The sequence below is a fragment of the Barbus barbus genome, assembly GCF_936440315.1.
Source record: "Barbus barbus genome assembly, chromosome: 48".
Classification (NCBI taxonomy): Eukaryota; Metazoa; Chordata; class Actinopteri; order Cypriniformes; family Cyprinidae; genus Barbus; species Barbus barbus.
In genome coordinates, this window is record NC_136726.1 from 17,072,548 (window position 1) to 17,143,790 (window position 71,243).

Consider the following 71,243-nt stretch of genomic DNA (forward strand, 5'->3'; position numbering starts at 1 on the left):
CATTATCGGCATCAAAAACTGTCATCAAGCCAATTACAAGATACAAAAGTTACATTTGATGCCTGACATGTCAATAGAACAAAATGTTAAATACACATTTTGTATTCAAATGTTTTTTTAAAGGCTTAATTGATGATTATTCATTTTGGATAAAAAAAAGGCATCATTTACCAATTTTCTGACAATAAATGAAATAATTTTTAAATACACAATAATAAAATTAATAATAAACATTAAAATTAGGGAAGTCGTGGCCTAATGGTTAGAGAGTTGGACTCGTAATCCAATGGTTGTGAGTTCGAGTCTTGGGCCGGTAGGGATTGTAGGTGGGGGGAGTGAATGTCCAGCACTCTCTCCACCCTCAATACCACGACTGAGGTGCCCTTGAGCAAGGCACCGAACCCCCAACTGCTCCCCGGGTGCTGCAGCATAAATGGCTGTCCACTGCTCCGGGTGTGTGTTCACGGTGTGTGTGTGTTCACTGCTGTGTGTGTGCACGTTGGATGGGTTAAATGCAGAGCACGAATTCTGAGTATGGGTCACCATACTTGGCCGTATTTCACATCACTTCACTAAAATAAATATTTATAAAATATATATTTAAATTTTAAATATTGTTTAAAAAACTAAAACAGTCTATAGAATTATATCATTATACCATTTTGGTAACAATATTAAATAAAAAAGTTACAAAAAATATATTTTAACATCAAAAAATATTTAAATATTTATAAAATATAAAATTTATTTAAATTTAAAATATTAAAAAAAATGTTTGTTAAAAACCATCTCATATTACATAATAATAATACCATTTTGGTGACATTAAAATGAAATCAAAATGAGCAATAAATAATATATATTAACAAAAACAATTTAATTGTTGTTTTGGGATAAAACATTTGTAATGTAAATTATATATTTGGATATTTGTTGACCAATTTTCTAACATTAAAATTAATATAATAAAACACTATTAAAGGTCTTAATATACCATATAAACAGCATGCAAATTAAATATTTAAATACATAGAGATATTTATAAATTATGAATTTCTGTGCCAAAAAAGGATTTTCAGTTTTTATTGCTTCACAGAGTCACGGGGTTTTGCATAATGTTCAGGGAAAACAACTATACTTTTAAATAGTCTATTTGAATACTAGATGATCTGAGAGCAAAAAAGTCTAAACTGTCTATATTGCTTGTTATTTATCCCATATTGCAAACAAATTAGTATTCATGCTGCAGTTCTCCTGCATGAGTGCACCGGAACTGTACTGTCTCAAAAAGCTGGAGAGACTAAGATTCTTTACTTAAATTGCCATTTCTCACTGCTAACAAAATTATACAGCTGATTATGTTATGTTTCATACAGGAGTCTTTTCTTGACCCTGTGTACAGTATAACCTAATTATGCCAACCTGATCAAATTGGAGTTAGACCAATTTGGTACAAATGAATGTCTAAATTATTTGTCTGTATAAAGGCTAAAAGCAGCATAACCATATGAAAATGCCTTTTTTGTCTAAATAACAGTTATTATTAATGCAATTAATTGTAATTTTCCCTAAAATATTCTGCTGAGAGGGACAGCACATGGCAATGCCCTCACTAAGTACTAGAGTAAATGTTATTATGGATAAAGAGGACTCCTAGTTTGGCCAGAAGTCATAGTTTAAAGTTAAAACACCTTAATGATGGATTTGTTTCTTACAAACACACAAGACATTAATTGATGGACTGGAGTTGTGTGGATTATTGTGATGTTTTTATCAGCTGTTTGGACTCTCATTCTGATGGCACCCATTCACCATTTCTCCAAATCTTCAAATCTTGGATGGAAAATACATCTCCAGATTTCCATTTTTGGGCAAACTATTCCTAGCTGACTGTTCCAAAAGGGAATTTTCATAGTTAATGCCATAGAAGAACAATTTCTGGTTACTTTCATTGAACACTAAAAGAACCCTTTTATTTTAGTGCGAAGGACATTTTAATAATCTAAAGAACATTTTTCCAATATAAAGAACCTTTTGTGGAATGGAGAGGTTCCATGGATCTTAAAAGCTCCACAAATGCTATTAAAGAAACTTTATTTTTAAGAGTCTAGCTAAACACAATGAGAGTAACACACAGGCAGCACGTATCTTTAGATCCATCGGAAATGTGGCAAGCAAATATGCTCAGCAGAGGTGAGAAACGGACAGCTGTGTGGAACGGTGATATCCATCAAAAGTGACAATAATGTTAAATGATGCAAAAGGAGGAAATGCCAGTTAATGGACTCTAAAATAAACTTATTTTACTGAAATAAAAAGGTTTATGGTACCCGCCAGGTTGGTCTCCCTAGAGACACATCTAAACACACATAAAAGGAAGAAATATATGGGGCAAGAACAGTGAATTTGTTTGTTTTCGCTCGTTTGGAACAGCTAACCGTGAATAAAAGACTGATGTTCATTGTAATCTGAAATGATGCTGGATGTGAATTACTGTACAGGGAGTCTTCTTCAGAAAAGAAAGTCCACTGCAGATCCGATACAAAGTCAGTTGTGGTCTTCAGGACACCATGCGTCATAATGAGACAATTCAGGACTTTCTTTGATGTGATCTCATAATGGACCCTATAGGACAAAGAGACATGATTGTAATTAATGGCTATAAAATGCTAAGATGCTATTGTTTAAAAATGCCTTTACATTTTAGCAAGGTCATTGTTATGAAAAAAATGTTGTAATAACCCCTCAAATATGGATTACAAATGTAAGTTTATCCACCTTATTTTTTCCACGCGAACATTTGTGAATTTTATGGGACTGGCTTCCGGTGTTATTCGCTTTCCGCCATTTGACAAAACAGCTGGTTTTTCTGTTTGATATCGCAAACTGGTATGTCTTACCATGTTATTTTAATGTAATCTTAACACATTGGTTTGTAGTGAAAAAAGTTCTCCACTTCTCCGCGTGGATACGTTCAGTTGACGCAAAGTAGACATGAGAACGTGAGAACCTCATAGTTCTCTTGAGGCGGTAACCATAGCAACACCAGGCCGCTGATTTCAAGTTTACACGTTCCGGGATCCTTTGTTAAATTTAATTGTTTTGGTCCCTTTACAGTTACACAGAACACAGTAATGAAACAGAAGACGGGCTTGAAAGGAGTTGAGGTAGTTGGGTTTGATTAATTATAACTAAGGCTAGTTATTATTATTATATTCTCTTCCTGTGATTTTGAGTGGAAACTCAGAAGTAACTTAGTTGAAATCAGGGTGCGAAGTATGAACAGCGTTCAAAAGGTTCAGTAACGACGAAGTTTTCCAAAAATTTGCGCATTTTCGTAACGTTACATCTGTTTCTCCGCATCAAGTAACCAAAGCAAACATTACGCCTCCCAGTGCTTTTATTTCGTTCTGTGCGTCGATTAATCATGACAAGTAGGCTAACGTTGCTGTAATTATGCACCATCTTAATGTTTTAACATAGCTCAAATATAACAAATTTTGCTCCCTGCTGGAAAAAAACAAACAAAAGAAACCATCACAGAATTTGTAATGGATTTACTGGTTATAATGGGAATTGTATTGGTTTTAATGGTAACTGTAGTGGTCTCTACTGGTAATTGGTCGCCTTCTTTTGGTGGCTTGTTAAAACCTCTAAATCCTAATGGGATATGTCCCAAACGCACTACAGAAAAACATTTTTTGAATGGTTTTAAAGGTAAAAAGTTTATAACTGGTAATGGTATTTGGAAACCATTAGAATTTCTGTGATGTTTCTATGGTTGTTGTTTCTAGGGCTATCTGTTGACATTCAGCTAGCTGTTATTGGCCCAAATTGACTATGCATTTTGAGAGATGATCTTTACCTTCAGATTAAGCATTATTTATCATGTTTAATCTCGTGGAACTCCTTAAAAGGTACTTTATAATTCGCACCATGACTGAAACTATACTGAATGACAAATGGAATGATATTGAAATGTTTGTCTCATAGGTCGATAAGACATCTACTGCCATGAACTCGGTAAATTTAGTAAAATTAGAGAAATCCTGCTGTCCTGGACACTGCCGTTCTCGAGCCGTTTTCAGATTACTCATTAATGTTCATGGAACGCCAAAACCGGATTTAAACCAGGAGCATCTTGCAAATGACTACAGGTAGGCTTCTTTTTCTTGTGCAGATTAATTAGATAGGCTATATATGTATTGAGCTAATACAGAATATATCATACAATTTTGTTATATGGAATCTCATTTTGTATTCATCTAAAATGCCTGCAAAAGTGTTTTTCTAGATTAAAATAAGACACCTTACACAGTTGTATTAACTGATTTCCTTGAAAAGAAAGATTGTATGCACTCTGTTCCATTTTCATCAAGGGCTTCATCGCCAACAGCCTCCATCATCCATCCAATTGGCGAGGGACATCCTCAGAAGAAATGTCATGCAGACAATCAAGATCGCAGCTCTCAAGAAACTGAGAAGCAGAACGAGGAAGCTGAGAGTCCTTTTCATAAGAAGGAACAAAGCCTTTTGAGAAGCGCTATCAGAATTCTTCTCATGTTGTTCATTATTTTGGGAATAATTGTTATTTTCATGATTGCCAGCCAGTATGTTTACCTGGAGTGGGATAGAATCTTAAGGAGTTTTAACAAAGGCATGAATGGCTTTGTAAAACTGCACTTTGTTGGAATGTACCATCCACCCATATGAACAGATGAACACATACTGCCTTCAGCACTCAATAAAGCAAGGAAAAAATGTCCTTGTGTGGTATGAATAGTGAATAGTGTTTATTTGCATGTGTTAACATGTCAGTAAACATGGATCAATAACAATTGTAAAGGGTGACTTGAGCAGGTGCAAATGTCCTTGTACCAATGCACATTAACCTCTGGACCTACTAAATGAGGGCATCATTTCTGAAAAAAAAAGAAAAAAGGTATGGTTTGTTCATGTGTAACCTGTCACAAAGTTGTGTATTTGTAAATATGATAATAAATATAGCCTAAAATACAAATATTTTTACCTTCAGTTTAAAAAAAAAAAGATTAAGTGCTATAAAGTGCCACGTGCTTTAAAAAATGCATACAAAGACTGCATTTGTAAAACCTAAGCACTTTTTCAGAGTATATTTAAAAAAAAAATTGTATTATTTCTCTCTCATTGAAAGAAAACTTAATTGTAAAATAACCTGACGTAAATCTAACATTTACTCATTTATTGGTCAACAATGACATTATTTCTTTAATCCTTTAGAAGCATCCTATATTTTAAGAGTATTTGAAGCTAAATAATATTTCTGTTATTGTAAAATGTGTGAGCTTATGCTGAGCTTGGAATGCCAAACTGGAAAATGTAAAATCCATAACATAATTTCCTTACATAGATCTGATGGGTGGTTCTTGAAGGTGAACTATATGGGACTTTTTTTTATGACAATACAATAATCAATAAGACGATAATTAAGTGATCCATAGACATAAACAGACTCGGTCGTTGGTAATTTGCTCTGGCGTCATTGATGAAGTGCCTGACGATGTCACCTTTTGATGTAAGTACGTCAGAGGTGAGACATTCCCTTTCAATAAAAGGCTCCGGATCCCAGGAGCATCAGAGGACCAGGAGCAAGGGATATTAGCCAACTAGTGTTTTTACTCTCCAAAGACCCAACTGATATACTCAGGGTAAGTTCTCAGACTTCTCCTTTCTGTTTTCTTCTGATTGTGCATGTTCTGTGTGTTTCATAATACTGATGCTGCTTTTCAGATGCACAAGTGTGTCGGTGGAGTTTGTGTGTCTCTTATTGTGTGCGCGGTTCTCACGGAAACACTCGGAATGGTGATTGCGGTAAGAGTTACTTTGATTCAAAATTATTCATATTTAATCCTGTATGTTTTAATGCAGCTATATTAAATCACGGAAAAGTTGAAACAGTGATTTCTTGAAGATATAGGAACTGTTCTGTGTAACAACACTCCCTTGAAACATCTTTAGGGGAGATCGGGACTAGTTGTCACATTTTCCCCTGAGTAAATTGTTCTCATAATTTCACGGCGGATTTTTTTAAAGACAATTTCTGTTTAAACACGCTACTTAAAATCTTGCCTCTAAATATTGAACATTTGCACTGTTGTTGCGTCAGAAAAAAAAGAACGCTCGTTTACTTTTGTGACAACATGCCCCAATACCTGGACATGCTGTCGCGCTGTAGTTGTCACAAAGGGATGCGGCATTAAATAGAATATTATATGGGTTTTCGGCAAAATTATTAAATTGCATAAATGTAAAGCGTAGCTTAAAATGTCAATAACAATAGCTGCTATGGAAAAATAAATATTGAAACACGTGTAGCCTACATTTATAACAAATAAAACACATAATAACTTGCCCCGACTTAGTTAAAATAGCCTACATTTGTTTTGGGAACACTAACCATTTAAGCTAGTTCAAAATCAGCATATAGTTGACAAATAAAAATGAGACTGTGTCCTATGGTGTGAAAAAAAAAGTACATACAAATAACATGAGAAAAATGTATCTTCATTCTTAGAGTTACAAATAGCATGAGAGATCTTCAATGTTAGAGGTTATTGTTAGTTTTTTTTTACATTTTTCCTTCACACCATAGGACACATTGATACATCAACATAGCTAAAACATGTTTTTTAAATGATTTTTTTTTTTTTTTTTTAATTTAAATGACACATTAAACAATTATTTTAAGATATAGGATATCGAACGATTATACAAAACTGTTGCAAAAGAAAACAATTATTTGTATAATTTCAATTTTGACTCAAAACCTGTTACTGAGATAGCCCCAGTCTCAACTACACTGTAAAATGTTTGTAATTTTTGCATAAAAAGGCTATAGCCTACAATAAAACTGTTAAAACTATAAATAGTTTAACATTGTTTAATAAAATTTCACAGTATTTTACTGTAAAACAACAAATGCAATTTTCTTTTGCAAGTAAAAATTATGACGAAAAACATTTACGTTTTTTTTGTTAGTTCAAGTAGATTGGTATATTAACATTATATCACTTAATAAAATATGTAAGTCACTTTGATAAAAGCGTCTGCTAAATGAATGTAAATATGCATTCGTAAAATAAGCATGCAGCCTATGTCATTCTGTAATATCTGAAACCATTTTTACAGTGAATTTCTGGCAACCACAGCTAACAGTTTTTAACCGTAAATAAAAAGGCTTTTTTTTTTTCTTTTTTTTTACAGTATATATTTATTAACTTGTACTTCCTATATTTATATATTAAATATTCTATAAAACAGGCAAAAGAGAAGAGAGGATGGACCCTCAACAGCGCTGGGTATCTCCTTGGTCCTCGTGAGTTCCCTATTACATCTTTTGTAGACTTTTTTTTGTCTTCTCCGATAATACCACTCTCTATCTTTCCCCATATCCATTTATTAAAAAACAGTTGCGTATGATTTATGTAACTGTTTTGACGTATAGGCCTACATTTTTTCTTCATTTATTTTCCTTTACTTTTGCTTTGAGCTCACAGGTCTGCTTTTTAAACCTTGGACTCTTTAGTTTGCCGTACTGTCTTTGCAGGCCTGTTCGCTCTCTTTGATGAAATGTGTTGGGGTACACTGATGTTGAGCTCACCTGTGTAGGTCAGTTACATAAGCTCCCTGTGTTTCAGGTCGTATTGATCACCTTATACAGATTAAGGATACTCCCAGTGCAAGGGGGAGAGAAGATCTGCTTGGTCAATGTAAGATAGCACCTGCAGGTTATTGAAGTCAGAGGAGGAATTGCTCTGTGGCGTTCCGCTCTTTGTGCTGTTTTGCATTGCTGGTGAAGTTTCCATTTGGCATGAATCAAAGAAAGATCTTTTCACTTAACTGGAAAGATCAATCATTGCTATTGTGCTGTTTGAGGGCATAATTTAGCAACATATTCTTTGTGCAAATGCATGAAGTATTCTTCATGAACTTTCTAAATACTGCCATATTACCTTAAAATCAAATATTAACACTAACCCATTTAGCAGCAGGTTTCTTTCTGAATATATAAGCTGTTTTCCTTTCACTCTTTTTATATCCTCTATCTTTCGCTTTACCCTCTGTCTCTGCTTGTCCACTTGCTGTGAGCTTTTGCTGTTGTTTTTGCTGTCAAACTGCTCTTTTTTGCTTTGGGTGCCCTTGTGAAAAAGGAGTACACTTTAGAATACTTTTAAAATGATTAGTTATGGAAATAATATACTTAAGTGCAAGTTTTTGGACACTTGCATATTTTTCGCAACTAAATTGAATATATTATAGTTTAAATTTATATTAAATGTGGTTAGTTGAACTTAAAAGTGCTTTTTTTACCCGCTTAAGTAGGATTTTAGTACATCTTTGAAATATGGTTGAAGTGTAGTTTCGAATGTAATGACAAGCATTTACAGTTATTAAAATATACTTTAATGCAATTTCTATTGAAACTTGTATGTCATGTATTTAAATATATTTGTTAGTATATTTAGTACATTTAAAATAAATTAACTTTAAATGTAATATAAAATAACGCACCACAGTTAAAATTATAATCAAGTATTTTACATGTGCTTACTAGTCACACGTCAAAATAAGTTCTTTAAAGCACAACAAAAGATTATTAAAACCTGAATTGACATGTACTTTAAGGTACAATTTATATTACAATTACAGTGCAATTTTTAAAAGTACTTAAGTGTGTTAATAAACAGTCATGAGAGATGACTTTCTTTAATTTATGTAATATCATCTGCAAATACAGATGCTAAAAATATACTTCTAAGATTTGAAGTATACACTAAAAGTACACTTCTTTTTCACAAGCGTGTGAGCGTGTGCTTTGCATTGCAACAAAAAAGCAATTCCATGACTCAATTCCTGCAGGTTGCTCTACTCAATCTGTCCCAAAAAAACAGAAACCAAACAAAAAAGATATTCCTCGGATAATGACTTGTCGGATTAGGAACATATGTGTGCCACAGGCAGGGCGTCAGGGTCTGACGGCGTGGTGCTCAGTGGGCTGTTCAAATGATCAATGTGATTATGTGTGGTTTTGCTTTGTGATCAGATGCCATAGACAGCCACAGGAGCCTTAGCGACAAGCACGGAGTGGCAGGCAAGAGAGAAATGCCCATAGAGGAAGATTTCAAGACAGGTAAGAAACATGCACCGCCTGTAGGGACTCATCAGTGTGAAAACCCAATTTGTGTTAATTAAGATCATTGTTCTACATGGTTTATCAGACTCTCTAAAGGCTGGGACGTTGATTACACTATTCATTTATCGTTAATGTACTTTCACAGATGTTGTGGTAAGGCTTTGGAAGTAAAATAATAACTTAAAATTACCTTATAAAATCTTGTTTTTGCTTTTTAGCAGCTCTGAGGATAGCAGATGAAGACATTGTCCACACTATTATAGACTTTCTTTCTTATCTCAAATTAAAAGGTAAGTGCAGTTATTATTTATTTTATTAGAGATTTTTTTTTAATCAGATTTATGAAACTAAAATAAAGATATATCAACTTCAAATTGCTGGGAGTATAGTATATATATGTGTGTGTGTGTGTATATATATATATATATATATATATAGTATATAAATTTTTAAATAAATACTTTTATTCAGCAAAGATGCATTGTTAATCAAAAGAGACATACATTATAAATCAGCCCCTTTTGATTAAATTAATTAAATTTCTAATTATTTTATTTTTGAAGGATCATGTTATACTGAAATATTAAATAAAATTATTTTATTTTTACCGGAGTAATTTTTTTTTTTTTAAATTGTAATGATATTTGGCTATACTACAGGGATTTTTCCCATTATTATTATTTTTTTGTTCAAAAACTAAAAAAAAAAAAGTTTTCAGTTTTCAGTCATTTTTTGTTGTTGTGTTGGCCTATTGAAATTCTTATGCTGTGTTACTGTTAACCATTCAATCCAGTCATTCCATCTTAAATTCAAATGTGTCCTGTTAGTCTTGACCAGTTCATTTCAAATTACAAAGCAGAATTAAATTAATACATTTAGAATTCACCTCTGACTTCTACCACTAACTGAAACCATCAAAATATTAATAAACAGACACATAAAAGACAAGCAATATATATACCGTGCAATTCTGAATAACCATCTCTGTAGATTTGAGGCAAATAAGAGCTTAATTTGACTGCAAGAAAGTGAATTGTTCTAATTTTCACATTTGTACTTACTTCATCTTGCAGAACTCGGAGCTCTCGACAGTCTGCCTTCCTCTCTTACGTCAGAGGAAATAAGTCAACCCTAATTTCGACCGAATCCAGCACTGACCTCCACCGCACCCGGCTGAACTCGCTCTCAGAGGCTGTATTAACGTTCAACGTCTTCTCCACCGCACTGTTCTCGACACGCTAAACTCTCAATATTACCACGCAACTTTAATCTGTCACAATCACTTGATGGCTGATGTGGAGATGGATTCAAAAATAAAACTCATAAATGGCATTCGACTCACCTTACTGTCTGTCTTATCTTTTATTTTATATTCATAGAAAAGGCAATAACCATGATAAAGTATAAACACACCCCTGTAACCTTTCATAACGATTCAATTCTCCAAAGACCTAAGGTTACTTCACTATTTTACTTCTTGGTCAGTACATACAGGTGGAAACATGAATAATTAATATGGCAGGCTGTTTCTCTGGTCTTAGCTTCTCAGCGGTCATCTGGCACTCGGGCAGTGTGACACACAATATGGAGATCACCAGGGTAAGCTTTTCCCAGTGTAGTCCACATATCCACCATGATGCTTCTCCGTTAATCCAGAAATGACAGACAGCACTGATGATATGCTCTCCTCTGGGCTCAAAGGTGCCTTCAAACACAAGAAAATGGGTTAAAACAAAGCCATTTGTATTAAGACAATTGAAAAACACATTCAGACTCACCATTGGTCCGCCCATATCAGTGCGCACCCAACCAGGGTGAAGGGCGAAGCATAAGATCTTCTCAGCTTCCAGATCGACAGCCAAACACCTTGTAACCATATTCAAGGCACTCTAGAATATGTCAAAAATCAAAGTTAAGTACTTTATATAGAAGTCATCATTTTTCCCACAAACCAACTAAAAAGTACCTTAGATGCCCTGTATGCGTAACTCTTGAAGCTCGCACCCTCGCCCCAGTTGAGCTGCACAGATCCCAGGACGGACGACACATTGATCACCGCGGCTCTCTGGATTCCCACATCACTGCCTTCAGCTGCTGCCCTTCTCAACAACGGCAGGAAAGCCTAAAAAAGATAATGGGGTATTCAAATGAATAATCACTAAAAAATAAAATACCGTTATTATAGATTATAGTCGCTTTTGGATGGTAATTAATCCAGTCATATTACCCTGGTCACAAAAAGAGGAGCCACTGTGTTACTCTCATAGGTTTTCATCATGGCATCTCGAGTGACCGTGTCCAGTTCAGACGCTATATTAATCGCCGCATTATTAATTAAGCAGTTCAAACCATCTGCGCCCACGATGGATTCCACTGACTGCGCTGCTGCATCCACACTGCTGTCACTTGTCACATCTGAAATAATAAAGACAGACTGATTTGTGAATCCATTTGATCCGATTCATTAAAAAGAAGCGACTCAAAAGACCAATTTGCTTTCAAATCAACCATCTCAATGGCTTATTTATATACACAGAAGAGACAAGAAACTAATGAAATATTCTATGGAAGAGCATAACCAGAAAACGTATTCACTACACAACCTTCTGTTACTTATGCAGGACCAGTATTATGATTGTTAACTAAAACTATTAAAAATTGTTTTAAGCCATTTAAATAATGCTTGGAATTAACCAACTAGATGGCAAGTGACATAAATAAGTTCAGATTTAAACTTGAACTTAAATAAATGACAAAAAATGTAAATGCACATAACAAAATTACTAAAACTGAACATATAAAAATGAAAGAGTTATAAGAGTGTATAAAATGCTCATATAAAATATGAATATATACTATAATAGCATATAAATAATACAATCATAATTTGAAAAACACCATTTAAAACCCTCCTGATATTCCCATGATTTCCAGAAACGTTATTTATTTATTTTCCTATAAATAACAATTACATAAATATAATTTGGACTTTCTATATTTAGTTTATCATGGAATAAATAGTTTTTTTGTGGAAATAAAACAGTATGTGTGTCCATGTCAATAAGAATCACCTTTGTCTTTTGTCTCCACCTACTGGACATATATAAGAACTGCTCTTCACTAGTATATTATTTCAATGTGATTTATGTATTATAGTGGATGTTAAGTGGTTTTTAAAATACATTATTGTTTTAATTATTAAATAATAATGCATGTTTTATTTTTTTGAATGTATAATTTAAATATATATATATATATATATATATATATATATATATATAGTCAGTGAACTAAACACAAACAGAATTCTATACAAATATCTTCTTGATGATGATGCAGAAGTGGAATATTTCATTGAATAATTCTCTTATATTTTGTTAAGCGTGCCAATGCAACTCACCTAGAGGCAAAACATGAACGTCTGGATGCGATTTGGCGAGTTCTTGAAGTTCCTGACAAAGACAGCAAACCATAATCACTAGTTAAGCCACATGTTTATGGTGCACAGATGCTATGGTGCACTGTGATGACCTACCTTTGCAGCGGCTGGATTCCGCGCGGTTGCTATGATCTTTTGGGGTCTGTTCGGCGAATCGAGCAGCTGTCGGACCATTTGCAGTCCGAGACCTCTGTTTGCCCCTGTGATGAGCACCGAGTGACACTTTGAGAAGTTGACCTTCATCTTCAAGACGTGGGCAGCACTCCAAGCGCGCTCTCTTAAGTGCAGCTGGAGGCGGGGTTAGTTTCATAAGCGTCCAAACATGAGCTAATGCATTAAAAATTAGAGGGGAAGGTGAAGTTGCTAAATTTTCTTGCTTTTGTAATGGTTGTGTGAAAATGCGTCGTTAAATCATCTTAATGTGAAGAGTTCAGATGCAAAAACCTCTAAGTGCCATCTGAAATTTTCATCTAAAATGAGCATTTTTATCAGGCTCCTATGTTTAGGTTCAGTAATTTTACTCTAGTGGCAATGTATAGGTCCCTGTCTATGCAATAAAAATAAAATAACTGAACATAAATATAGCAGCCTGATAAAAATTCGACTGAACTCTGAACTCTTCATTTATTGTTTACAAAGCGGATTTACAAAATAAAACATAATTATGTGAAATACAGATGCGCGCGCCCTCTCGCGGTGTTTATGCGCGTGAGCTCAAATCCTGTTAAGTTCGCGCTTTTCTACAGTATTTGAAACATCGAAAAACATATCCAAAACTCTTATACAGTTTTAGATAAGTTCATTTTTGTTCATTTAAGTGGTCAAAATACGCATTTCGCGCTTAGTTATCTGGTAAGTATATCATAATGATCTGATATTTTACTAATATTTTGAGGTGGATGAATGATTAGCTAAATCGCTAGCAAAACCAGTTCACCTCAAAGTTAGTAAACTAAACATCTTATTTAAATATTTGGTTATCTATATATATATTGTATTAAACACATTTTTGATAGCTTTTTAGCTCAACACAAAATAAATGTATTAAGAATGGAAGAGTATAACTAACGTTAGAAAAATGTATATTCACTATAACTACGTAGTCGGGACCAGTGTTGTTATTTTTTTAATAATAATAATTGTAACTGAAATAAAAGAAATATCTTAAAATTAAAGATTTATAAGAACGACAAAAGCACAGAACTACAAAAATTTTTAATTAAACTGTTTTCTAACATTTTTATACAGCATCTTTAGATTAACATTGTTTTCTTAAATGCCTGTGTGATTCCAGCGCCATCTAGAGTAGGAGAATGAATGAGTTGGAGGACCAAGAGTACATCTACAAAAGAGACTTGTCTGAAGGGTCTCTTGTTCCTTTACACCACACTCATGAAAGTCCTAGAATGGCAAATCTCATCAGTCATGGGATGCATTCAGTACCGGGATACTCCAGGATGGAAGAATCCTTACAGGAGGACGCCTACACCACTTACAGGATTCTTCCACAGCTAACATGTGATCCTTTGCCTCCAGTGGCCCACTTCAGCTCAGCGTCCTATCCTGAATACTTACTGGCTCAGTCTAGCCATTATCAGCATGTACTAGGCCAACCGTACAGCTCCTGGCCATCCCAGGAGGCTTTTCATTATGGCATGTCATCAGTGAGTGTGCACTATTTTCTATGTGAAATCTGAAATTAGAACCGAACACATAAAGCAAACATGTTATGTCTTCAACTCATTCAATAAGTAAAACTTTTGCTGAATTCTTTCTCTCATAGGGAGAGATCTGTCGAGCTGTCACCAGTATCAGCTCTGATGGTGCAGATGTTTACAGTCTGGAGGGTTATTCTACACATCAAGGATTCAGACATCATGATGTAATATGCAATCTGAAGATGTTGGTGTCATGTATGTGAAGCTTGGTTCAAAGGGACTTAATGGCTTATGCGTATATAATTTTTCAGAGAAATCAGCCTCATGCTCTTCTTGTGTCGCCTCGTGACCAGAAGCTTCCAGATGAGACGTCCAATATTTGTCAGGTATTATCTCTCTCAAATGCCCTATATATATATATATACATATATATTATTGCCACAAACAAACACACGTCATAATTCTTATTATTCTCTCAAAAAATGATAAAAAAAAATCAGTCATGGTTCAAACATCTAGTAGCATAATAAAATATTTGTCATATATATGTGGTTTTCAAAAGAAAATTAATGGACGAAAGATCCTTCATTTTTCCAAACAATAAAAGACCTGTTTTTAAAATCATTATATTTGCATTTTCATCGGATGCCACTAGTCATAAATTAGTCAGAGTGTCAGGGGCTGATTGTGCCAGATTTTAGATAAATAAAAATGAAGCCATTTCAAAATTGATGAAATGGGCCATCTTCTCTGAGATGTTACAGCCAGTGCAGGTTGTGTGTGATGTGACCGGAGGAGGGCAGGTCGTCGTGCTGAACCATTGCAGTCCTGATCAGATTCCTCACTCTCTGTTGACGGATCTCAACACAGTGTCTCTGCCAAAGCCGTCTGAGCAGAGCTACCCTACTGAGGACCACTCACCCACTGGAAAAGGTGAAACGATTATACTTGAACGATTACAAAATGTAGACCTTTTAATTCGTTTAATGTATTTTTTTATTCACGCAGTTTTCATAATTGATTTTTTTCCCCTGAGGTTTATGTGTAATGCTCATCAAGGATTTTTGGTGCCAAAACCATGATAATTTAGTGTTTCGTGGCCATTTTCCATGCTTCCCATGCTCCTTAGAGTTGAACAGGCCTTATTTTGTTGCTGTGCCTTTCAGTCTTCTATATAAATAATCCTTTTTGCATGTAAAATGAAATGCATTTATTGTTGTTAAAAATAAACTCAAGCATTTTTAAAGCTAATTGAAATTATCAATGCAGGGCTGTACGTTAACTTTTTTGCACGTAGTACTGGTGGTACAGAGGTTGAAAGCTTTGTAGCACAGGCCAAATAGTTGTAGCACAATTTAGGGGTGGGCGATATGGCAAAAAATATCATATCACAATTTTTTTCAGGAATATCATGATTCACGATTTTAATCACGATTCTTTGCCATTTTCCCTATTGTAAAAAAAAACTTTCAAGGTAACAAAATAAAAAAGAATGGCAGACATTTAGGCCAAAATGGGCAAAGATAAAAATCTTTGTCATTATTTTATCTTTGTTATTAGAAAATAAGAACAAAGATATACATTACTAACACAATACCAATATACAATATACAAATAAAACAAACAGTGCTTTATTTTTCAGGTAGAGTATTTAGCAGTAGCCTAACATTCAAGAAATCGAATGAACAAATATTAAAATAAAACACTATAGACACTATATGCATCAATTAGACATTTTTAAAGCAACTGTATTAAAGTTCATCAGTCATGAGCAGTGAGTGATTTTTCTCTGTTTTGTTGTTTTATTAACATTAAAAGAATACTTCACCCAAAAATGAAAATTCTGTCATAGTGTTTAATTTTTATACCATCATTTACTCACTCTCAAGTTGTTTTAATCCTCAATTAGTTTCTGTCTTCTTTTGAACATATGTCATTTTGAAGAATGTGGGTAACCAAGCAGTTGCCGGTCCACAGCGACTTCCATAGTATTTTTCCCACTTATATCAAAGCCATTGGGGACCAGCTACTGTTTGGTTACCCACATTCTTTTTTTGTTTTTTTTTGTGTTCAGCACAAGACATGGGTTTGGGACAACATGTGAGCGAGTAAATAATGACAGAAATACAATTTTTGGGTAAACTATTCCTTTAATGACAAGCGGCAGCATGTTTAGTTCTGTTGCTTTAAGACCTGCACGCATCAGTTTCTTTCTCAACTGTTTACTTTCATCTTAGACATAACTGTGTTTATATGTAAACCTTATGTGTTTTTTGACAGTATTAGACGCAAAATCAATCAGACGCGAAAGACAACTTAGTCCAGGCGCTGTTATAGTGTGCGGTGTTCGCACGCTTCATGTAAGAGCTCAGAAATGCGCACATCAGAAAAGCATGTGTATAAAATGTTTAACCGGCAAGGCTTTAAAGCAGATGTAAATAAATTAGTTTTGTGATTGGGCACAAGTGCAGTGTCCGATGAGTGTAACTCTACTACAGAGTTATGTATGTCGCATTGTACAGTAATTGAGGCGGAGGAGCCAGAACTGCTTCTAATATAATATGCGCTGTAGCATGATACTTCAATATTTCTTCAAAAGCATATAGACATTTTAATCATCCACAATCAAAATTGGCACACCCCTAACTGCCAAGTATAATCAATCTCTCACACACACACACACACACACACACAAACAAGCACACTGAAATCACTTCACACTATTAAGAGGCTGTGTTATGAACAAGCTAAATTGTATCGCACGCGTGCTACAGTGGTAAATTTATTCATCGCACAGACCAGATATTTCGTAGCACATGCAACATATATGTCGCACTGTACAGCCCTGTAATTATTACATTAATAAACATATTATTATATCTACTATGAGGTTAGTAGATATTAGTTGAATGTACTGTTGAAGTATTTGAATGTCCTGTCCAGCATCAGATGCCGGACATTTGGAGAAGATCGCGTCCACTGGACTGCCTCAGACCCACAAGACATCTGCAGGTGTCACATTCAACCTCGCACCAGGACCTTATGCTTCACAGGTAGTTTTGCTGGGAAACTGCATCAGTCAGTTTGAAACATGGAGTAAATGGTTAGAATGTATCATATTGCATATATATATATATATATATATATATATATATATATATATATATATATATATATAGGCCTATACTTACATAATCAGTAAATCTCATGAGGAAATGTTTGCCATACATTGCCCCCCCTCCTCCCAAAAGAAACTGCTTAAAACACTTTTAACACAATTAATTGAATTGTGACATTACTTTCATTATGCAAAATGATCCATAAAAAGGTATTACATATTTGTGAGTGGATTAGCTGTTCATTTGTAGGCAAAATTAGAGTCTTATCTATTCAGAGGTGTTTTCAATCAATGAGATTGGATGACAGTCAGGTGTCATTGACGGTCCTGTTTTATTTAAAGAATAGGGATCTATCAATATGATCTTCACAACACGTTTGTATAATTTACTGTATAATGCAACATGTTTGTATGGTAATTCAAGATCATTGTAATACTCCATGAGGTTACAAAGGAACCCAGAGTAACTTCTAAGCAACTAAAGGCCTCTCTCACATTGATTAATGTTAATGTTTATGAGTCCACCATCAGGAGAACACTGAACATCTATGGTGTGCATGGCAGAGTTGCAAGGAGAAAGCCATTGCTCTCCAAAAAGAACTTTGCTGCCTAAAGATCATGTGGACAAGCCAGAGGGCTATTGGAGAAATGTTTTGTAGACAGATGAGACCAAAATATAACTTTTTGGTTTAAATGAGAAGTGTTATGTTTGGAGAAAGAAAAACACTGCATTCCAGCATAAGAACCTTATCAGTCCGAGAACTGAATCTCAAGAGAAAGTGGGTCATGCAGGAAGACAACAACCCCAAACACACAATTTGTTCGACCGCCTCAATCCTGTTAAAATGTTGTGGAAGGACCTGAAGTTAAAATTAACTTGAAATTAATAAATTATTTTTTTTTAATTTTTTTTTAGCTTCATCAGGCGCTTTGCCCTACTCAGATTGTAGAACTGGAAGAGGAAGGACAGACCAAAGGACGTAGACGGTATGAGTGTCATTACTATAAAACCTCATGGCTCTCACATTCATTCTTGACGACTGACCTGTAATTTTTGTAAAAAAGTTAAAATTATGGGATAACTTTTCTTTGTTTATTAGTGTGAAGTGGGAAAAATCAAAGCGACCCTGCAACTGCACAAAATCTCAGTGTCTGAAACTGTAGGTATTTTCTTGATTTTTTTGTTTGCCTTTCATTTGTTCAAATGTAACCTCTACTGAGTCATGGATGCGTTGCCCAACAAATTTATTTGCTTTGGTCACGATGACTGATGCCTCTGTACAAAAATAACTGCTATGTCCCAACCATGAAAAATCAGCTCTTACCAAATAATTTCTTTGCAGTTATTGTGAATGTTTTGCGAACGGAGATGTCTGCAACAACTGCAAATGCTTAAACTGCTACAATAATACTGAATATAACTTGGAGAGATCCCAGGCTATAAAGGTCAACCACATGACAGAAACCTCTTAAAATAAACCAACTTAATGATCTCTTTGACTAGATGCCATGGATAAAATTCTTATATTCTATATTTTCTTTTAGGCCTGTCTGGACAGGAATCCAGGGGCTTTTCGGCCTAAGATTGGCAGTAGGAAACAGGGGAATGTGAAGGGATGTCACACAAAAGGCTGCAACTGCAAGCGTTCAGGCTGCCTGAAGAACTACTGCGAGTGTTATGAGGTAAGCTGACCTGATAAGTAGTAATACATGCATAATGCATATAGTGCTTCAATAGTGTATTTATTTGGAGCCACTCTACACTACAATTCCACACAGGCCAAAATCATGTGCACGTCCACCTGTAAGTGTGTGGGCTGCCGAAACTATGAAGAAAGTCCTTCGAAGAAGAGCTCTGAGTGGGACAGGCCTGACTCCAGCTTCTACTACCCAACCAGGTACATGTGATACCATTGTAATACTAATCATGTAAAAAAAATAAAAATGAAATAATGTTTCCAGTGTTTTTAATTTTTTTATTTAATTTCTTAAAAAAATTAAATCAAAACACTAGGAACTGTTGGCTTGTCTTGTCAAAGACTTGCAAATTATACATATACACACACCCTCCAAAAGTATTGGAACAGTAAGGCCAATTCCTTTATTTTTGCTGTAGACTGTTTTTTTTTTAAGTCTAGACTTAAAACACATCTTTATTCTATGGCCTTTCCTGAATTTTAATTTATGGATTAGCATTGTTATCTTGGATTTTAATTTGTATTTTATTTTATACATTACTGTATTTTATGATTGTTTTGTACAGCACTTTGGTCAGTGTAAGCTGAATTTAAATGTGCTCTATAAATAAAATTTACTTACTGTAAACATTTGGGTTTGACATCAAAAGATGAATATGAGATGAGAGATTAACATTTCAGCTTTTATTTACAGGTATTTTCATCTGGATCTGATACACAACTTAGAAGATAGCACCTTTTGTTTGAACCCACCCATTTTTCATTTGAGCAAAAGTATTGGAACATGTGACTGACAGGTGTGTTTTGTTGCCCTGGTGTGTCCTATTAATTGATTATTCAAACAATAAATAGCACTGAATGTCTGCGCTCAGTTTCAGATCCGTGCAGACTGCATTTATAGTTAGTTAGACGTGCAACCAACATGAAAACCAGAGAGGTGTCTATGGGTGAAAAACGAGCAATTGTGAAGCTGAGAGAAGATGAAAAATCAATCAAACCATTGCACAAACACTGACAATAGCAAGTACAACAATTTGGAATCTCCTGAGGAAGAAATAAACCACTGGTGTACTAAGTAACACACCTCAAACGGGTAGATCAAGGAAAACATCTGCAGTTGATGACAGAAACATTGTGACCCCTAAAACAACTGTTAGTGACATCAGCAACAACCTCCAGAGGGCAGGAGTGAAGGTATCACAATCTACTGTTCGCAGAAGACTTCATGAACAAAAGTACAGAGGCTACACCCAGGGCCATAGCCAGGATTTTTCAAATACCGAGGTCATTTTTTCTAACCCCCCCCACACACACACCGGTGCGGTGGCTTCACTTTTATGACGTCATGAGCTATCCAGTTCTCTATTATAGATCAGTGGATTCTAATGACAAATGAAACTTAGCGCTTGACAGTGCTGAACAGTCTGCCACTGACACACACAGGCTCACCTTCTCTCCTACTCTTTCCCTGCCCTTCTGTTGTTGGCTTTTTAAAACTTAATTTAGTTTGATGCAAGTTCCTCTTCATGTCTGCATTTCGCTCAAGACCACACTACGATCGATGTACTGAGCTTACGTGAAAAAACATACGGCTTTCCCGCCTCTCTGAATCTGTAGCCTAGGTAACGTGACGTCAAGTGCCGCTGCCTGCAAAGACAGATAGAGGCGGAGATTTCACCTGAGAGATTAGACGGAGAATGTGAATTTAATTGGGAGAAAATACAGACGACATAAATGGATTCGGACACGGACCGGGTTCTGTGTTTGGCATTGATCATCACTGCTGGATTGACTAATTTGAAATTCCGCGAAAGAATACCGAGGACATGACCTCGGTGTCCTCAATGGTAGATACGGCACTGGCTACACCAGAAGATGCAAACCACTCATTAGCAAGAAGAATAGGAGACGAGCCTCAAAAATTCTGGGACAAGGTTTTATGGACTGATTTTATGGACCAAAGTGATGGAAAGGCTAAAGTTTGGAGAAAGAAAGGATCTGCTCATGATCCCAAACATACAAGCTCATCTGAAACACAGTGTACACAGGTGTACATTATAGTACACATTACACAAGTAATGTAATGGCTTGGGCTTTCACCGCTTCTTCTGGGACAGGCTCATTAATCTTCATTAATGATGTAACACATGATGGCAGCAGCAAAATTAACTCAGAAGTCTACAGAAATATTTTGTCTGATAATTTACAGAAAGATGCAACCAAACTGATTGGGAGATCCTTCATCATGCAGCAAGATAATGACCCAAAACATGGTGCCAAAACAACAAAGGAGTTCATCAGGGGCAAGAAGTGGAAGGTTTTAGACTGGCCAAGTCTATCTCCACACTTAAACCCTGTAGAGTATGCATTTTACCTGCTAAAGAAGAGACTGAAGGGAGTAACCCCCCAAAACTGAAAGAGGCTGCGGTGAAAGCCTGGAAAAGCATCACAAAAGAAGAATGCAAAAGTTTGGTGATGTCAATGGGTCACAGGCTTGATGCAGTTATTGAAAGCAAAGGATTTGCAACTAAATATTAAGTCTTTTTCACTTTAATCTATGTTAATTCTATCTGTTCCAATACTTTTGGTAACATGAAAAATGAGTGGGTTCAAACAAAAGGTGCTATCTTCTAAGTTGTGTATCAGATCCAGATGAAAATACCTGTATATAAAAGCTGAAATGTTAATCTCTCATCTCATATTCATCTCTTGATGTCAAACCCAAATGTTTTCAGTCTACAGCAAAAATAAAGGAATTGGCCTTACTGTTCCAATACTTTTGGAGGGCACTGTGTGTATATATATATATATATATACGTTTGTTACTGAGAGTTTAATGTTCATTACTCTAATATTCAGTGTTACATGACCCATCAGAAATCATTGTAATATGCTGATTTTGTAATTTTTTCATGATTCTTTGATGTACAGAAAGTTGACTGAACATCATTTATTTGAAAGATTTTTTATATAAATGTCTTTACTGTCACTTTTGATCAGTTTAATGTGTCCTTGTTGAAAAAGTATTTCTTTCTTTCTTTCTTTCTTTTAAATCATATTCACCCCAGACTTTTGAATGGTAGTGTCTCCAAGATGCCTCAAGAAACCTACCTGCAGAGCTTGCGTAAAAATGCTGTAAAATGAGGATGCTGTCAAAATAATGTCATAAATAGATTTTCTTAATCAATTAAGTTCTATTAAATCAAATCAACATTTGGTGTGAGCATCCTTTGCGTTTAAAGTAGCGTTTACCCTAGGTGCACTTGCACATAGTTTTTCAGGGAGCTTTGCAGGTAGGTTTCTTGAAGCATCTTGGAGACGTTGCCACAGTTCTTCTAGGTTTATTCTGTCTCAGTTTGTTCTGTTTCTTCATGTCATTCCAGACAGACTGGATGATGATGAGATCAGATCTCTGTGTGGAGCACTGGCTGTTGTTAGACTCCTTGTGCAAACAAAAATCTCACTGGATTATTACAATTAATGGCAAAATTAATGTTTGGAAATGGACACTGATATTTCCTACTGACACACTGCAGCAAAAGATAACTGACTTAAAACCATTTTTTAGCTGGTGAAAAAAATACTCTGTTCTAATCATTTTGGCCAACACTGTATATCAAAAATACAGTATTATATATACACCTCACTTCCGCTATATTGTGTATCAATGTGGTCTTTTAGTAGGAGTTTCCCTCCCACCTCCACTTCCTCTGTGTGACACCACAAGCACATATGCAGTTAGATTCATTCACAGCAATAAGTGGTACGGTCAGCTATGTCATATCGATTATATTGTAAGAGTAAAAATAAGAGCCCAAGACTTTCAAGGTTGATCCTTTGTAGATCATGTGAATCAAGAGGCCTTCAGTGTCACTTCAAGACTGATTGGACATGGGTTTCTGTGAACTGTTAGCCCACATTTATGGCAACACTGTAAACTAGCCCAACGTGATTGAGGTTACAGGCTACTGTTTGTGTCGTGCTTTGTTGGTTGTTTTTCAAATGGTAGTAAATGAGAGCAGTAGGGTTTTATTATTCCTTTGGTCACTGAGGGTGTCTCTGTTGATAGGAGTCCTCTGGTGTGCATCACGCCCGATGTAGTGGAAGCCACATGCGGCTGTCTCCTCGCCCAGGCTGAAGAGGCAGAGAAGGAAGGGTACACTTCGGCTCACACTGAGAGAATGATTTTGGAGGAGTTCGGCCAGTGTCTGACGCAGATTATCCGATCAATATTCAAATCCACCAGCGTGCAATTCAATGAATAGCTGGGGAACAAATGCTCAGTGTTACGATTGATCCAGATGTGTTTTGGTTACCAACAAGTGTTTGTTTTCATTTACCTCAACATTAAGAGATGTTATAAAAATTAACATCCTCACGACTTGAATAGCACATTTTATTTATTTATTTACCTTTATTTTATTTTCATTCCCACCACTTCACATCGGCTGGATTTTAATTGAACATTTTATTTATATTTAAATATATTATTGAAAAATGATTTAAATTATTTTTTGTTATTTAAATTATTCCAACCACGTTTTTATTGGCAGTATGTTGATATTATTGTAAATTATATTGTATTTATAGCCAAAGAAAGCTGAATCTTTGACAAAACCTTACTTTTAAACAATTTGAACATGAGCAATGTTTACATTGTTTTTTTCTACATTACCTGTTGCTTGTTCTGGAATATTTTATCCTGTTTGGAAACTTGATATCGGTTCTTGCATTACAAATTTAGCATATACATATTTTTGACATTTGCAGTTGTTTTTCTGTAATGGAGCTGTCACTGTGTTTTTTCTGTGTCCGTATTTATTTATTTAAATATAAATGGTATGTTACTTAAAAAATTATTAAAATATTTATTATTTATAAAAAAAAAATTGGATCTCCATTCATTCCCACCGCGTCACATCTAAATGATTTTAATTGAACATTTTATTAATATTTATATATTTTAATATAAATAATAGTATAATTTATATTACCTTATTTATAATACCACATAACCTGCTGCTTGTCCTGAATCCTTTTTCTACTGTTTGAAAACTTGATCTCGGTTCATGTGTCAGGGAATTTCGGTCAGGTTCCATGCATTAGAAATTTAGTGTGGCATTTTCATTTTGCCATTTGTGTATGTTTTTCTGTAATGGAGATGTCACTGCATTCATGCATCAGTGACTTTTTTTTCTATTTCAATGATATATAAATAAATTGATTGACATCCTGCTCAAATGCCACTTTAGCAAAAATTTGACCACTACTTATGCAGGCAACTCAGTTCAAGCCATTTTGGATTCAAGGTTGAGACACTCTTAGGAAAAACCTGTGTTTTTCTTGTGTGTAGAATTTTAGAAACACAGCTGTAGGGTAAACCTCACCATATTGATTTTCATTATGGTAGATGCTCTTGACGTCAGGCTTTTGTGCAGGTTAATGTAGAGAGCGTTCCCATGATAGGACAAGGTGCAAGCAAGTGATGTCTCTCACAGGGGGTTGTATCGAACCTTGGGTCCTGTTGTTAAAGAAGGATATAAATAGAGGAGTAGAGAACTGGACCGTACAGATTTGTTTAGATCTTCTGATCAAAAACCATTCTTGATCCAACAAAAATGGTAAATATGCATATACCTATTTTTATGTGAATACATTAGCGTAGAATAACATAATTTTCCATCTATTTTCTTTTCATAGATACCAAGAATTTGGATTTTATGGACGTGCACAGTGATATTTTTACTGGTCAGAGAGTGTCATTGCATTCAAAAGGTACGTTTTTTTGAGTGTTAAATACTTTTTATTATGATTACGTATGCTGTTTCTTTTGCTGTTTATATCTTTTAATAGACCACGCTATCTAAGAACTGGGGACCACAGTCAATGCTATACCTAAAGGGAAAACGTGAGTGTTATCTGGCCTCCCTAATACTCTTGAAGTAATCAAATCGATTGCCTGTTAATGCTGATCCTGAGTGTTTGTTTTAGCTGATAATCTTCCATTTGAAACTGTGATATGAATAGAAGTGTCCAGATTTTGATTGCTTGCCATATTTGTATTGAATTTCCCTTTCTCCCCCCAGATGGAAGACGGTTTGTTCCTGACATTGATGATATTATTTCAAGTTCAGGGTTGAAAAGCTGGTACGCAGTTCTCAAAGGTGTGGATCAATACTTTCTTAATATGTGAAATGGGTGCGGATGCTATAGATAAATTAATTCATTTTGACTGCTGTGTTTTCTTAAAGGGTTTCAGAAACTGAAGTCGCTGAATGCAAGAAAACAATCAGGATTGTTCACAATGCAGAACTTTGTTATCCGTTAACTTTTTGTTTGCTGGGTCTGTACAGTGTGCCATATTTTGTAATGTTTAAGATTCAAAATAAATCTATTTAAGTCAAATACGTGGGAGAATTCTTAAAATGTATTTATTTTGCTGTTTAGATAGGCCTTTATATCTTTTAGGATTGATGTTCTGACAGTGGTGTTAGTCATGTTTTTATAAAAAATAAAGTTATAAATCAAACTTTGGTTGACTTAAGATAACATTCACACTGAAGCTGACTCACATGCCTAGTTGTCCACATTTGTTTCAGTGGCTTTTCACTTTTAGTTGCACTTTTCTTAATAAACTGAAGTCATTGTATGTACATATACAGACATAAATCCATGCAACCCAGCTGAGGTACTTTAGTTTAGATGACCTTAAATATACCTCTGATTCGCTGCCAAAGTCCAACAGCTGCAAAAGGTGAAATCAGATCATGTGAGCCAGACGTGTCGCCTGCTCAGAGAGCAATGGCTCCTTTCACTGCCCTCAAATGCACTTCAGTTTATTCAATGAATACACTGGGAAATATTCTCTCTCAATATGAGTTCTGGTTAACAGTGTAGATTAATTTATAAGCTCTGCAAAGCAAGTAAGTTCATATTTCTCTGTCTCTGTCGTCATGCCTTTAGCCAGTTTCACTTTCTCAGGTTCACATAACTTTGCAGCAAGCCATTTTGAATATGTTTGTGTTGTAATTTAAGTATTTGTATGAATGGACTTTCAGATATATGCTCTGGTGAAGCTCAGGCACTTTAACATTATTGCTTGATTGTTTACACAGTGTCAGGAAAATTAACTTAAGTGATGCAAATGGTTATGATTACAAACGAGTGCATCAAAACATCACAAAATTCATTAAATCAATTAATATTTGTGGTAACACTTTATTTTAAGGTGTCCATAATACAGAGTAATTACCTAGTTAAGTACTTAGAAGTAGCCGTTGTACTTACATGAAACAAAAGTTACTTACCATGTAACTAAGTTATGGAACAGCCTGCACTCACAGTTTGTAATGATGTGCATGTAATAGGCAGCTACTGTTACACATATGTAACAGACCGAGTCTGTTACACAGCTACTTATGTAACCAAAAGATTGTTACATATGTGTTGCAGACTTTATACAACGTAATTATAAATGTAAGTACACAGACATAGGTACTTTCAAGACTACGTACTTAAGTGTACTTCATGTGTATCTGTGCTGTACACCTTATCCAGCTGCACCTTAGTTTGATTTAAACCACACACAGCTTAAATACATGTAATACCTTTCTAATTACAGAATATTACACTGGCATAAGCTACTTAAAATAAAGTATATCAAGATTGTACTTAAGTGTAAACCTTTGGATTACAAGACCGACTCTCTAACCATTAGGCCACGACTTCCCTTGTCCAGACTTGTGAAGGTCTGGACAAGGGGGGACAAGGTTGCTCTCTCTGTATGGACTGGGATATCTTCTTTGAGCACGCAGGCAATGATAGTGCAGCGGAATCAATCACAGATTTCATTTCTTTCTGTGTCGACTCTATTACCCCCCAGAAAACTGTTAAGCGTTATTAACCTTATATTACTGAAGGTATCTGGGAATGTATGAGGAGGAAGAGAGCTGCCTTTATATCTGGTCACTTGGTCATGATGCTCAATAGGATCTCAATTTCCAAATAAGAGAGGCCCGGTGTCGGTTTAAGGAGCGGGCAGAACAGGATTTGTCTACATCTAAAACAAAGAAATTGTGGAACTCAGAAAGATGATCAATATGGACACAAAAAGGAAGCCACTGACCTAAACGAAACTGCTAGTGCCAATGAACTGAACAATTTCTATTTACGCTTTGATAATGACAGTGTTAAGGAATGTATTGCAGTTTTAGAGAATGTAATTTGTGATATGAACTCGGACAGAATTTTAACTGAACCACATGCTGTTACTACGGTCTTTAAACCTATACACACTAACAAAGCCACAGGCCCAGATAATATGTCCAGGTTTGTGTTAAGAACCTTTGCTGAGGAGTTGTCCCCTGCCTGGCATAAATTATTTCAGTTCTCTATAGATACTCATACTGTGGATAAATGGATACACTTTATTTGAAGGTGTCCTTGTTACATGTAGCTACTCACTATTATAATAACAATAAATTATGCATAATTACATGCAAGCAACCCTAAGCCAAACCCTAATTCTAACCCTAACCATATAGTATACATATGTATACATGTAGTCGTTCAGTCATTCTTGAGAAGAGGGTGCAAAATTGAAAAAAATAAAACCTTGTACTCAGACAAATGAAACTACAGTACATTGATATATCTTATATGTGCTAAGCTACTGAGCTATGCTTTAATTCAACCTCCCAACTTTTCTCTTTTTTAACAAAATGTGCTTTTCACCTTGGACCGTGTAATATAATTTCAACTTCATCTTTAACAGCATTCAAGATGTTTTTAACATTTCAAAACACATTGTGACCAACAAATATAAAATATCATTATGAAATATTATCAAAGTATTCATCTGACCGTGGTGACGAAAACCTGAATTTGTTGTCATTTTAACTATCAAATACATTGAATCAATCAATTATTGTATTAAAACAAACACAACGTGTTATTGTTTATAAAGCTTTTATTCAAGTCACATTTAAGTATTTTGATATATTATTGGAACACAAAATCTGACAAATTTGGCACTTCTTTCACAAAACAATTCATGAAGTAGCCATTTAATTTTTTCTGTTGATACTAGATGCTAATGGAACCTGCTTTATTTCAAATAATTTCCTCAGAAATTGGAAGATGGTGTTGACATATCATGGTTGTGTCCAGGAAATATTAACATTAGGATTTAAAATATTTTAAAACTATAAAACTGACCAGAGCCTGACAGTGATGACTCTGCAGAGGAGGAATGTGGCAAGGGGGTCCTTTAGAGTGTCAGCTGCCCCTGATATTCCCTGATTTTATTACATTTTAATGAATGTCTGACGATGTTGACAAAATGTGGAAACACAACTTTGAAACCTTACGAAACATGCGTGTGTCACCGAAAAACAACCTTGCTTTGATATGGGATATTATTAAGTGCTGCTTTTCATAAGACAAGAAAAAACTAAGTGTCATAGATTTCACAAATTATTATAAAATTAAATTGAAGGGGGTAATTACACATGTAATTACATGTAATGTGTTAAATACATATGAATCCCCATAACATTTACAATTGAAAATATGTTTATTTTTAAACCTGATAGCAGTTGCTGGACCATGTCCCATGTCTCAAGAATGACTGAATTAATATTACTCAGTACTTAAAAGTGTAATTACACCGTAACAAGGGCACAAAATAAAGTGTACCAAATAAATAAAAAAGGGTTGAAATTCAATTTCGTTGAAACGAAACAACAACAACAACAAAAACCATATAGGCTGCATTTCGTGGCTTCTGATTTTTGTGGTTCAGTCCTTCCGTTTCAAAGCATTGAAGACGTCTTGCTGGTTGCAGGCACAAAAAAACTAAAAAAGCTCTCGGCCTTGGTGCGTCTTCACGCAAACACAAACGGACAGCCAATTAAACAGAGCGAGCTTATCACACGCATTTCCTTTTCTTTTTTCCCTACCCTGACCGAAACAGGACTTGCAGGTGTACAAGAAATTGCTCTGACTTTCCAGACCCCTCGAGCCGACTTCAGCGTTTGGAGATAACTTATACTACAACAGGACAATGTCAGGCTCGTTCAAACTACTGAGGGGTGTGATGAGACCTCAAATCATCCCTAAAGCTAATATTTCAAGCAAACCAGCCAAACATGTGCTGTCCGCTGGGGTGAGTATGAGTTGACTTCACTTGCTGCGCGTTCACGGTGCGCGCGCGCAAGAGTGTGGCGGCCTGTGAAATACATTTAAAACGTGTTTACATATAATGCCTGACTAGGAGAAGCTATGAAACGCTTTATATAAATAATATCTGACCCAGTATAATTAAAAGTGAGACTGGACAAATTCCGATAACGCCATTGATCGTATATGTGCGCTCACGTAGATGGCGCGCGAGTATGTTTTCGGTCATATCAGCATTTTCGAATCCATAAAACTAAGAAATATTAGAGTCTTTAAATAATGTGTTTAAAATGCCCTTATACGCTTCTGGAAAACAGCCAATTTTATGACTTTCTCGGACAAATAAAGTCGTGCTGTTTGCGCTTCATTCGATGGTCATGCTGCTGGTTTATTGCTGGTCTATAAACCAAATAAGTTACTGTGTCCCAAAACACAAATGCCTCAGATAGTGTCTTCTTTTCCATCAAAAAACAGCTTAGATCAGCTATAAACCAGATGCTATGTCCCAAATACCTCAAGTTGTGCACTACTGCACCTTGTCCAAATAAAAACCAAATATAGCCAGCTTGAGGGTGATGCATGGGAAAATAGCTTGGCTTGTCTTAAAAAAGAAAAGAAAAAAGGTCTAGACTAAAATAAATGAGCATCTGATGAACGTCTCTGTGTTTTCAATGCAGGAGCAAGTCTTTGTAATGGGGACCATGTTCGTGACCATCCTGGGCCCCTCTGGATGGGTCCTGGCACATTTGGAGGACTACAAGAAACGTCCTGGTGGAGCTGAATAAGAAGCGCCTGTCTTTGAGCATTCCTCCTTACGAAGACTATTTAACCTCGTTAAGAATGTTTTAATAAATGAATGTACTTGAATGCCTCAATTGGTGGCACTGGTCTGTATTGAATAAAAGCTTTCTATTTCTAATACTTTCTATCTACATACAACATGTGCTTTACAGTCAACATAACTGAAACTAAAAATATAAAAAGCTTTTTCAATATCAATGACCATTTCAAAGTATAGTTGACGCTGTAAATTTCACTTGTTGCAAAATTTAGCCGCCGAACTATTGCAATGAGGACTAATTCACATGCACTTCGTTTATTGTCCATTTTCCTATGAGCAGGAAATATCTTTTTTGTAGTGAGATTAACCATTTAAAGTCCAGTTAACCAGTTATATGCACACTAAATGTTATAGAATCCTCCATTCGGCAGAAGGTAAAACATCTGGTCTATTCTCAGTAGTGTATGCACTGTTTTTATTTTACAGCATTGCTCCATTGTTTCAGTGCAGGATGTGGGCAGTGTAGGAGTGGGAGTAACTATTTCAAATTAGATTTTGGAGTTCAGTGAGGTCACATGTTCCCAAATGTTATGAAGCAAACTACTGTATTTTCAGGGTTTCACTTTAACAGTGCTGTTCTCGATAGTCAATACAGATCTAGAATGAACAGACCTATTGATGACAAATGTGTGATTTTGGTTCAGAGTTGAGAAAAAAAAAAAAAAAAAACCTTTCAATGACCCAACTCAAAATGTTAAAGGATTAGCTCATCCAAAAAGTAAGATTTGTCATCATTTACTCACCCTCATGTTGTTCCAAACCTGTGTGAGTTTCTTCTGTCGAACACAAAATAAGATATTTTAAGGTACATTTTTAGCCCAGGGTGTAGAATTTTGTTTTCTGGATGAACTGGCCCTTTACATTTTGTATTGCATATAAAAACCAAACGGATGATTGTGAAAACAAGCTGCTTTAATGACAATGAAGATAGTGACAGGACCGACACTCAGGGAGAATGCAATGCAAGGGAACATTTGAACGGGACAGACAGCATGAAGGACATTTCTAAGTGAGGATGTCCTGAGCCTGGTGTTCCACCAACACGGCCATGTTCTTAACATCTCCACACCACAAGTCCAGACGATCCTTCATGCCCTTAATCTGTGGAGATGGGAAAAAACAAAGAAAAAAAACACTTTGTGTTGGCCGTAGAAAAAGTTTTTGTAAATGTATATATGTCTTCATTGGTTTGGACATACCTGCTGCACATCCAGTACTCTGGGCTGAACCCAGGTCATGTGAACTTTCTTTTCCACTTCGTCGATGCTTCCCTTGATCAGTCCGACAGACAGAGCCTTCATCACCAACAGCTCCACCTGAGGGAAAGAATAAGGATAAAACAATCTCCCAGACACAGATTAAGCCTGGTCCTGGATTAATTTTAACCTGTGTCTACTTGAAGAGTGAACATCTTAGCCAGTAAGAGCAAGAAATACCTCTAAACATGAGAAAACTAACTAAACTAAAATTAAACCAACAAATTATTTTGTTAAATTTATTTAATGCTGTCTATTCATATATTAATAAAAATATTTTTAAAACTACAATATAAATATAATTTATTAGTAAACTATTTAATGCTTTGTCTATTCATATATTAATGAATTGATGCTAAATTTGTTATATAAAATGTTTGTTTGTTTTTTTCTGATTCAAAAGAGAAAAAAAAACATACTTCGTTCACTTGGATTTTTGCACTCTGTGCAATTTCCTGGAACGTCAGCTGCCTGTGATTGGCTGGCCGTGTGAAAGTCATCTATGAAGACAATCAATCATTAACTGTTTTAGCTTTGTTACTCAATAATAACTCTTCCTGTGCAACTTAATTAGCAAATAATGATATACTTAACAAAATGCCAATATATAGATTTGGAGTCAATTACCAGCTTATTACATTCTTAATCAATAGCATTTATACCTCCATGACACAAAGTAACTGGATCTTCTGCATGAGTTTGGGCTCTTGAGCTGCGAGATCAGGCTTTGAGGAGAGAAAAACAGAAATTCATGCAGGTTCACATAGTAACAATATTGACAAATTTGAAAAACACTTGATAACTTTTTTTTTTTTTTTTACATTTAATAACTCACCTGTTGACCCCATGCGGTCTTCAGGGCTTGGAATTTCTCCACGTTGCCTGCATTAAAGGCATAGAGTGTGTCTATCAGCCACTGTTTATCTGTGTTCCTCAGAGACTCCAGGACCGGGTGCATCAGCTGTAAACATGACTAGCTGTTAGTGCACATAAATCCATCAGGACAAGCAGTTGCCAATGAAGGAGACATGCAGCAGAGAAATTAACTTCAAAAAACAAAATAAAAACTGAAAATATAGAAATAAATGTTTTTTAAATTATAACATCTACTATTCCGGTAAATAAAAAACAGGTATGACAGGCACTTACCAGTTCTCCGAAGTTGTACACGCCCTCTCCGAGCAAGCCGGCCAGGCCTAATGTGAAAGCTCTTTCTTGTTGCTCTGCTTCTGTTATGAGATAAAGTGAGCAATATACCACAATCCAAACTGCATCAGCATCTAGTCATATTTTCACCTTGATTTCTGTAGGACTACCGCTAGAGGGCGGTGTTTCCCCAAGTATCTTGTCAAATGTAAACATCCAGCAGTCAGAATATTTACCTGGCAAGTCTTTTGCTTCCACGCATCCCAAGTACCGCAGGGCATCCCTGTAGTACATAGCGTGATTCCCAATGATGCGGTAATATTTGCTCGACAGATCGTAAAATCGCCCGTGCACTGACGTCACACCAGGTAGATTGTTCAGCATCTCTTCCGCTTCCTCTATTAATTTCTGCAAATGTATTTTACATAAGACTACATGAATACTGGTCTCAAATAAAAGTGGTGTGATCACAAATTTTGGCAACATTTTGTATTTCGACAAATTCAAGATGGTGTGGATTCCTATTGAAACGACTGGATTTGATTAATAAAAATTTGCTATGCAATGGTTTGTGACCCCAACCTAAGAACAGAAAAATATGCAAATAAATGACCTTTGTCGCAGGGAGGTCATTGATGTCGAGCTTGAGGCTGCCAATGGAGGTTTTGCAGAGGATGACGGCCTCATCACTGACTTTGACCTGATTGAGTAAAACGGCAAACGATGATTTCAACACCCTCACTTATATTGTAAATTCAATCACAGGAGAACAACTTGCTACCTTCTCCTTTGTTTTCTCAAGAAAGGGAATGGCTGTATTGGGATCTATTAGAAAACAAAAGATGTTATTAATATTACAACACAGACAGAGTGGTATTTTTTATTCACTCTCTACAGGCTTTGCGATGGGAATCATTGAACACTAATATGAAACAAAGCTGTACCTGGCATTTGCTTTGCAACATGAAGGATGATTTCTACTAAGGACAATGGGTTGATTCTGTCCAGAAAAAAAAGAATTTGTTTCCATTACACTGCAAGTTTTCCAGAAGCACAAGAGCATCACAATGGCCACGTACACACTGTAGCTAACTAGTTGGTAATGACGCATTTAAACGCACATCAGAGTTGTCTCTTTTCTGAATGTACAGTGTAAGGAAGTACAGGGAACAAAGTACGTATCAACTCAGTGTTGCCAGATCTCGTAAATAAGAACAAGCCAACTTTAATTCAAACGCTATATTTTGGAAATAAGACAGAAACAAAATATACTGTATAAAATTGACCATAAACTGGATTAAAAGGTGCTTAATAAGCATCGCTTATAATAAATGGACATGGCAACACTTGAAAACTGCACTTCTTCCAAACGAGTCAAAGCATTACTTTGATCAAAAATTGCAGATATCTAATATGTGAGATGCCAGAACATTGCTATGGTTACCAATCATCAATCATCGCAATTTCCAGAGCGAGTTCTGTTCCGTACACCCACATTGACTTTATTAGAGGAATCACTCACATTTTTAAATGCGGTTGTCACTCATGAAATTTTACAATGTGTACATGGCCAATGAATGGAGGTGCTAAAATGATCAATTGGGTAATTATTACCATGCATGCATGAGTAAATCTCATCAGAATTGCCTCTTACCTGTGTTCAAAATCACAGATGAAGTTTTCATAAAGCTGAGGAAAGCAAATAAAGACTTTTAAAATGTGTCACATTATATTTTTGAAGTGTAAGACGCAATACTGATCTGATACCATACCTGAATGAGACCGTCCCCTTTAGAGAAATAAGGGTCCTGCACAAAGACTGTCAACTTCAGAGTCAACTGATGCCACAATCTGTCAAAAGAGAGAGAAATGTAATAATTACAATAAATGTGAATTGATCTGTTTTGCTCCCATCTACTCAACTATATAACTATCTACCCATCCATTTGTTTATCTTCTTTCCTATCTATCTGCTGACGTTTTAAGAGAATTCAGACACTGATTTGATAGGTTTACTTTCATTTTAAAGAAAACAAATCATGATTCTATTACATTAGGAAACTGTTAACTTAATACATTTCAAACCTCTCTGATTTCAAATGAATTACTTGCTATCCACATAAACACGCTGGAGCTCATTTTACAATAGCTGCAGCAACAAACATTAAACCATTACGTAAATAAAGGGCAAACTTGGTCTTTAAACCCTTTCCGTGTAGATAAAGTATATTATATCCGATGGTATAATTAATATAAGTCGCCTTTAGCTTAGCATGCTAAATGACTCAGCTAGCCCACTCTCACACACTGAACACTTATCATTCATACTTTCTGTTGTGCAGATCCTCCATTGAGTGCCACTCCGAGGCCATCTCAGGCGTCGGACTCTTGCTCTGCTGTTGTTTGAGGTATCCGATGACATCTTTCATCCTGAATGTAGATGTTTGAGTGTTTGAGGAGAAGAATGAAGCTCTCGCTGCTGTCACGAATCAATCTACACGATTAAACTGAACGGACGCTGAGCAGAACAGCGCGCTACCGCCACACAGTGGAGTGGAGGCAGGGTTGCCAAGTCCCAGAAAAACACCCGCCCAAAAGGAACATAACATCTCTGATATTTTCTGATCCCAGTCAAGACCATTCTTTTTATTGTAAAATTTTAGTGAGTCTGTGTGAATTGTAACCTCATTTTCCTGTTCTCAGCTGACAGGAGTTGCACCCAGTGTCGTCTTCTGCTGCTGAAGCCCATTCGCCTCAAGATTCACACACACACACACACACACACACACACACACACACACACACACACACACACACACACACATACATACAGATCTGGGCAGTGATTACGTGTAATCTGGATTACATAATCAGATTCCAAAAATTACATTTCAAAATACTCATAACACAGTTACTTTTTTGTTGTTTACATGATATGATTCAAACAATTATTCATAATTTATTGAGTCTCCCTAATTCCTCTTTTTCATCTTTTAAAATGTCTTTTCTGAAATAGCCTACCATTTATATACATTCAGAAAGTCTTGGAAAGTACTGAAAGTCTTCAAGTATTGTGTAAATTCACATGAAGACCGGTTAATAGCATTTCACCATTGGATTTACAAAAATCTTCTCAGGCTAAAGAAGTGTTTCAACATCGCATCATATTGATGAACACATACAGTACATTTTTATTTGAATTATCACTTACTAGGTTACTTAACCATATATTAGTGAAAGTGAAGTGACATACAGCCAAGTATGGTCACCCGTACTCGGAATTTGTGCTCTGCATTAACCCATCCAACGTGCACACACACACACACACACAGCAGTGAACACACACACACTGTGAACACACACCCGGAGCAGTGGGCAGCCATTTATGCTGCGGCGCCCGGGGAGCAGTTGCGGGTTCGGTACCTTGCTCAAGGTATTGAGGGTGGAGAGAGCGCTGGACATTCACTCCCCCCACCTACAATCGCTGCCGGCCCAAGACTCGAACCCGCAACCTTTGGATTAGGAGTCCGACTCTCTAACCATTAGGCCACGATTTACCCAATCGTATTACTATAGCTTTGGAGTTTTTTGTCATCTGAACATCTTTCACCTAATATATTTACTTGAAGTACCTAGATTTTAAAGTAAATATTTTAATAAGTATCATATTTGCATGTTCACGGTTCTCTGACGTTGACATGCAGACAAACAAATACAATATTACATTTTTTAGTAAGTGTTTTATTTTAATAGATGCTATTTGAAAATGGCTTTTGTATCTTTTTATGATTTAAGTATTAGCTTTTCATTAAACTCACAAACCCCCTGCAGTTCCTTTACGAACCTTGACGTAATGTAATGTTACTTTATGCCATTAATTACAACAAATGGAATATATTTTCTTACTCTTTGTATTTTTTATCAATATGGTACAAGAACCCTATTAAAAGCTGCAGTCCGAAACTTTTGCCTCTTTGTCTCCATCTCTGTTTGAAAACCTGGAATTGCAGTTTCTTGCGGAATTATCTTCCGTGCGTGGGGTTGTGATCTGGTGTTGTGCCCATTTTCGACCCCTGCCAAATTATTACCCCCTCTAGTTGAAATCGTTACCTGATTGGCTAATCCTAACCCCACCCCTAATCCTAACCCCTCCCCCACACCTAACCCTAAACCTACAATACTAGGGGGGTAGTAATCTGGCGGGGGTCAGAATTGGGCACAACACCGGCATGGCTCCAGCATATATGAATCTAATCATGTTTGTTCTGCCCAACTAAGGAAAAAAGCATTACAATAAATCACGCTACCGATGGTGATTAAATCTAAAGATCGGTTAGCTCATGTCACATCTAACTGTGCAAAGTATTATCATTGAACTTTGTTCTCAAATTATTAATGTTAACAACATCAGCATTGCGTGACTATGAGTATAGTGTGTATTAGCGTGCAGATTTCAATTTCTGTCTAATATCTAATTGTCATACCATTCGAATTTCATATTAAGAAATTGTTTTAACCCAAAAAGCAAACTATGCGCCCTTTGAACTGGTTTTCTTTAAAATACAAATCTTGTGTAATCCCAGGCTATCTGTAATCAGAAGCACATTTAAAACTGGAATATAATTTAATTTCATTCACATGTGTTTCATAAACACATAATCCTTTCTGGATTATAACCAGTCATCAAAATGATACATTTAATTATTTTAGCTGCTGTGAGAAAAGGCTAAACAATCTGCCACCTGCAGTATCCTCACATGCAATAGCCTACTAGCTGGGACAACTTCTTTATGTTTACAGACGTGATGTAATGACGCAGTGCCATGCTCGAATTTCCCGCGAAAACCTACCCGTACCAATCAAATTATAAAACATTATTAAGATAACCATTGTGAATTGGGCTAAAGTAAGGTGATAGTTTTGAACACTGGCTGGTTATGTACTTGCTCAAATATTGATTTTTAACCAAAAAAAGTTACAGACTGCAGCTTTGTGTGATAAACAAGTTAGGCCAAAAGTAATCATAAAGTTGTCTGATTAAATTACCTAAAATGCATAATGTAATTACATTACGTTACTAATGACAACATAAATTATATAAAAATATCAACAGTGTATTAACAAATGGTAGGTGTATAAAACATCACAAAATCAGCTCGTTTATTATTATCTCACAATATTTTTTTTCAACACAATGTGATACAAATTATACAACATTTCCTTCAGTCTTTCACACGTCACTACACAGGCCACCAATAACAATATACAGCAATTGATCCTTTTACCACACAGAACAAAAGAAAAGTTGACCACAGGAGGCTTTATATGCTCCTGAGTAAAACCAAAAAATGCTGAACATTCCTCATAAAATTTCACATCTCATAAACTATACATGTATTGTAACTTTAAAAAAAATCCTCATTCACCTCATCCTAAAACCAAATGAATGAATAAAAACAAAATAAAATAAATAAATATCAGTTCTGTTACTGTCTTCACCCAGTGTCCCATTTGTTTTCTTCTCAGACCACATTCTAAATGAAAAATCAAATCTGTGATGTATAATAACTGGGAGTTCCATTAAATGAATCCTGTTATATTAATAAACTAGCACTGTGCAACCAAACCATGTTTTCATTGTCATTGTACAGAAAATATTACCTAAAGACAGGCCAACACAATAAACCTCAAATGAGACGAAATAACAATCACCAGGTGTTTTCCTTTGGAGTAAAAACAAAGCATTTAAATCTTAATGCCATTCAATTATTTTATATGATTCACAACAAGCTTTTGTTTTTGATTAGAATTAAATAAGCAATCCTATCCGTCCTGTTAAAAGACTCAAGACTCATTTCAGGAGAGTTAGTTTGCGTCACTGTCGCTGTCAGAATTATTAGACTCTCCGAACTGTTGGCTGGCTAAATAATGAAGCTCTTGTGGCTCCAATGAAGTCATTTTACCATCAGCGCCGATCTTCATTGGCTGGATCACCTGCTCCCTGAAAGAAAAGCATGTTTGCTGTTACGTACAGTTAAACAATCTACTATTTTGAAAGCGCAATGACAGCATCGCTGCTTTCTATAGTCGATTTATTACCTGGAGAGTTTGTCGAACATGTTGACCAGTTTCATGGCTTCGTATTCTTTCTGTTCTTCAGTCATTCCCTCCATAGGGTTGGGCTGCTCCTCCTCCACACGGCCGGTCACTGGATTGATGCTGTTCAACACAAAAGACTTAAACTAAAAACTTAGTGATGGCTTTTATGGTTTCTTACTATGATTACGTTTACATGCGCATGAATAATGTGATTATTTCCAATAGTCGGAGTAAGGACTTAATCGCATTATGATGTTTACATGTCAAGAGCAAAGCTCTTCACTCCCGTTTACATGCAATTTCCAATATTCGTATTATTCGCTAAGAATTGTGGTTAATTTTTTACTGCCATTATTCACATATCCCACTGCACAGCACATATGATGGCCTCAGAAAGAGCAGGTGTGTTACTGGCCGCTGTTTTTATTTATTTACGTCTAATGCAAAACACTTTTGTATGGTTGTATTCCATGCTTTTTCGGCGCCATAGAAATGTGATGGAATTCGTTTGCCTACGCTGCCGTCGCGTTCTACTCGCCGTTTCTGGATGAGGGTAAGGAACAGAGAGTCTGGTAGCAGCGAGTTGTGTTTTCCACAGAAATGCAATGCTTTCTTCTCCGCCATCGTTTCTAATCTGCGTATTATTACAGGTGCGTGTCAAGTCATTCATGTATGTCACAAGCACATGCGCACTTTGGTCAGACTGGCAATACTGCGATTAAGGTGTTTACATGCCTGAATATTTTGATTAAAATTGGCGTACGCCACTTATGTTAATACAATTATGCTTGCTGCGATTATGAGCTTAATCGCATTATTTAGAACAAAGTATTGCATTTACATGAGGTAAAGTTTAATCGCAATATTGTCAAAATCTCATTATAATCGCATTAAGAGGGTTCATGTAAACGCACTCAATGACGTACTGAGGTTTTGCCTCTCTGTACTCCTCGGTATCGCTGTCTTCGTCTTCTGAGTAATGTCCAGGGTCTCGGCCACCTCTCATCAGTCCCCGAGCAGCCAGCAGTCCCGCCGCGTTACCATAACCTGTGTACTTGATAAACCTGGAAACTGATAGACAGAAAAGAATAGATTATTTCATTATAAAAGATTATTTCTCTTCAACTTTTGTCTATATACACACACACACACTAATGTTTAAAAGTGAGATTTTTAAAGAAATTAATAACTTTAATAAAATTAGCCAAAAATGACAATAAGACAATGTTACAAAAAAAAATTGGTTTCAAATAAATGTTGTTCTTTTAAACTTTCAATTCATCAAATAATTCTGAAACAAAATGTATCACAGTTTCCACAAAAATATAGCACAACAGTTTTCAACATCAATAAATAATTAGAAATGCTTCTTGATCACCAAATCAGCATATTAGAATGATTTTTTGAAGGATCATGTGACATGAGCTGAAGACTGGAGTAAAGGTTCCTGAAAATGATGCATTGCACCCCAGGAATAAATTACAAATATATTAAAATAGAAGAGTGTTTTTAAATTGTAAGAATATTTCACAATTTTACTGTATTGCTGCATTTTTTATAAAATATAGCATATTTTATAGCATAAGATTTGTTTTTAAGAATAAAACAAATGTAATACTATGGCGTGCGAGCGGGGAGATTCACGCTTGCGCATTATATTAATCTACTCTCGTGCTACAAACATGCGCTCTCGACATTTGGCAGTAAAATAAAGCCATACTAATACACAATCCTAAACTTTTGAAAGTGTATGTAGCTCGATCACTTTTGTTAATATGTGAGGGGAATTATTTTTACAGTCGGTACTAGAATACATAATTTATTCTTAATGTAAAATTGCATTAAATTTGCTTAAAATGGCATTTTCCAGACTTTAGTAAAGAAATCTACCAAAGAAATGGTACTGGTGTTCCTAAAAAAAAAAGGTTTTGCTCCAAAAAAAAAAATAGTGTTTTTTTTTTTACACTATGTGTGATCTCAATATCAGTGGTCGACCGATATATCGGCCGATATTTGGCATTTTTCAATTATCGGCATCGGCCGATACATTTTTCTGTTTGGCCGATACGTTCGAGGCAGGACGTTTATTTTGATGGTGCGCCTGACTTTTATTTTGACGGCAGCGTCTCAGCACTCAGTACTCACATTCTCCATCTTGTTTGCTGTAGTCTTTCACAGTTCTGTCTTATACGGATAGAAGTCTGTCTAATAATCCAACAGAACGGTCAAACAAAGGAATTAAATGTATACAAACATATTCTAATGATTGCTTTTATATTATTAGTAATAGAAAGGCAAACATTATAATACTTTCTCGTTTGCCCGCCGTCAGCATTCAACAAATATGCATTTATATCATTTAAAGGGGTCATATAATGCTACATGCATTTTTTTAAGTTGTTTCAACTGAAATGTGTGTTTGCAGTGTGTGTACACAACCACCCTATAATGATAAAAATCCACCCAGTGTTTTTTTTTTAATCTACTAAAATCTTTACCCCTTTCTCAAATCGAGCCGTCTGTCTATGTGACGTCACACGGACGAAGGCCCTCCCACGATAGTTTGATTGACAGTAGCATTTTAGCACAGACTGTACTGATGTCTTACCTCAGACCCGCCCTGAGTGAGCTGTCATCAATCGCTGGAGCAGATGTAGACATGAATGACTCCTAAGCGATTGAAGTGTTTTGTTGTTGGATGTAATAATGAACATAGCAGTAGTAATTTACTCCCGTCATCTGAGCGGCTGAAGAGGATTATGTTTGTTTTTGAAGGGAATGCGCCCTCGATCTACCTAAATGCGTCTATGTTTGCGCGAATCATTCGTGATCCAGCTTCACCTCCAGAAAAAGTACAAGGTTTTTTAAATGAATCTTTGCAAATCGCCTTTCCTAATAATGTGCTAATTAGCAAGTTTCACGATGAATGCGGCGAAAGCAAACAATCCCTCAGAGAGTGGCTCCGAAGAGAGGGGCGGAGTCAGCAGAGCTCATTAACATTTAAAGGAGAATGACACAATACGGCTTGCTCTGACAAGAGCTGTTTTTGACATGGTAAAAAAGGTGTTTTTTACACTACCAATGAAAAATTCTAACCAAACTATGTTACAGACTTTTGATTAAGACCATAAAGAATAATATCAACTTGTGGAAAATGGGCATTATATGACCCCTTTAAACAAATCTTTGAATGACTAATGAACATTTAATTTAACAAACCTTGCAAACTAAGTGGAATCCAGTTGTGAGATCTTGTGAAGTGTGCATTTGTATCCTGCATGATCGCGTGCACTCTGCGTGACCGTCGGTCCGTGCAAATTGAATGCGGACAGAAGGAGAGTTCAACTTCAATGGAGATGCGCAATCGACAAAACTTGTGATTTCAAATTATGCTGCGCTTTATGCATTTGCCTTCTGTCATATTCATGTCATTTTCACTGTGTGCTGTATGTAAAATGAGTGTTACCTTGGCTTTATTTGAAAGAAATATGATTCCCAAAGCACACAAACTTCCCAGAATACTGAGTGCCCTGTTGGTTACAGTGTTTACTTCCTTTTTAATTATATTTTTAATAACTATTTATTTATTTGTGAAAAAATACTTTGTCATCTAAAGTACAAGTATGTTTATTGTACACCTTTTTTTTTATTCATTTTCAAATGATTTCAAATTTCTTAAATATTAATCAAAATAAATAAATAATAAATAATAATAAAATAAAATTATATCGGCTTTATATCAGCCATCGTGCTTTCCAAGATATCGGCATCGGTTGTCAAAACACCCATATAGGTCGACCGACACTACTCAATATTCAAGTGATTTTGTGTATTTTTAACAATAATGTAGCTTACCACTCTCCTTGCACAGCACAAACAGGAACTCAGCCGCACAGTGCTTCACGTCCGTGTCTATGTGTGTCATCAGACGCACTAGCTTGTTCCGTAGAGCGTTCCCAACCTCAGGTCTGTTTTTGACATCTCGTAATGGTGGAAGCACCTGCGTAAACACACAAACATACATTTTCATGACCAAAAGGAAAACGTCTCTAAAGTTTACTATCAAGTTTTCATCCAATCTCACCTTCATTCGTAAAAACTTCCTGGTCTCTCTGTGGATGCGAGCGCTCTCCGTTAGTAGATTTAACGAGGGCAGCAGGGTTTCCTTCAGCTTGTTTCCCTGGAAATACAAGATCAAAAGGTGGAGACGGTGAGCAGTTAAATTGTTGTACGTTGGAGCTCCAGCTGTGTCCTGGTGTAGAATCCCTCAAAGCATTCCCATCACACACAGCACAAAAACAATAACAAACCAACCAGCACAAACAGGTGTAGAGCAGCTACCAGAAAAGAAAGAACAAAAATAACTTTGTCACAGGTGTTTCACCTCAACCTAACCAGGTACAACGCAGCAAAATTCAAGCCCAATTTATTTGTATAGCTGTAAGAATCTGGGTTGCCGTATGAAGTTGTATAATCTGTACATTAATAATAAATGAATGTAAAGTAATACAATTTTTTTTAAATGTTTTGTTGGAGAATATGAAACAAAATGAAATAAATAAATACATAAATAAATCCTATTGACATTTCACATACATGAAAAGGAAAAAGCTGAATAAAAATGACTAATTATCAGTTTGTTTATTTATTAAAATGATATACAAAAATATGTAAATACCAAAATTTTGCATTTCTATATATAATTTATATATTAACAAAGACAACCAGAAAAAAAAAAAAAAAAAAAATCACATTTAGTATATAAATAAGTGTGATTTTGGACCAATGAGATTTTGCTGTGGGCGGAGCTACCAACCATGTGACAAAAAAATGCCTTTATGTGTGACAGTGTTGCCATTTTTAACAAACACTGGAAGAAATGTGATTTATCACAATATTGATGTATTATTGTCATTGTCTGGTGAAAAACATTAATCTGATTTTAATGTGCTTTAACCTTTCTAATGAATGTTTTGAGATATTAACATTATACTTTTGCACAAAAGCAGTATTTGATTGCTCACCCGGTCGAGTCTTTTCTCCATAAACTCCAGCAGCACCTTGACGGCGTCCATGTTGACGCCAATGTACTCGATAGAGCCCTGCTGGACTTTAGGCATCAGCAAGACATCAAGACACGGAAGCGGCAGGTTCCCAAGAAGGTTCACCGTGTGGCTGTAAAACAAATTTGCATCAAATTTGGTTTCCTTTTACAAACTGACTAATTAATTGGGATTGAGATCCCTGTGGGACTGCTCTAATTTGTTACCAAACTCTACAAATCAGATCAAGACACATGGTGAGAATCTGTGCCAGCGTTTCAAACAAATGTACATGTTTCAGTTGTGTTTTCTTATTGAGAAACGGTATCCTTGCCTTAATAAACCTCTGTGCATCTAAATCTTCTTTCCTGCTGTGTGTGTGTGTGTGTGTACCTGTGCATCTCCTCTGTGCGCTCCTCTCCCTCGGAGGTGCTCATGATGCAGTGTCTCAGTATGGCACCCAGGTGTCTGTAAGTGGCTGCTTCCTCCTGCAACACACACACACACACACACACACAGACACAGACACACAGACACACACACACACCAGGATAACACAAGTCCCATGAAACCACATTAGAATTGCTGCGGGTGAGTAATGCTTATTCAGCAAGATGTGAAAATGAAATTGACACCTTCGTAGGATTAGGAGAAAATTAGAGAATTAAAAATAACTTGTTCTCTTATCAAAATATTAAGAGGCAGCAGGCATAATAAAATAACACCTTTAATTTGCAGCTAGGAATGTGCAATCCCCATATATAGTATCAGGCTTGAAAAAATATGAACTTTTTATGACAGATTTGAATTTTTTTTTCATTCTAATAGTCATTCTAATAGGCTGACTGATTCAATAATTGAGTAATGGTGGCTGAAAATTCTGTTTTGCCATTATATTATAGCTTTTTATATTAAACTATAATAATATAATATAATAACCATATATTTTAAAATATATTAAAATAGAAAATAGTTACTTTAAATAGTAATAAATTAATGATAATATACATGTATTTAGATTTTTTAATATTTTGATTTTATAGTATATTCAATTATACTATAATCAGACTTCGGACTTGTTGTAATTATTGTTTGCAGCATTTTGTACATGTTTGTAAATTTTGTTATATATATATATATATATATATATATATAGTTCAAAATAAATTAAATTAAATTTTGCACTGTTGCATTATTTTCATGAAAATTAAAAACATCTTCCCCTTTTTGTATTTAAAAAAAAAATTCCATTACTATACAGTAGTTTCTGCTAAAATGCTATTATTTTTTATTGTAATGTCTCACCTCATCTACCTTGCGGCGGTTGGAATCAAAGGTGACGTTAAAGAGGATCTTCAGGATCTCCATGGCTCGCTCCGTTTCCTGTCTCCCCAGCGGGGGCAGCTCTGAGCAGCCGTGGAAGCCCGCACGTGCCACCTCATACATGTCGGGCCAGCAGAGGTCGAGCGTGGCATCCAGAGCCTCTGACAGCAGACTAACCCCCCGCAGCTCGCGGGCCAGCTGGGCTCTTATGTCCACGCGCAGGGCGGTGATCAGGAACGTGAGGCGCAAGTCGAAGAATCGCACGTCGTGGTTCCACTGCGGCTCGCGGCACTGTTTCAGCCTCTCGGCCAATCCCACAATCAGCTGGAGCTCCGCCCCCGCCTCCTGAGCCGCCTTGCTGTTGAACACGATGTTGCACAAGCACTTCAGGGCCTCCACGATCACTTCCAGGTCTGGGATCTCGGGCGTGAAGCCCTCACCCTGACTGAGGCCGGCATGTCGGATCAGGATCTGCATGGCGTGGCGGGTGGCAAAGGGAAGCAGGCTCTTCTTGTCACGGGACAGGATGCGGATGGTTTCCAGGCAGGCCAGCTGACAGGACGGCTGGAGGTCTCTCTCCAGGAAGCCCAGCACTAACACGCCCAGACGCTGAGAGGTGAGGGAGAGATACAGTGAACAGCAGCAACCATCTCTCCACCATCACCTAATGGGCCAGCGGTTCTCAACTGGTTTTGCTTCAAAATCCAGATTTAGCAATGGACAGTGTCAAATTTGCTTACCAACGTATTTCTTTACTTAATTTTTACTACTTGAAAAAAATGATTTAAAAATTTTTAATAAAAAAAGAAATAAAAATGTAAAAATTAGAATATAAATACATAAAATAATTAAAAAATAAAGTATTAAAAAATTACATTTGTACATTTTTTAATGATTTTGAAAGAAATCTCTTATGCTCACCAAGGCTGCATTTATGTGATCAAAAATACAGTAAAAACTGCAAAATTGCGAAATGTTACTAAGTAAATGTTGTCTATTTTAATATATTTTAAAATGTCATTTATTTCTATGATGGCAAAGCTAAAATCCTTCAGACCTTTGGAAACCACTCTAGTATCCTGATTTAATGCTCAAGAAACTTAGTTGTTCTGCTTAATATTTGTGTCTAAACATTTGTATTTTTTTATTTGAAATTAGAACAGAAAGTTCAAAAGAACAGCATTTATTTAAAATAGAAATCTTTTGTAACATTATAAACGTATTTACTGTGACATTTGGTAAATTCAATGCATCCTTGCTGAATAAAAGTATTAATTTCTTTCCTTCTTTCAAAAAAAAAAAAGAAAGAAAATCTTGAATGACAACCATTTGAAGGGTAGTTCATATATCTTAGATTTTAAATATAAATTCATAAGGAGATATAAAAAGATATTAAAATAAATCAAAAATACAAATATGTAACCTATATTTAAAAATGCACTACATATAAATACATAAATTACAAAATGACATGCCTGTGACCCTATCAAAACACCAATTGAGAAACACTGTTACAGGCTTCATGAGAAAATTCTTTTCATGGGATTCAATGTGGTTCAGCTTTGAATTCATGTTTTGAAACATACTTGAGAACTTTTTTTGCTAGAGTAGCAGCATAACAACATTACATCCATTTTTGTCTCTGCTCTTCCCAAGGTAATTTAATGAATCACATTGGGTGTTGTAGAAATAGACACCTGGAGTTCCTGAGAGGGATCATTCATTATTGTTAGAGCAGACAGCTTGCTATATACAGGGGTGGATGACTGACAACTCCTCAAATTCTCCCTGACTGTGTTTCACTGCCAAGACCTCCAACTGTCTCACTGTAGAATTTACAGTTACCAAATTGGAGTCCAACTGTGACACGTCCTTACATAACCCAGTCAAGCAATGAACAAAATTAGATCTATTTGAAACACATGTGTGACATCACACGGCGATAACCAAATATAGCAACATTATGGAGTTACAGTCTTTACAGGGGACAGTCGTGGCCTAATGGATAGAGAGTTGGACTTGTAACCTGAAGGTCGTGGGTTCGAGTCTCAGGTCCGGCAGGGATTGTAGGTGGGAGGAGTGAATAACCAGCACTCTCTCCACCCTGAATACCACGACTGAGGTGCCCTTGAGCAAGGCACCGAACCCCCAACTGCTCCCCAGGGCGCCACATTAATGGCGCCCCACTGCTCCGGGTGTGTGTTCACGGTGTGTGTTCACTGCTGTGTGTGTGCACTTTGGATGGGAGTATGGGTCACCATACTTGGCTGAATGTCACTTCACTTTACCAGGGGTTTTCAAAGTGGGGTCTGCCGTTTTATAGTAAAATGCTATATAAATTATTTTAAAAATACTTATTTATTAATAATTATTTAAAATGTATACATATATTTTCCAGATAATTTTTTAAAAATAAATTTTGGCATCAGTACAAATTAAATGATAATTATTCAATTAAAACAGCAACAAAAATCGTCTTTATTATTTCACCAAAAAATAGCAGCATTACAGTGTTATAGTTTATAACAGGGGTTTTCAAACTGGGGTCCTGAAAAAAAAAATTGTTGGACCAATTTATTGTAAAAGTGCTATAGAAACACATTTTATAAATAAACTATAACTATAACTATTTATAAATAATTATTTTGAATTCATACAAATATTTTTCAGATAAAATGTATTGGACTTTAGTACAAATGAAAAGCTTATTATTTAGTTTTTAAATAGCAGCAAAATATCACTCTAACTATTTTTCTCACACAATATAAAGAGAAAGAGGCTCCCTTGCAATGCGGTCATCATGTTTGGGGGTCCTTGGCATCAAAAGGTTTGAAAACCGTTGGTCTATACATCTCTATACATCATCTTTTTGTGTTATTGTAGAAGGGATTGTTGTGAAAATGACAGGAGTCAGACATTATATAAAAGACAGCATTGAAGGCTACTGCATGTCAGTTCATATTAGAGACAAAAGCAAAAATGTGGTCAGCAAAAGTGCAGTATAGGAACAGGATGACCAGAATGACCATAGAACTCAACACTAAAAAATAAAAGAATAACCAAGATTAGACTGAAATATGGTAATAGCCAAATCTGCAATAACAATCTTGCTTTCTCTGCTCTTTTTTAAAAGCTATTCTATTTATGACTAACATTTTATAGTTTGCATTAAGCATTGATTTTTCTCTGCTTTCCTCAACCCACCAGTACAGACCTGCGAGCCATTTTCGGGTCGTGACCCATCAGTTGAGAACCGCTGGTCTAGATATTAGCATTGTATTTTAAAAGGCTCATATTGATCGAATACTAGTTTCAACATCACCAATGTGCTCAAATGGGAAAATATAGCAATTCAAATGAGACAGCATACAGCATACAGCTTGTATCTGATTCTCATGAAACATTCTCCATCCATCTCAACACAGTGCCATCCTATAAAACCCCAAAGTGTTTTTCTTTATATTTTTGGAATGATCCCCTCATATAAAACCTTCTTTTTTATACAGCGAAGTCAAAACACCAGATTCATCTATCATTAGCCAATCAGGAATGAGAAATAGGCTTTGGGTTCTATGCTAATGCTATGCTATATCTAAAACACAGAGCTACCCTTGCAAATGTCCATTCTACCAAAAATGCAAGCAAAAATAAATAAATACAATAATTCCCCATGAAGTCGAAGAAAGAACACAGTACAATAGCAGTGCTATAAAATATGATTAATTTGACATCACGTGATATAAGCACACTAGCTTTACTACTCTAGCTAAATCAATTTAAGATTTTGGCATTGAAATATTAATGAATATTTATGAATACTGAAAGTAATGCATCTAAAATAGGTAGACAAAGCATTAAAAAGCTCATCGTTCAGGGTTGAATTGCTGACTGCTTGCATTATGTCGAGTAAGGCTTACCTCTCTGTCTTCCTCCTCCCCAGGGGTAAAAGAAAAACACAGTGATTTCTAAGCGAGAAAAAACAAACACAAACATTTATGCATGAATACAAAAGATACTGCGAAGGAATATCTCACCCCAAAATTTTAATTTGTTGAAAATTTAAGCACCCTCAGGTCATCCAAGATGTAGATGAGTTTGTTTCTAAATCGAACAGATTTGGAGAAATTTAGCATTACATCAGTTGCTCACCAATGGATCCTCTGCAGTGAATGGGTGCCGTCAGAATGAGAGTCCAATCAGCTGATTAAAACATAACAAATAATTCAAATGACTCCAGTCCATAAATTAACATCTTCTGAAGCAAAAAGCTGCATGTTTGTAATAAAGAAAATCATCATTAAGGAAATTTAAAGGGTTAGTTCACTCAAAAATTTAAATTCTGTGATTAATTACTCACCCTCATGTTGTTCCAAGCCTGAAAGACCTTTGTTCATCTTCGGAACACAAATGGAATCAGAGACAGCAAGGATATTACCATGATCAAGGCACAGAAGGACATTGGTAAAATAATCCATGTGACATCAGGGGTTCAACTGTAATTTTACGAAGCTACGAGAAAACTTTTTGTTCGCAAAGAAAACAATAATAACATAATTTATTCAACAATTCTTCTCCCCATTTTGGAGAGTATCCCAGAATGTAATCAGCGTTGTTTATATTCAGCATGTGCACACTGTCTACTGAACGTAAACAACGCTGATTATGTTGATTATGTTCTGGGATACTCTCTAAAATGGCGGAAGACGGTAACTCGGGGAGAAGAATTGTTGAATAAATTGTTATTTTTGTCAGATAATGGGTCAGAAAGCTCTCAGATTTCATCAAAAATATCTTAATTTGTGTTCCGAAGATGAACAAAGGTCTTTCAGGTTTGGAACGACATGAGGGTGAGTAATTAATGACAGAATTTTCATTTTTTGGGTGAACTATCCCTTAAACCATTAGCTACTTCTGGTCAAAATACAAGTCTATAATCCATAATAATGCTTGCTCCAGTGAATAAGTCCATCCCCGTTTGTCAAAAATCCACCGATATATTTGTTAAAAACGCTTTTGGACCAAAGGTGGAGGGTGAACCAACTCCAAGGTAAGGCTAAAAGCAGCCAAATCTATTAACTACAAACATCAAACCCGTCTTTTTAGGCAAGAACCAGACATGGGTGTCATGTAGGCTAATAAAATATTTTAAACGGGGCTGAATTTGTATTTAACATGATTACAATTTAATAAAAACATTAGAAATTGATAATTATAGCATTTCATTTCCATGTTATTCAAACAGCGAATAAATTATACAGAAAGCCAGAGAAGAGCATTATCACTAAATTTGATCTCTAAAGATTTCAAGCGCTCACAACAAAACAGAACTATGTTATAATCTCTGAAGCTGTCTACACTGTGGAATGAATCTCTTACTTTCATTGTACATACAGCTGCGCTTGGTTGTTTATGATGAGAGAATGCACGAGGGTCTGAATTCAGTCAGCGAGCGCACACACGCAACAAAACTCAGTTTCAGCGATGACTCACCTGAACGCCTCTGATTGGCTATTGCATTCCTAAACTCAACAGAATGGTGTGTGATTGGTTATAATGCGCAACACTGTGAAAACGCTTAAAAATAACAATGGTGCAACATGAGCAGATCTTAATTTAATGCCGCAATCAACACTTTTCCTTCATTTTCACTTTGTTAACCATAGGCGTTATAGATTTAATTTATTTGTGAAGGGACATTTTTGTCCAATTTAGTGGCATTTATGCTCCAAATCCCTGTGGCCAGGGGAAAGCCTTACACATGCTCCACCTATGTTTTGGACTCTTTTTGCACGCAATATTACAGACAGAAAAGTATTTTACCTGGAAACAATGGTTTGAAGTTAAAACAGCTTTACGCTTCACAAGATGCATTATAAAATGGATTATTGTGATGTTTTATCAGTTGTTTGGACTTTCATTCTGACGGCACCCATCCACTGCAGAGGATCCATTGCTGAGCAAGTGATGTAATGCTAATTAAATTAAATTATAATATTAATTTATAATCTCTTGGTATGTATCAGTGACGCATCAGTTCTGTCCTAAAGCATGATTAGAGCACTTAACTGCATAAACCTCTGTGATACCGGCTCACGAATCATCAGGATCAGCCTAAGAAATCTATTTATGTTGCTTGAGTCCTAATCCAACCAACGTCACACAAACTTGTTTAACTCATATGACTTTCTTTTTGGCTAAGACGGTTTCGGATTTAAATTTACCCACTAACCTATTTGCCATGTGGATCATTTGTTAAGAATTCAAAGGCCTGTCTGGTTTTGTTTTTTAAACCTTTTGATAGGATTTTGAGTATAAAAAGGAAAGCCCCCATCGCAGTACATGAAGTGCCAAACATCAGTGCATTAAGTAGTATGACAATATATTGATAAAAATGAAAGTTTTTAAGAGGAGTTGAGTAAAGGTCTGCCTTACTGTTGACAGAGCATGTCAACTTTATTCAAGCTATTTTACTGAATTATGTAATGGATTTCTGAATGCCTGTCAGGATAACAACATGATCATTGACCCACTGGTACTTATTCTATTCGATTCAATTTTACTCTACTCTATTCTTTATTTGAATGTGATATTTCTCTGTTATTTAAATATTCTATTCTATTCCTGTTTGTGTAATATTACGCAAAAACATAACCTTCCTGATAAATATCCACAGCTATACAGGTAAATGTTGTTCATTTTATATCCTTTACTAGTGAAATTAGTATGTATTTGCATAATTTGAAACATAATGTATTATTTTGTTCATGATAGCTTTCTTCCATGCAATATTTACAAAACAGAGGACTATTTGTAACAACCAAATGTCACAATGCACTCTAAAATATGCAATATTTACAAAAATATATATCTGTTATTGTATTAAACAAAAAACACTTTTCATATGCACAAAACAGGCACATATTCACATGCATCAGATTATAACAGTCCTGATTTATATGTATCTGATACCTCTTTATTAAAGGTCTGTAAAGCTGTCAGTGCAGCGTCCTGATCGCCCGTTTCCATCTTCTCAATGATGGCATTTAGGTCCATTTTCATCGCTGTTCTGCCCTTCTGCTTTCAGGAAGAGCCAAAAATCATGTAAACAAAATCAGCTTCAATCCCCCAGCTTTAGACGTGCGATCCAGAAGCTCCTGGATGATGCGATTAAAGGAGGATTGGAATCATGGGATTTGTAGTGAAGACTACCATAAAGTCCCGTCCCATGCCTGCGCTTTGTTGGTTGTGATTGGCTCCGGCTGTGCGAACGATTTCTTAACGGTCCAATCACAGAATGCGCGCAGGAGTGTCGCCAGCCAATCATGTTGCAGAAGGCGGGACTTGAATCGGTATGTGCTGCGGAGGATGATGAGATATGTAGTCCAGAAAGAGAACGTACTTAGATTAACTCTTGATAATGTTGATGTTTTAAAACCTCAGTGTAGCAATAAGATTATAAGAATTGGTCTTTGTTCTGTTTTTTTTGGTCTCCTTTATTTGGTAAAAACTATTCGGACAAAGCAGTGAAAATGCTAAATAAATTCTGTATCTATAACAAAATTAATTAAATAAGTGTGAGTTATGTGTCAAGTATAGATTAAATAATGTGAATTTTGTAGACAGGAAATAAGAACGTTTGTATTTGTTTTATCACTGTTTACTCAACATATTTTTGGGAAGAACTTAAAAGCCTACATTAATAAAAAAACTGGGGTGTATGATAGAAATTTGTGTATTTGATGTAGTCTACTTTTGCATAATGATATTTTAGAAGGTAATATACACAACATGGGCTCTTTGCAAACCAAATTTATTACATTTTATAAATGAAATACAGAAAACTTGTTTGCATTTTTACACTTTACGATAAACATAATTTACTATAAAAAAATAAAAAATTCCCTCGTGCAGGCCTGTGGAACAATGTAAAAAATGATAGGTTTTACTATATCTTATGGTGACCAAATGTAGCAGAAACAAGTATGTATATATATATATATATATATATATATATATATATATATATATATAATTATTTTTTCCAATCAATCATTGTGGACCATTTTGTTTTTTACAGCAAGAGATAATTACATTAGCTATATGTAGAAAGTATGACAAATAAAATGTTAATTAAATAGGGTTTATTAGACTTTAATGAGACTTACAGACAACAGCTGCTAAATTTGGGTTTCATTAAATACACTATAAAAAGTGTAACCTGAAAAATGGAACATGAAAATAAAAGAAACAAAACAAACAAACCCAACAACCACACAATACACTGCATTTGCTAAAACAAAATATATTACAAACAGTTTCCTGTTTCATATGAATACCAGCTGCATGTTTCCATTTATATTTCAGGCAGTTGCATAAAAAAAAATTCAAAGGAAGTATTTTGTTGAAACAATGACAAATAAATCACAACAACTCATCTCCACTCTTGTTGTTTCTTTGTTCTTTGAGACATGGATAGATTGAATAGATGATCTTTGGACAGTTCTGAGGATAAATTTAGACATATTAAAAAGCACCTTAACCTGCAAAGCCTGCTGGGACATATTAACATATTCTACACACACACACACACACGTTTGTTTTCGTGAAACGTGGGGACATCCCATAGGCGTAATGGTTTTTATACTGTACAAACTGTATGTGCTATTGCCCTACACCTAAACTTAGCCCTCACAGGAGACTGTGCATTTCTGCTTTCCCCCCAAAAAACTCACTCTGTATGATTTATAAGTGTTTTGAAGAGTGGGGACACGGGTCAATGTCCTCATAAGTCACCTTCACCTTGTAATACCCATGTCATACCTGTATCATAATACACATTTATGTCCTCATTTGTCACAAAAACACGCACACACACACACACACACACACACACACACACACACACACACACACACACACACACATACACACACACACACACACACACACACACACACACACAACTACATGGAATTGTGGAACAGGGTTACAATTACAATTCATTGAAAATGTATCCTCTGTGGAATGGATGCAGGCACTTATGCAAATAAATGGAAACAACATGTACTTTTCGATCACAAAGAAACAAGTTTGTTTTTTATTTAAAAAAAGTACTAAAAAAAGGGAAATTCCACAATCCCAAAGATTTTATCCGTCATGATTCTTTTGCGCTTTTCTTATTGATGACAGTGTGTTTCTACACTGACCTCTAGTGGTTACAAACGGAACATCAGTGTAGCTCTGTTGACCTACATACACTGAAAAGATTTCCGAAACAGTTCGTGGCACTAAATCTGATTTTTGTTTTATGTAACATTGCCAGTAAGTTAAGGAAACTAAATTAAGGGAATCGACATACCCCAATTAATCTGGTTTAACCATAACAAAGCACTTCCCCATTCCATATTAAAGTGTTTACACTAAGACAGCTCAGCATCTCAGAGTGATCTTTGAATCATTCATATTTAGTCGTTTGAGGAAGTTCCCTCTAATTATCAAAGGGTTTTTATTTGTGTATGACTTTGTATCGTGTGTGATGTAACATCAACAGCATTAACTGTACTTTCAAATGTCTGTCAGAATATGATTTATACATTAAAGAAGCAACGAAAACTGCTGTTAATATTTGCATGGTGAGTTAGTGCCATTGCATGCAGGGGAAACCCCTCTCAGTCCTATGAGACTTTTACAGGGAACTAAAGTTTTTTTCTGCACAGGTTTCACCTGTTTAGTGTGCAATCACCTGTCATGAGGAATTCAATGATATGAAATATGAGTTTCTACTGTACATGAATGGAATGTGTTGTCAAAGTCAAGAACAAATTTAGCCCATAAACTACATGGTGTTTTATGTTGTTTGATATTTTATTTAAAAAAGCTTTAACAAAAATGTTATACCTGAGCAGGAAGTATGGCTATATATTTTCACTGGACACTAGGTGAAAAGCATATTGACATATTAAGTAAATAGGCTTATAACATGAATGAATTTACTGAACAAATAGGCTACAGATACTTACCCCTTTTCTGTAGGGCTGCGTCTGTTTTTGTGGTCTATGTATTTGCAGCTCAGCAAAGCGATTTCTTTCAAGTGTAAAAAACTGAAAGATACTGTGAACTGGTAAAAAAGTGAAAACGTGTAGTTGTCGTTCCCTCACAATGTAAATTCTTTCGTCACTCGCATGTTATAAATGACTTTATGAAGAAAATTGGTCTATGTGCTGGTGGCTTGCACGGATGATTCACGCGCTATATTCATGATAATATATAAAGTCATAATTTCATGTTCATGTGTTTTCTCGTGAGTTGAACTCTAGAATCGGATCAGTCCAAAACATCAATGAATGAGAGCAGTTTGGCGAATCAAACTTTTCACTCAAAAGATCCGACTCAAAAGAACGATTTGATCGTGATTCCATCATCACTACGTCATCACGCGCAGAGTATGGACGAATGACAACATATTCAATGTCAATAAATCACATTTTATATGTCATGGACATAAGGGTGAGTAAATAAAAACATAAAACATTGAGATAACCTAATTTGGGGTTGATTCAGGCCCAGTGAATAATATTTGGACATGAATTAAGGGCTGTTCACATCAAGAAAGATAACTAAAACTAAGTTTTAATAATCATTCTAATTGTATGTTAATAGGAAGCCCACTGATGTAAACTAAACAGGCAAAACGTAAAACATTTTTACATTGTACAACATGGCAGACACACAAAATATGTTTAGCGATTGGGCTCTGCCATCAGCCAAACTGATGCACCTCATTTGAAACCTCAAAGGAGTTTTTGAATGCGAAGCAAAAAGATAAGATGGATCCAGACTGCACAGAACAATCACAAAGCCTCCTCTGATCCAAGATCAGCTGATAGACTCATGTCTGTTGCCGCTGTCTTTATAGGCTACCTATGGTTATCTGCCATCACTTCCCTGTTCTGGATGCTGCATCTGATGATCAAGGTGCTTTAAATAATGAAACATCTGAGTACAACACACATGGCACATTCAAATAGGTTCATAATCAGTGTAGTGTTTTGAGATACTGGGTCGTTAAAGCATGTAAAACAGAATGCTAATGCTATACATATAAAGGCCTTATTTAGGGTGAAATTGATGAGCTGTGTCTAGCTTTCCTTTAAAAATATCCTTAAAAACATCTTTAAAGCAAGAGAAAAAAAGTAGTTAAGTATAGGCTATAATAATAATATAATAATCTACTGTATTGAAAAGTAGGTCTATTAATGCATTGTATGCATTAAATTAGATTAGATCATGTATGCAACTTTTTTGGGGGCCAAAAATATGAATCTCTCGGGTATGTGGTGCAACCCTTGGCCTAGCTCTGAATATATTAGAGCTAGGCCAAGGCCCAGTGCATGTTGTTAGCATGTTGCTCCCGTGATTTGGCCGAACTGTGTGTTGCAACATGCACCGAACAGCTGGCTGTCTTTCATTTTTACATTTTTCCTGCTCAGTCAGCAGACAGTGTGAAAGATGAGACGCTGTCAGACATACTCATTTGCTCTACCTCAGCCTCTCTTCTCTCCATGGCACGGCCTTTGAGCGCGCTATCCATGGATTTCACGCAGAAAAGTTACATTTTATGCGCAGTATGTGTATTAGATCAGGGGTTCTCAAACATTTTTTGAACCAAAGGCCCCTTTCATAGCCCCAAATTATTCTCCAACACCCATTGATTTTTCAATCTTTACAAACTCACTCACATAGACACATTTTATAATAACAGACCTTTCTAATAAGGTTATAGATGTTAACAAACAGTATTTGTTATAGCATTTATTGGTCTGTTGACCTTAATTGCTATGGATTAATACCTAATTGAAATTATTGATATTTGATACATTTAATAATAAAAAAAAACAAAAACATTAATATAAAAACTGCATTTGAGGATGATAATATTGCATTATGAATGAACATAAATGAACAATAGAATATTTTTAATTTGACATTATAATATAATGATTATATTCTAATTGATAAAAAACATTAACCTAAATAAATAAAGAGTTAACAAACAACAACAAACATCAGTTAACAATTAACAGAATGAACCATAATGAAAAATATTATGACTTTATTAGTTTTTCATATCAGACTTATTACTGTTAATAAAAAAAAAAAAAAATATATATATATATATATATATATACAGTGCCCTCCAAAAGTATTGGAACAGTAAAGACATAATTGCTCTGTTGGCTGTGGAGTCAAGACATTTACAAATATGATTAAAAGATGAATATGAGACAAAACTACAGAATGTCACATTTTATTATTGGGTGATTCAACACATAGATGTTTTACCAGCTAAGAAGTTCAGCACTTTTAGAGTTTCATCCCTCTATCTGATGTGAGCATAAGTATTGTAACAGTTGCCTCACAGGCCTTTCTAAGTGATCAGCTGTGTCCTGTTGCATTAATTCTTCAGATATTAAATGCAGGGAATGTGTCATATCAGTTATATCCATTACTTCTGTATTCTGAATCTTGCATTCGATGATGACACACACAAACATGAAGATGAGGGAGCTGACTTTGAGAGAAAAGCAAGCTATATACTGCAAGCAAGCTGTATACTGGATACTGTATCGCGTTTCTTGTCAGTGTGTGCACTTGCTTGGCCATTTTTAGTGATTAATAGGAAAGTGGGTTCAAGCGCCAGCAGAAGGCAGTGTATATTTACTTTGTCTCAGTGTTTAGCGCATCGACTCTACCGTGCGACTCCTGCAGGCTAGGACACAGGCAAAGGATATAAGCATCGCTTTTTATTTTTATTTTATTTATTTCTTTTTTTCCTTTATATGTTTACTATTGAAATGTTGTTGTATGCATTTGTCAATTTTATTTAATTTCTGTATATTCTTAAATGGGTGTGTACAGATTATTTACAATGATTTGAGTGTTAACTTGTACTGTTACAATTAACTAACTAATTAACTAATTGTTAACTAATACCTGTTCCAGCTTTTCGAGGACAAAAGGATCTACAGCCACATCAAATGTAGCTGCTAACTGACCTAAAGAGTGTATAGATTAATCTACTCTGAAGAGAATATAATCAGCAGATAGCGTACTACTAATTTGAACAGTGTCAGCTAGCCTTCGCAAGTCTCTGGCAACTGTTAGCATGATGACTTCAACCATCTCTCTAAAACACAATGCTGAATCGATGCTTGTCAGTTGGCTTTACGTTAACGGGCATTGCGCAGGCAAACAATCGAACGCAGAACTTTTATAACAATCAACCAATGGTGGCATAAAGACCGCCTTCTCTGATGCTTGATAGACACCCTCTCATTAGCATGTTGAGCTGAGGAAAAATAAATACGGAACTACATTCAAAAATGAATAAACATTTGATGGGGAAAAAAAAACTTATTTCCCCCAACATTCGTTTAATTTATTTAATTCTTTATTTTCTCGCACATTTAATTATTTATATATTTATTTATACAGGAATATGTGGATTTATATATTTATTTATGTATTTATTTGCACATTTATTTATTTATCTATTTATGTATTATTTTGTGGATTTATTTATGTATTTATTTGCGTATTTATTTATTTATTGTTTTTGCAGGTTTGGTCCTCCATATTGGATAAAAGTGTCTGCTAAATGACTAAAAGTAAGTAAAGTAAAGTAAAGCTATATGTAAAATAAATTAATAAAGGGTTACACTTTATTTTAAAGTGTTCTTGTAATTATATATTTAAGTACTGAGTAATATTAATTAACTATATGTACTTTCTTATTAGGATTTGGCTTAGGGTTACTTGCATGTAATTATGCATAATTTATTGTTATTATAACAGTAAGTACATGTAGCGTGTAACAAGGACACCGTAAAATAAAGTGTTACCAAATAAAGATTACTAAAACTTTCAAAAATTAAAATGAAAACTTAAAATATTTAAATATAAACAAATGCAACTATATTAGCATTTCAGTAATACAAAAATAATGCTGCTTTAAAAGAAAATATTTAAAGAAAATTCTTATTACAGTATGTCTTTATGTCCTTATACGCTGTATAATTGTGTATGTGACAAATACAAATCTTGAATCTTGTCTTTCCCTCTGAGGCCCTGCCGTTCCTTCCACGACCCCCAGGGGTCTCTGGATTGAAAACACTGGTACTAGACTAGTACCATTAGTGACAAAATGCCTCAGTCGAAGGTTTGGGATTCACAGTTACAGGAACTGTTTTGTGTTAAGTGGACTATCTACACATTATAAACTTGTTGACAAGCACTGCTCACTCCAGCAGAAACTCTTTAAGTTATTCCCATATTTGCAGCTGCTGTGTTTTGTTTTACAGGTCCCCTTCCGTGATAGCAGCCCGTTTTCTTTAGTCACAGATAGGGAATGGAGAGATACAACCATGCAGTGGCAAATTTTGTGGGTGCAGATAAAGATAAGGATTAAAAAAAATCTAAATAAATCCCTGTGAAATCACATTTATGAAAAGAAGCATAATACTCCAGAAAGTGATGGCAAAGAGTTGGAAGCTGAGAGAGGGATTTCCGAATGAAAAATCAGACAGGAAAACAAAGAGAGAAGCCAGAGAGTGTCAGCGGCTCTTATCTCACGGAGCAGCAGGGAGCCGTTTATCTATTGTCCGGAGGTGGCAGCACTGTGGCCGTGACACGCACGGTGGAACAATTAACTCGCTGGCATTTCGTCTTATCTAACATAACTCAGCACTGACAACATCTTTGGCCACAGCTGCTGCAAATCATTAGCTATCATTGCCATCCGAGCAACAAAAAGGAAAATAAAAGACTAGCTTGACGTCCAGCATTGTCCCTGTGTGTGAAGGGATGAGGCGTTCCCAAACACTCTGGGACATTATTGGCCACTGGTTCAATCAGGTTGAAATTCTTTTCTGTAACGAGTCTTGTGATATATATATATATATATATATATATATATATATATATATATATATATATATATATATATATATATATATAAATTTAATGTATTTAATTTCACAATTTCAATTCGATTAATAGAAAATAAACAAAATAAATACAACATGACCATTAGAGGTTCTGTTTGCCACAAGAAATAAAAAAAACCTTAATTTAGTGTTTAAAATCTCTTTTATTTGTTTTTTTTTATAACTTTAATTATAAAATGCACAATAAACAAGCATTGATAAAAACTTAGTGGCTTATTGTGGTTCATGATGTACATGGACAGCCACATCAATAAAGACCACAACCTAGTGCTTTGTTTTTTTTAAATATACATCTTAGTCCTTCATTCCAACTCCTTTGCTGTTTTACCAGGGTGAGTCTACTAGCTGAGTTCATTCTCCTTTGTGAACAGGTCTCTGCATTCAAGACAAATGAAGCCATTTAAAAGCAAAGCTGGAGTTGGTTTCTCATTTCCAAAAGCCAGTTAACCAGCTTTTCACAGTTGATACAAAACCATTTATGCCTTTAAAGTCAAATGCATATAAAATAGAATTACATTTGTAATGTAAACAATGTAAAGAGCATCTAAAAATATAATCAAATAATAAGTTGACAGACAAGTAATTAAAAAAACTACTCAAATGGCTATAATGTTATAAATAAAGGTTTCACTTGGAAGCTACATATGAAGACAAAGTCCTTCACTTCTCAGACTCTCTCCAGCCCCGAGCGTTTCGGCCAAACTTATAGACAAGTCTACGTCCATCCACCCGTTCCAGGATCTCTCGTTTATAATAATACCTTTGGAGAGAAAGAAACACGTGAGAAGCTCAGAATACTGATCAGAGTCCTTTAAAAAGTTGCAAAACTCCAGGGAAGATGTTACCTCATCGCTCGACTGAGTTTCTCGTAGGTCATACTGCTGTTATTTTTCTTCTTCCCCCAAAGCTGAGCCACAGCTTCTGACTTAAGGAAGCGGAAAACCCCCTCGGAGCGATCCTCCCATTTGATCAGGCCGGGGTTGCGCTCGGGGTTCAGGAGAATGTCTCGGATGAACTCCCACAGGTGTGTCCCACGAGGGTCTGTGGAAATACGTTGTTAGATGAGAAACAGAAGGAATCTAAAGCAGCTTCAAGACATCCACGTGTTTTGGTATGAGCTGCTGTCAGGTTCTTTAAAGACAACCACCGGGTGAAGTTCAGGACACGTTTATTAAAAAAAAAAAAAAAAACCCTTTAAGGAAGTAAGATGTGAAAAATTTCAACTCACTGTGTCTTTTGACTTGTGACAGCTTGGGATCTGAAATGAGAAAATTAAAATGAAACCACTGTTATTAAAGGGACAGCTCATGTTGGATAATGGAAAATGTGTGAATAACTTCAACTTTGGCTTTTGAAGATAAGGCATTTAGACTACTTCAAGGGTACTTTGTTGTCTTTTTGTAGTCAGTATTCATGTACTGGACTTTTCATGTTCCATGGAAGAAAAGAAAAATCAGAGTTTCAAATTCAATCCATTCATGGGAATGGAGGAAAACCTATTCAGGAAGTGCACTAGTTAATGCATATGTATTTTTAGTTCCTATGCTTAACTGTGTTGTTTAAGTGTCTGTAGGTGAGCTGTAAAGATTTTCATTCGTATCAGTAGCTTTGGAATCAGTTATTATCAGTTAATGCATTCCCTGGGAACTGAACCAATATCCTTGCGATAAAAAAATGTGATAACCTTAAACATTACCAATGTATTTGGACATTTACCATGGTATTACCCCCAAACACAATCCCCATACCATGGTACCGGCATAGTACTTTCTTATATGGACGGAAGCCAAGAGAATGCTGATTTTAGGATTAGATTTAAGACAATTCAAATTAAGATCATTTACCTGGGCTTGACGGAGCTGGTGAGGATATTGTGGTGTTGGGCTGGAATGAGCTTTTGATGTCAAACAGTTCTGAGGAAAGAGAACATATGACACAATATTGTCAAACCATCAGGTTAAATAAATAATATATACACGCATCATCGCTTTAAAAGGAAATACGTTTTATTAAAAAAAAAAAAAAAAAAAAAAATCATTGCGTAATTTCATAGGCACCTGAAGTGTTGTAAAAGTTGGATTCTTCCTTGAAGGGGAGGATTGAACAAGGGAAGTCTGCTGAGGAAAATGAAGTACTTAGTTACAAAATAATGATATGAAAAGCCTATAATTATTTCGAGAGAATCTGTAAACTTCTGTTTTCAGCAGCAGATGTGGCTCAGTCTTAAGTCACTGATATTATGTGCACTTTATGCTAGAAGGATTCAGATGAAACCATAAGCCTTTAGTTTTATTTTGTGTGTGGCTACTTACTCTCTATTTCTGTTTTAATGTCCCCTGGTGTAAACATATCTGTTTGACCATACTGATCTGTGAGACATTAAGTAAGAAAAGACAAAAAAGAAAAAAAAATGTCTCAATAACAGAGTACGTTTTGCAACGACTACCATCAAATTTCCAAGTCACTCCTGCATCATGTTGTCTTAAACCAGTTTAACTCGTTGGTACAGCTCTCACATGTCACCTGTATACGTTTTTCTGGATTTGATTAGGTTTAGTAATGCACTGTAATGTGTAATGTGTATCAAACTTATAGCAATGTCTGTTTATGAAAATCTGGGTCTTGTTAGCAACACCCTCCTGAATTCATTATAGCATAGAACATGGAAATGTACAATACATTTCATAATTTATTTATCTAAAAACATTTTCATGGGAATACCTAAGGGGTAAAATTTAAAAAAACCTAAATTTTTCATGACAAATACTTATTTAGAAATAAATGTATAAGAAATGGACTGCTCAATTCCCATGTACTTGTATACATAATGAATACAAGAGGGACACATGCTCAATGACTGGACATTCCAAGCTCATGCTTATGAGAATACCTTATAACCAACAATATTTTCTTCCACAAAATAATGATTCTACTGGGTGTGAAAAGTATGAAACACGCTATAATCAATAAAATGTTTAACTGTTTGATTGCAAGTATTTAGCTCAACAACGATACTATTTTTGTAGAAGAGGAAAGATGGACAAAGAATGTGTAGATTAGTCGATGTGATTTTACCAACTAGTACAGGTTCTAGGATTACAATCCTAAAAAAATAAATATTTTTGGCCTTTCTGCCTTTATAGGACAGTCGAAGAGAGACAGGAAACAATTAGAATGGAAAGAGAAGAACGGAACTGGGAAAAGACCACAAGCTGGGACTCAAATTTGGGTTATCCAAAGACTTTGCCCATGCTATAGGCTATGGCGCCAACCTTGATTATCATCCTGTATGAAACAACATTCCTATAGAAAACAACTGAAAGCCAAACCCTGTCCCTACACAAAGTCAAACCATAACATACTCCGTCAGAAGGAAACAGCAGATTGACGAGAAGTGCTAACTCAATGTCAACTCTTAAACCCAACCGTAACAATCTGATAACTGGTTGACAACAATGTTGATCCAGGACCAACAAGATTGTTGATCCAGGAACATGGCAAAATCACATTAACCATCTTGTTCAGGGTTGGAAGGGTAGACAGAGGTTAAATGCAACCTCTACTACTTCTGGATCTTACCATTCCACTTGAGGTCACACAGGCTCTGGAAAAGAATGGAACCTACGGATCCGGCCGCCCGGGTGAAGTCTTGGAAGCTCATGTTGCACAGTTGCCTCCCGTCAAGGTCAAAGTTCTGGAAGGGTATGCTGGTGGGATCGATTTGGTGCATGTCCAGCGTCTGTTGGAGCCATTCCCACACCTGGTACTTGGTCCAGTTTTGTGGGTGAAGATCCTGAGACCAGAGCCGGCTCATGTAACTGGAAGTCACTGCGGATAAGTTGAGTTTTCAAAAAGGGTTTAGTAAATGTCCCTACTGAAACCTGATTTATGCTGGTTGGTGCAAGTCAAGTTTGGCCTTTTTAGTGAAGTTGTTTGACCAAGAGAAAATCTTGTTGATCTATCTAGAGGGTACCAGATAAAAAATACTAACTGGACCAGAGTGTATTGAAACTATTACAAGCTGGGGTGCGTTTCCCAAAAGCATCATTAGCTAACTATGGTTGCAAGCAGAGATGGGCAGTATTTATGATACATGTATTTCAAATATAAAATAGCATTTTGTAATTTGTATTTCACAGGGTTGATGAAAACGGCTTCATATTTTGTGTAAAAATACTTTAGTGTTTTGTATTTTTGAAGTTTTAAAATACTGTATAATACTTTGTAAGAAGTCTACATGATGACGTCATAAAAATGCTACATATAAAATCAAAACATATTGATCCTTTAATAATTGCTGAAATGCTAAAATGTTTGTTTTCAACGTCCAAATAGGTGTTCAATGATTGAATGAATGAATGAATGAATGATGCATTTATATAGTGCTTTATTGTGTATTGCTGCACACCCAAAGCGCTTTACAATCACGTGGGGGTCTCTCCTCAACCACCACCAGTGTGCAGCATCCACTTGGATGATGCGACGGCAGCCACAGCACAACGGCGCCAGTGCGCTCACCACACACCAGATACAGGTGGAGAGGAGAGAGAGTCATTGAGCCAATCAAGTGGATGGGGATTATTAGGAGGCCATGATAGACAAGGGCCAGTAGAGGGAATTTGGCCAGGGGTTACACAATATAAATGATAAATATTTGATTGCTGAATATTGCACCCTAATTGAAGTAGCTGTTTAGTAGGATCATGATACCATTGCATGAACGACTGCCTGACACATAATATATTATATTATATTTATGATTAACAATCAAATGATTAATTAGTTAGAAATTAGTTGCTATGAATACAGGTGCCATCAGTTGTCTTCTTATGAATGACTTGTTTGTCACTGAGTCAGTGTTGCTGATGCAAAGTAGGCCCTTTGTTACCAAACACCAAGTAACTAAATTAGGTTACAATTATGAGTCATTCGCAAACTGTTAAAATTAAACTGTTGGCTACTTTAAAACTAACCTTCATCTGGGAGATTACAGGGATATGTGAATATTTGATCTGTTAACTGGTTGTATATGTCAGATTTATGGCATGACTCTGGCAGAGAAATGCTGTTGCTATCAAACATTGTTTACTTAATCAACTGAGTCAGTGTAATGGTGAAGGGACAGATCAAATAGGCAATTGATGGAAGGTATTGGGAAATGCACCCCTGAATGGGAGCTGTTCAAGCTTGTGGACCAGCAAAATCATTATGTTCCTAGAAAAGTTTGGCGGTGAAGTTGGTTGACTAGAAAGGTCATTGTTGAAGCAGGTTGATTGAGGAAGTCTTGTTTGTATTGCTAGAGCAAAAGTCTTCAACCTTACTTTTGGAGACCCCTCATCCTGCAAAGTTTATTTACAACCTGCTTCAACAAACCTACCCATGATTTTCAAGCCGTCTTGAAGACCTTGATTAACTGGTTCAAGGTTGGAACTAAACTCTGCAGGATACTTGGTCTCCAAGCAGGGTTGAAGACCTCTAGTCTAGAGCACTCCAGGACACTAGCATCACATGTGGGGACCAACATCCAAAACACAATATATGCTGCTGAACAGCTAAACTAGTCTTAGCATTCAGTTACACACTGTAAAATGTGTAAATAAAAGTACTACACATGGTATCTAGATAAGTGTGAATCACTTTCACTATCTGTACATGGTCCCCAGTCCATGCAACTGATAACCTAGTAACTCCAGCAGTGACTTCTAGAGTAAACGATTAACCTGCCAGAAATGTCTTGGCCGATTAGATTATAAACAAAACCTACAACCTAAAATCTGTACTGGAATTGTACTGGATGGTGGAATAATCACAAGTGCACCTTCTTAGACTCTAGTGTTTCAGACAAGAAAAAACTTTACCATCAGTGCAGTTGTAGTGGGTTGTCCAGGAAGCAGGTAGCTGGTTATCAACACTCACAGTAGCTGGGATACTCATGATACCGCCGGCTTGAAGGACCATGATCCAGTGCTGTTGAAAGGAATATAGGAATATGGACATATAATTAAGTGTAAATGTTATACCAGTTTACAGTTATGATCAACGAGTGAAAACAAAGGTCTTGTATGTTCAAAGGGGAAAAGGGAGGGGGTGAATTTTGCATAGGTGTCCTTCGTGCCATACTCAACCACACATGCAGACACATTTGCACAGGAATGTCTAACTGCTTTGCATATATAAAAGGTCCACCTGTACTTCAGTTTAACAGTTAGATCAATGGTGCAGTCATACCTTGTATTATATGATCATATGATCAGCACATACAAAGCACTTTTTAAAATCATTTAACGCTGTGAATACATCTGTGTTGTGAGTTACAGGTTTGCTGAAAGCTATACTGCATAAGTATCTTTTGTACAGTTTTTGTACAGAGGAACTCAATGAAAAACATTAGCATGATCGAATCCTAATCAAGTATCCTGAAATGTTTGTCTGTTGAACTTCATAAAATAATGCTGTTCCATGATCATTTAAAAACCTAGTTTCAGGGCATTATAGACCTTGTTCCAAAAGGTATGCAACTTAATTTTACAGCCTCCTATGATACCTCATAACTTCAATGAAAAATCCAAGATGGTGAAATTATTTACTTTCACTTTCATTTCAGGTCAATTGCTTATCTATAACTTACAATGACAAATTTTGAATAAAAATACACCATTACCATGCTATAAGCCTAATATAAAATAAGAAACTTACAAAATGTTTAAATGCAAAAAAAATCCCTGAAAATCAGCAAACGCTGTGGAACCAAAAGAATAAGAATAAGAATAAGAATAAGAATAAGAATAAGAATAAGAGAAAAACGAATAAAGCCTGGATGCACGGAATACACCTTGATGTAAAATAAAATAAATAAATTACACAAAAAATCAAATAAAGTAACAATAAGCAAACACTGTGGCTATGGCTGGGCGATTTTTCAGATTTGATCGATTAATTTGAATTTAATGTTTTGCCACAATTATATTTTTTATAAATCTAAGAATCGCGACCATGTTTACATAGAAAAAACAATGGAAAAGCAGTATAATCGAATAAAAAACCTGTGAAGAACTACTACTGTATGTCTGATATTTCATGTTTGCATCAGGGTGACAGGCTGAAAACTGCTGTTCATTGTTTTACAGAGCCTTTATAGTTAATAATAGCACTCTAGGTATTATACCTTCAGTCATTTTGAATTTGAATTACTTGAGAATTTTTTAAGCATTTTTCTTGTATTATTTCTGAACATATAATATGCATAAGAAAAGTTTGTACAAGATGTAGTTGTAGTTCATGCATCTTTTCTGCAAAGATATTTAGTGATTTGTTTAGCATTTACAACTTCATGTGTGGTGCACTTAGAATAGAATTTTCTTTAACTAGAGGGTTAATAAAGAAAGATTTGCTTGAATCACATTGTAGTTATGTTTTCAAGTTGACTAGTTAAAATCGTACAAAATCGAGAATTGGTCAAATGTTCTGAGAAAATCAAGATTAATTTTTTTTTGCCATATCTCCCAGCAAAAAAACAAACAAACAAACAAAAAAAAAATTTCTTTAATCATTCAATCTTTAATTGTCTGTTCTCTAACTGAACTAAATGAACACCTGTAACACTGTCTATATCCACCATCCATGGGTGTTATATGGCCTAAGGCAAACAGCAAACAAATGCATGCGTGGCCACACACACAGACACACAGAGCTGAAGGTTTTTATACGCTACACAGCCTTGCTTGAGAGGGTACTATGGTTTCTTTAGGACAGAGGTCTCGAAACTTGGTCCTAGAGGGCTGGTGTCCTGCAGAGTTCAGCTCCAACCCTTATCAAACACACTTGAAACAGCTAATCTAAGCATACTAGAAACTTTCAGGCAGGTGTTTTGAGGCAAGTTGGAGCTATACTCTGCATGACACCGGGAGTTTGGACAACCTGCTTTAGAACAAGTAACAAGTTCAAGAATGGGAACATGTTGATTTTTTTTACACTTATGTTGCTTGTTATTTGTAATATTTTCCATTGGCAGCCCAGAATGTGATTGTTACATTATAATAAAAATGCTGAAAATGTGAAGTTGCACTTCAGCTTATGTGACTTTAGTGAAATTGCTAAACCTAAATCAAATAAAATAGCCTAATTTGATCCTACAGTGTTGCTGCACATGCTTTTAGATCATTACAAATAATAATGCAAAATGATTATCTTAGAAGATATGCTGTCTCTCGTATCACATAAATTGTCAATAAATAAGTATGTGGTTTTGAAGAAGATTTTTTTCTTTCTCTGTTTTGACTGTCTCATTTGGACTTGGACTTGACTTGGACTCGAACCTCTTGGACTTACAATTGACTTGGACTCGAACCTCTTTGGACTCAGTCTTGACTCGGACTTGATAGTCCTGGTCTTGGACTCGACAAAGGTGGACTACAGCCCTACTATGACGTCACTTTGTAGGCGGATCGGCTGTTAGCATGAAACTGGTTCCCTCGACAAAAAGCCAATAGGATTTTTCCATAGGCTTTTGGATTATCGCAAAAAATAAGCTTTGTGTTCAATCATACCTACACGTTTTGTCCATCAAGATAATCTTCACAAAACTTTTTTACTTTGACAAATTTTTAAGCCTAAATAAAAGCGGCAGAACTGAAAAGCTAAACTTAGGCTATAAACGAACTACTGCACCATGGTCGCTCGACTTCAACGGCACGACCACCGCGCTCCCAACAACTTATTCAAACTTATTTTTAACATGTTCAGTGAAAAGTATTTACTCTGTATATGAATTTTAATCCACGCTACATGAACCTTTTCATATAAACTGGAATAAATACAAAACTAGAGCCAAACTAAAACTGAAATGAGACAGTAGTAATAAATAGTATAGTAAATCAATGAAATAATCTTAACTAAAGGACATTTTAAACCACGTATTTCTGTACATTTCGAAATAAGGTGCATTAAAAGTCAATAAATCCTTGATTAATATGAATATTTTAATTAAAAACGTATCCCCGCGTATTTAGTCTTTTAAATAACAGCAGTAGGATTAAACTTATTTTAGTGAACAAAGTACCACATTTCAGCTATCATTTTGTTAGGGTGGTTACACAAAATGTTATTTTATCCTTGCTTCTAGGAAATCCTCAATCTATGCTTTCTAACAGCTTCATGTGGCCGTAAACATTTCATTTTAATGTGACTTTAAGCACTATGCATCATTAAAGTTTAACTTTCACCAAGTAAAGCCGGGAAATGTGGTGTTTACATGTAATAATCGTAATATGAGTTTACCGCCACCTGTCAGCACTCATCAACAGCACTGTATCCCTGCATTCCTCCCGTTAACTCACTGTCTGGTCTCAAACATTCCATGTTGACTAACCTGACCCACTTACCTTTTGTCTACTTACCAGTTGCTCCAGTGTTGCTATCCCTGTTCTCCACCGCTCCAGTTCTCCACCATCTCCACGCTCCGCTGTTACCTCTGGATCCCCTGGAAAAGGAAAAAGGACATTCACACTCAGATAAGCCCCTAGACACATTCCCATTCCAGGCCTGCTTACCTGGACATTCTGCTCATCTTATTCCTCTCTGCTGCTACTCAATAAACCTGTTGATTGTTTTGAACTTACCTCTGTGTCCTGTGTCTATCTGCTGACAGAAGACCAGACCAGAACCGACGATCGGAGATGGAGTTCCTGAACCCCGCTGCTGCGGATCCTCTCGAAGAGCTGGTCAGCGCTCTTCGAACAGCTCTCTCTCCAGTCACACACCCTCAGTCTGCCTCTGCCAGTCCCATGGCCAACCCTGCTAACTATTCGGGTGAGGCGGGTGAATGTAGAGGTTTTTTGTTCCAAGTTTCACTCTACGTAGAAATGCAATCCCATAAATTTTCCAGCGAATGGGCTAAAGTTGCCTTCCTTATCTCCCTGCTAACCGGACGGGCATTGCTCTGGGCACGAGTCATCTGGAACTCACAGACCACTATAATTAACTCTTTTGATGCTTTCTCTTCCCACTTCAAGGAGGTCTTCGGCCTATCCACCGGCTCGCTCTCCATTGCCGACCAACTCATCTGCCTCCGTCAGGGAGATTCTTCGGCCAGTGACTATACCCTGCAGTTCTGGACTCTGGCAGCCTCGTGTGGATGGAACGAGGCAGTGCTACTCACTGCTTACCGTCAGGGCTTGGATCCACAGATCAGAGCCCAGATGGTGATCTATGATGACACTGTCGGTCTGGAGAGCTTTATGCAGAAGGCCGTTAAGATCTCCCAATGTCTCACGGCTTGTCAGCCGGACATAACCGTTCATTCTCCATCCTCACCAGCTGCCTGTCCTCTGGTAACCTATGCAATTGGATACTAATTGCCTCTCACGCAATGAGCGTGCTCAACACCTCTACTGCGGAGTTCCGGGGCACTTCATTCGGGTGTACCCCTCTCGTCCCCCACGCCCAGCGGTGAGTACCCTCCAATTGGAGCCTGCTATCTCTACCCTACCACTGCTAACGGTACAACTACTCACCCCACATCATTTAATTTCAGTACCCACCCTCGTGGACTCGGGATCCTCAGGCAATTTCATCTCACAAGCCCTCCTAAAACAGCTTGATTTACCCCGCCAGAGACAGACCGAGCTGAAGTGGTTAGTAACCCAAAGCTCCAAGTTCATTCCACCCTAGTGGAGAGCCCCGAACCTCGTGAGGTTTCGACGATCCCATCTGACTACATGGCGTTCCAGGATGTGTTCAGCAAACAGGCAGCCACAAAGTTACCACCGCATCGGCCATGGGATTGTGTCATTGACCTGCTGCCTGGAGCTATACTCCCCAAGGGTCGAGTATACCCCCTGTCCATCCTGGAGTGCAAGGCGATGGAGGATTACATGCGGCCTCACGCTTCTTCTTCGTGGGCAAGAAGGACGGAGGCTTGCGGCCCTGCATTGACTACCGGATCCTCAATGATCTCAATGATCACACTGTCAAGCTCCCTTATCCTCTTCCCCTGGTCCCCGGGCCCCACGGAGTTCCGCCCTCGAGGAACTCCGTGGGGCCCGCATCTTCTCGAAGCTGGACCTGTGGAGGGCCTATAAGCTCGTTCGTATCCGGGAAGGTGATGAGTGGAAGACGGCGTTCATTACTCCCTCAGGCCAATATGAATATCGGTTCATGCCGTATGGCCTTTCCAACTCCCTGTCCGTCTTCCACGGGTTTATGAACGAGGTGTTCCGGGAGTTCCTCCACCGGTTTGTCATCGTGTACATAGACGATATCCTGATCTAC

General features: G+C 36.1%; 6 protein-coding genes across 14 annotated transcripts in view; 2 read left to right on the plus strand and 4 right to left on the minus strand.

Moving 5' to 3' along the window:
• Positions 1-5,637: 5,637 nt before the first annotated feature.
• On the plus strand, positions 5,638-10,503 carry LOC306866463 (galanin peptides-like). Of its 2 annotated transcripts, XM_079411691.1 has the most exons (7): positions 5,638-5,687; positions 5,770-5,850; positions 7,300-7,354; positions 7,677-7,748; positions 9,083-9,169; positions 9,391-9,462; positions 10,246-10,503. In XM_079411691.1, exons 2-7 carry the CDS (start codon positions 5,770-5,772, stop codon positions 10,305-10,307), a joined length of 429 nt encoding a protein of 142 aa, XP_079267817.1. In that variant the 5' UTR covers positions 5,638-5,687; the 3' UTR covers positions 10,308-10,503. The 2 variants fall into 2 exon arrangements, with proteins under 2 accessions (XP_079267817.1, XP_079267818.1); XM_079411692.1 differs by lacking the exon at positions 7,677-7,748.
• Positions 10,501-13,311, minus strand: LOC306866461 (C-signal-like). The gene is made up of 6 exons (XM_079411689.1): positions 12,708-13,311; positions 12,573-12,624; positions 11,400-11,587; positions 11,139-11,294; positions 10,951-11,061; positions 10,501-10,877 (listed from the first exon to the last, which is right to left on the minus strand). Exons 1-6 carry the CDS (start codon positions 12,852-12,854, stop codon positions 10,764-10,766), a joined length of 768 nt encoding a protein of 255 aa, XP_079267815.1. The 5' UTR covers positions 12,855-13,311; the 3' UTR covers positions 10,501-10,763.
• LOC306866460 (uncharacterized protein) lies at positions 13,307-25,590 on the plus strand. Its single transcript, XM_079411688.1, has 15 exons — positions 13,307-13,463; positions 13,906-14,275; positions 14,395-14,493; positions 14,581-14,655; positions 15,025-15,202; positions 17,213-17,322; positions 18,304-18,374; positions 18,488-18,547; positions 18,731-18,833; positions 18,933-19,070; positions 19,167-19,285; positions 24,785-24,859; positions 24,938-24,992; positions 25,171-25,248; positions 25,336-25,590. Exons 2-12 carry the CDS (start codon positions 13,925-13,927, stop codon positions 24,819-24,821), a joined length of 1,341 nt encoding a protein of 446 aa, XP_079267814.1. The 5' UTR covers positions 13,307-13,463; positions 13,906-13,924; the 3' UTR covers positions 24,822-24,859; positions 24,938-24,992; positions 25,171-25,248; positions 25,336-25,590.
• A 2,453-nt stretch (positions 25,591-28,043) lies between these two features.
• LOC306866542 (26S proteasome non-ATPase regulatory subunit 13-like) lies at positions 28,044-35,016 on the minus strand. Its single transcript, XM_079411802.1, has 13 exons — positions 34,835-35,016; positions 34,279-34,357; positions 34,161-34,195; positions 33,451-33,506; positions 33,288-33,331; positions 33,120-33,206; positions 32,743-32,914; positions 32,510-32,589; positions 32,196-32,321; positions 32,023-32,085; positions 31,780-31,860; positions 31,304-31,420; positions 28,044-31,205 (listed from the first exon to the last, which is right to left on the minus strand). Exons 1-13 carry the CDS (start codon positions 34,933-34,935, stop codon positions 31,110-31,112), a joined length of 1,137 nt encoding a protein of 378 aa, XP_079267928.1. The 5' UTR covers positions 34,936-35,016; the 3' UTR covers positions 28,044-31,109.
• A 2,609-nt stretch (positions 35,017-37,625) lies between these two features.
• On the minus strand, positions 37,626-52,203 carry LOC306866719 (chaperone Ric-8A-like). 6 transcript variants are annotated; one of them, XM_079412010.1, is made up of 11 exons: positions 51,940-52,135; positions 49,120-49,170; positions 48,888-48,935; positions 44,953-45,579; positions 44,041-44,135; positions 43,630-43,780; positions 42,690-42,785; positions 42,461-42,605; positions 39,532-39,676; positions 38,606-38,725; positions 37,637-38,507 (listed from the first exon to the last, which is right to left on the minus strand). In XM_079412010.1, the coding sequence occupies exons 4-11, from the start codon at positions 45,445-45,447 to the stop codon at positions 38,372-38,374; spliced, it is 1,383 nt and encodes a 460-aa protein (XP_079268136.1). In that variant the 5' UTR covers positions 45,448-45,579; positions 48,888-48,935; positions 49,120-49,170; positions 51,940-52,135; the 3' UTR covers positions 37,637-38,371. The 6 variants fall into 6 exon arrangements, with proteins under 6 accessions (XP_079268133.1, XP_079268136.1, XP_079268135.1 ...); XM_079412009.1 differs by lacking the exon at positions 51,940-52,135 and adding an exon at positions 50,347-50,434; XM_079412008.1 differs by lacking the exon at positions 51,940-52,135 and adding an exon at positions 50,347-50,453 and having other exon boundaries at positions 37,644-38,507; positions 39,520-39,676.
• Positions 52,204-60,101: 7,898 nt separating this feature from the next.
• LOC306866769 (ETS homologous factor-like) overlaps positions 60,102-71,243 on the minus strand; it is a 14,498-nt gene continuing 3,356 nt past the window's right edge. The window contains exons 2-9 of one of the 3 annotated variants that reach the window (XM_079412110.1): positions 65,834-65,942; positions 63,555-63,803; positions 62,288-62,344; positions 62,033-62,089; positions 61,820-61,888; positions 61,204-61,233; positions 60,821-61,016; positions 60,102-60,735 (exon numbers count right to left, since the gene is read on the minus strand). In XM_079412110.1, the coding sequence (XP_079268236.1) occupies positions 60,636-60,735; positions 60,821-61,016; positions 61,204-61,233; positions 61,820-61,888; positions 62,033-62,089; positions 62,288-62,344; positions 63,555-63,803; positions 65,834-65,933 (858 nt within the window). In that variant the 5' untranslated portion in view covers positions 65,934-65,942 and the 3' untranslated portion in view covers positions 60,102-60,635. Of the gene's footprint in view, positions 60,736-60,820; positions 61,017-61,203; positions 61,234-61,819; positions 61,889-62,032; positions 62,093-62,287; positions 62,345-63,554; positions 63,804-65,833; positions 65,943-71,243 lie in introns of all 3 variants that reach the window. The other 2 variants (XM_079412109.1, XM_079412111.1) reach the window with 2 other exon arrangements.

What these genes read in the sequence shown, in the direction of transcription:
- LOC306866542 (XM_079411802.1), bottom strand. Translation starts at nt 34,935, where the DNA reads ATGAAAGATGTCATCGGATACCTCAAACAACAGCAGAGCAAGAGTCCG. An exon ending in GAGGATCTGCACAACAGAAA is followed by an intron (nt 34,358 to 34,834) that starts GTATGAATGATA and finishes CTCTTTTGACAG; the next exon opens with ATTGTGGCATCAGTTGACTC. An exon ending in CAAAAATCCAAGTGAACGAA is followed by an intron (nt 31,421 to 31,779) that starts GTATGTTTTTTT and finishes TCTTTCCCTCAG; the next exon opens with GTGGAGCTGTTGGTGATGAA.
- LOC306866719 (XM_079412006.1), bottom strand. Translation starts at nt 52,029, where the DNA reads ATGAAAATGGACCTAAATGCCATCATTGAGAAGATGGAAACGGGCGAT. An exon ending in GGGAGGAGGAAGACAGAGAG is followed by an intron (nt 45,580 to 48,887) that starts GTAAGCCTTACT and finishes CTCACCTCTCAG; the next exon opens with CGTCTGGGCGTGTTAGTGCT. An exon ending in GGAAGTTTTTACGAATGAAG is followed by an intron (nt 42,606 to 42,689) that starts GTGAGATTGGAT and finishes GTGTTTACGCAG; the next exon opens with GTGCTTCCACCATTACGAGA.
- LOC306866460 (XM_079411688.1), top strand. Translation starts at nt 13,925, where the DNA reads ATGAATGAGTTGGAGGACCAAGAGTACATCTACAAAAGAGACTTGTCT. An exon ending in TTCATTATGGCATGTCATCA is followed by an intron (nt 14,276 to 14,394) that starts GTGAGTGTGCAC and finishes TTTCTCTCATAG; the next exon opens with GGAGAGATCTGTCGAGCTGT. An exon ending in CAGGACCTTATGCTTCACAG is followed by an intron (nt 17,323 to 18,303) that starts GTAGTTTTGCTG and finishes ATTTTTTTTTAG; the next exon opens with CTTCATCAGGCGCTTTGCCC.
- LOC306866463 (XM_079411691.1), top strand. Translation starts at nt 5,770, where the DNA reads ATGCACAAGTGTGTCGGTGGAGTTTGTGTGTCTCTTATTGTGTGCGCG. An exon ending in AGAAGATCTGCTTGGTCAAT is followed by an intron (nt 7,749 to 9,082) that starts GTAAGATAGCAC and finishes CTTTGTGATCAG; the next exon opens with ATGCCATAGACAGCCACAGG. An exon ending in AGAGGAAGATTTCAAGACAG is followed by an intron (nt 9,170 to 9,390) that starts GTAAGAAACATG and finishes TTTGCTTTTTAG; the next exon opens with CAGCTCTGAGGATAGCAGAT.
- LOC306866461 (XM_079411689.1), bottom strand. Translation starts at nt 12,854, where the DNA reads ATGAAGGTCAACTTCTCAAAGTGTCACTCGGTGCTCATCACAGGGGCA. An exon ending in CGTTCATGTTTTGCCTCTAG is followed by an intron (nt 11,588 to 12,572) that starts GTGAGTTGCATT and finishes TTATTATTTCAG; the next exon opens with ATGTGACAAGTGACAGCAGT. An exon ending in CTGATATGGGCGGACCAATG is followed by an intron (nt 10,878 to 10,950) that starts GTGAGTCTGAAT and finishes TTGTGTTTGAAG; the next exon opens with GCACCTTTGAGCCCAGAGGA.